This window comes from Theropithecus gelada, chromosome 20 (genome assembly GCF_003255815.1).
Source record: "Theropithecus gelada isolate Dixy chromosome 20, Tgel_1.0, whole genome shotgun sequence".
Taxonomy (NCBI): Eukaryota; Metazoa; Chordata; class Mammalia; order Primates; family Cercopithecidae; genus Theropithecus; species Theropithecus gelada.
In genome coordinates this window covers 14575799-14643788 of record NC_037688.1, presented here as the reverse complement: position 1 = coordinate 14643788, position 67990 = coordinate 14575799, and the positions used below count along the sequence as shown (strand labels likewise).

The 67990-nt window shown below is 48.8% G+C and overlaps 7 protein-coding genes and 2 pseudogenes across 11 annotated transcripts; 5 read left to right on the top strand and 4 right to left on the bottom strand.

The window, feature by feature from the left end:
* Positions 1-21761: 21761 nt before the first annotated feature.
* On the bottom strand, positions 21762-22795 carry LOC112614719 (annotated as a pseudogene).
* A 2628-nt stretch (positions 22796-25423) lies between these two features.
* Positions 25424-27131, bottom strand: LOC112614631 (metallothionein-1X). Its single transcript, XM_025371340.1, has 3 exons — positions 27041-27131; positions 26376-26441; positions 25424-25661 (listed from the first exon to the last, which is right to left on the bottom strand). Exons 1-3 carry the CDS (start codon positions 27066-27068, stop codon positions 25570-25572), a joined length of 186 nt encoding a protein of 61 aa, XP_025227125.1. The 5' UTR covers positions 27069-27131; the 3' UTR covers positions 25424-25569.
* A 4693-nt stretch (positions 27132-31824) lies between these two features.
* LOC112614638 (metallothionein-1-like) lies at positions 31825-33085 on the bottom strand. Its single transcript, XM_025371349.1, has 3 exons — positions 33058-33085; positions 32445-32510; positions 31825-31916 (listed from the first exon to the last, which is right to left on the bottom strand). Exons 1-3 carry the CDS (start codon positions 33083-33085, stop codon positions 31825-31827), a joined length of 186 nt encoding a protein of 61 aa, XP_025227134.1.
* A 4369-nt stretch (positions 33086-37454) lies between these two features.
* Positions 37455-54311, bottom strand: LOC112614633 (metallothionein-2). 4 transcript variants are annotated; one of them, XM_025371344.1, is made up of 3 exons: positions 54193-54281; positions 54020-54085; positions 37455-37682 (listed from the first exon to the last, which is right to left on the bottom strand). In XM_025371344.1, exons 1-3 carry the CDS (start codon positions 54218-54220, stop codon positions 37591-37593), a joined length of 186 nt encoding a protein of 61 aa, XP_025227129.1. In that variant the 5' UTR covers positions 54221-54281; the 3' UTR covers positions 37455-37590. The 4 variants fall into 4 exon arrangements, with proteins under 4 accessions (XP_025227129.1, XP_025227127.1, XP_025227130.1 ...); XM_025371342.1 differs by lacking the exons at positions 54020-54085; positions 54193-54281 and adding exons at positions 38017-38082; positions 38688-38780; XM_025371345.1 differs by lacking the exon at positions 54020-54085 and adding an exon at positions 38017-38082 and having other exon boundaries at positions 37461-37682; positions 54193-54220.
* Positions 40597-41717, top strand: LOC112614640 (metallothionein-2-like). Its single transcript, XM_025371351.1, has 3 exons — positions 40597-40624; positions 41217-41282; positions 41626-41717. Exons 1-3 carry the CDS (start codon positions 40597-40599, stop codon positions 41715-41717), a joined length of 186 nt encoding a protein of 61 aa, XP_025227136.1.
* LOC112614641 lies at positions 45743-47002 on the top strand (annotated as a pseudogene).
* A 1789-nt stretch (positions 54312-56100) lies between the features above and the next one.
* LOC112614621 (metallothionein-1E-like) lies at positions 56101-57357 on the top strand. 2 transcript variants are annotated; one of them, XM_025371328.1, is made up of 3 exons: positions 56101-56128; positions 56708-56773; positions 57121-57212. In XM_025371328.1, the coding sequence occupies exons 1-3, from the start codon at positions 56101-56103 to the stop codon at positions 57210-57212; spliced, it is 186 nt and encodes a 61-aa protein (XP_025227113.1). The 2 variants fall into 2 exon arrangements, with proteins under 2 accessions (XP_025227113.1, XP_025227112.1); XM_025371327.1 differs by having other exon boundaries at positions 56708-57357.
* Positions 57358-62084: 4727 nt separating this feature from the next.
* LOC112614627 (metallothionein-1E-like) lies at positions 62085-63821 on the top strand. The gene is made up of 3 exons (XM_025371335.1): positions 62085-62591; positions 63177-63242; positions 63585-63821. The coding sequence occupies exons 1-3, from the start codon at positions 62564-62566 to the stop codon at positions 63674-63676; spliced, it is 186 nt and encodes a 61-aa protein (XP_025227120.1). The 5' UTR covers positions 62085-62563; the 3' UTR covers positions 63677-63821.
* A 1542-nt stretch (positions 63822-65363) lies between these two features.
* Positions 65364-66786, top strand: LOC112614634 (metallothionein-II, hippocampal-like). The gene is made up of 3 exons (XM_025371346.1): positions 65364-65458; positions 65960-66025; positions 66560-66786. Exons 1-3 carry the CDS (start codon positions 65431-65433, stop codon positions 66649-66651), a joined length of 186 nt encoding a protein of 61 aa, XP_025227131.1. The 5' UTR covers positions 65364-65430; the 3' UTR covers positions 66652-66786.
* The last annotated feature ends 1204 nt before the right edge of the window (positions 66787-67990 follow it).

Below are 67990 nucleotides of genomic sequence, written 5' to 3'. Positions count from 1 at the left end.
CTCAGGAAAAATGAAAACTTCTGATAATCAAAAGATATCGTTAAGAAAATGAAAAGTGTGGCCGAGTGCTGTAGCTCACGCCTGTAATCCCAGCACTTTGGGAGGCCGAGGCAGGCGGATCACTTGAAGTCAGGAGTTCATGACCAGCCTGGCCAAGATGGTGAAACCCCGCCTCTACTAAAAATACAAAAATTAGCCAGACGCTGTGGTGCGTGCCTGTAATCCCATCTACTCAGGAGGCTGAGGCAGAAGAATGGCTTGAAACTGGGAGGCAGAGGTTGCAGTGAGCTGAGATCATGCCACTGCAGTCCAGCCTGGGCGACAGAGTGAGACTCCATCTAAAAAAAAAAAAGAAAATGAAAAGGGCAGCTTTCTTTGTGCAGCAAGCAGCATGTTGGTCTCATAAGCTGAAGAAAATGAAAAGACAAGACATAGACTAAAAGGACATCTTCTCAACATACATATATGACAAAGGACAGGTATCCAAAATATACAAAGAACTCCTGCAAATTAATAATTAAAAAGACAACCTGACTTTTTTAATGGGCAAAAGATTTGAATAGGCACTTCATAAAATACAATACAAAAATACCAATGAACACATGAAAAAACAGTCCACATCAGTAGTCATCAGGGAAATCTAAGTTAAAGCCACAGTGAATAACACTTCACACCCAGTAGAATGGCCACAATTTAAAAGCCTGACAATAGCAAGTGTTGGCGGGAATGTGAAGCAACTGGACCTCCCATATTCTGCCCGTGGGGGGTGTAAAATACTACAACCACTTTAGAATAGGCCGGGCACAGTGGCTCACGCCTGTAATCCCAGCACTTTGGGAGGCTGAGGCGGGCAGATCATGAGGTCAAGAGATCGAGACCATCCTGGCCAACATGGTAAAACCCTGTCTCTACTAAAAATACAAAAATTAGCTGGGCGTGGTGGCACATGCCTGTAACCCCAGCTACTCAGGAGGCTGAGGCAGGAGAATCGTTTGAACTCAGGAGGTGGAGGTTGCAGTGAGCCGAGATCACACCACTGCACTCCAGCCTGGCGACAGAGCAAGACTCCATCTCAAAAAAAAAAGAAAGAAAAGGAAAAAAGAATACTGTTTGGCAGATTCTAATAGAGCCCCAGCAATTCCACTTCTTGGTGTCTATCCAGGAGAAATAAAAGCACAAGTCCACAAAATGACTTGCACAAGAATGCTTATAGCAGCTTTATTCATAATATCCCCAAACTGGAAACAACCTAAATGTCCATGAAAGAAGAATGGATCAACAAACTGTGATACATGCATACAATGTAATACTACTTAGAGATATGAAAGAACAAACTCATGACACATACAACCATATGGATGGATTTCAAAAACATTGGGTTGAGTAAAAGAAACCAGAACAAAGAAGTACACACTCTCTGATTCCATTTACATGAAGTTCAGGAACAGGTAAAACTAATATGGGATAGAAATCACAACAGTGCTTTCTGGTCAGGGAGGGGTGGGGTATCGACTGGCGGGGAGATGAGGGAACTTTCTAGGGTGATGACATGTTCTAGATCTTGAATGAGGTATGGGTTACATGGTGGTATACGTTTGTCAAAACTAGTCAAACTGCCATTAAGATTTGTGCATTTTAGCCGGTCATGGTGGCTAACACCTGTAATCCCAGCACTTTGGGAGGCTTAGGCGGGTGGATCACCTGAGGTCAGGAGTTCAAGACCAGCCTGGCAAATATGGGGAAACCCCATCTCTACTAAAAATACAAAAACTAGCCAGGAGTGGTGGTGTGCACTGGTAATCCCAGCTACTCAGGAGGCTGAGGAAGAAGAATTGCTTGAACCCGGGAGGGCGAAGTTGTAGTGAGCCGAGATTGCACCACTGCACTCCAACCTGGGTGACAGGGTGAGACTCCACCTTGGAGGAAAAAAAAAAAAATATATATATATATATATATATACACACACACACACACACACACATCTATATCTATCTATATATCTATATATGCATATATTTCTGCATTTTATCAAATGTTACTGTAATTTTACCCCCAAAATATCTGTGTATGCGGGTGCGGTGGCTCACGCCTATAATCCCAGCACTTTGGGAGGCCGAGGGAGCAGATCACTTGAGGACAGGAGTTGGAGACCAGCCTGACCAACATGACGAAACCCCGTCTCTACTACAAATACAAAAAAACTAGCCAGGTGTGGTGGCATGCTATTATAGTCCCAGCTACTTGGGAGGCTGAGGCAGGAGAATTGCTTGAACCCGGGAGGCAGAGTTGCAGTAAGCCAAGATCACACCACTGCACTTCAGCCTGGGCGACAGAGCGAGACTCCATCTAAAAAAAAAAAAAAAATTCTGTGTGTGTGTGTGTGTGTGTGTGTATATATATATATAAATTGTTAGCCCTGAGCTCAGAGGTGGTGACTAATGAGATGGGGGAATTGACATTTTGGGGCATTTTTATTACCCCTCCTTCCCTGGGGAATTTTGATGTAAGTAGACAGAATGGACAGGGGTTGCTCATGCTGGGGAGGAAGGTGTGGATAAGCGTGGCTCTGATGAGAGTGGTTCTCTAAAATCTGGAGGACCACAAGGTCTTGGGTCTGCTGCACACTGCCCTGAAGGAGGCTCTCAGATATAGCTGGTACCAGAATGTCTGGGGACACTGGTGCCTATTACTGGGGTCTTGGGGGAGTAGACAGGGTTCCATTGTGGAGGCTGGTGGTCAGTGGTGAGGGTGGCTGGGAGGGCATCTTTGTGGCCTGCTGAGAGCAGCTGCGGCCAATGGCCAGTGGAAGCACAGCCCCGAAGCAACCTTGCTTGTGTAGCAGGATACCTGGTGACAACAGTGTCTGGGCTAGTAATCACAGTCATGGGTGACACTAGTGAGCACTTCATCAATGCTAAGTTTTACATGTATTTACTCATTTCATTATTCCCATTTTATGGATGAGAAAACTAAAAATCCAGGGGGGTTAAGCAACTTGCCTACCTCACACAACTAGTAGCAGAGCCAGGATTTTAACCCAGACGGTTTCAGGTCCTTACGCCCTGGGCTGGCCTTCCCCCTCCACTGCCCCCAGACACCCTCACTTTTCTGAACATTGGACTCATCCCTGTAGCTGGAGGTAGAGGATGGAAACTCAAAAGATGATAGAAGATTAAAAAAAACAAGATGATTGAGGTTGGACTTCTCAAAGCCTGAGTGAGTGGGAAGCCACACCGCCTGCAGGGCCAACCTGGTCTTGTAAATGATTAAAGCGGCAGGTGTGATGCATTAGGGAATGGTGTGGCCTGTGGCAGGACTGCTTTAAAGGGGGTGGCCATTACTGAGATGTGCCCTTCGGACCATGCAGAAACGATGGCCCAGGGCTCCAGAAGATCTAGGTTTTTTAAGATTTTGATTTTTGTAGCCCATGTTGCAGAAAAATAAAACATATCTGTGGGTGTGCTGTAGCACGGGGTGATGGCAATGTCTGCTCTCCTCTTCCTCCGGGGTAATCTGCACCAGGATGGACAGCAGGCCAGTGACCTTCAGAGGCCCAGGCCTTTGAAGGATGAGAGTGCTTAGCCCTCTGTGAACCCACTCTCCCCTGCACCTTGAGCCGGGGTTTTCTGAGACTGCTCTCCTGCCTGCATGCCCCCATCTCCTAACAAACAGGAGCTCCATCTCAGACTCGAACGATCCTCTGCCAGGTCTCTCCTTTGTTTTGTCCAAAAGCCTACACATCTGCCAAAGTTCAGGGTTATCTCCCCTCCACCTTTCCCTTTGTCTCCAGCCACCTTTCTACTGACTGATTTTGTTGTTGTTGTTTCTTTTTATAATTCCATTTGGGCTATCATGCGGCCCTATCTTCCATCTCATTCTACATCAAGCTGCAGCCTGAGCTTGGGCATTTGTGGGCTTTGCAGCCAGATATGAACAGAAGACAGATTAATTTCCGGCTGCCTGCTTCTCCAACCCCAAATCTCCCAGTTTGATCCAAGAGCTCTGAAGATTTGCCTTCACCTTGCACCCCCCAGATGCTTCTTTATAAGCCTTGCTTGTAAATAGGTGTCAGTCAGGGTCTTACTGTGCAGGATGTGGGCGTGTGGGTGCTCCAGATCCCCCCACCAGCTGTCACCATCCTCCTGCTGCTGCCAGTGCGTCCCTTGAGGATGCCTGGCAGGTTACACCCCACCCCAGGGGCAAATGGTGACTGACAACAGAACAAGCGCTCACCCCCTTGCCCCACAGCAGGACAGTTCAGTGGGAGGAATTTGTTCTAGAGCACCCTGGATCAGGTTGAGGCTTTCCCCTTCCATATTCGGCTTCCTTTGCTCCTCTAATAAGTCACGCGTGTGGAGCCGTAAGGAGCTTTTAAGAAAAGCTTTTTTCTTTTAAGAAAATTGGAAATGAGCTTAGCTGGCAAGAACAGACACAGGGGTAGAGGGGAGTGAATGTTCTGAGAAATAGGGTCAACCGCAAACAACTCACTAGCACCCAAACATCCTGTTGCAAGAATTCAACTCACTGCCCACCTGCCCCCAAGCTTCTTGTCTGCAAGCCTTTAGCCCAGGCAGCATGACCTCATAAAGTCCGCTGCAGCCCCTGCCTTTTTGTAGACAGCATTCCCTCTGCTGTGTTGCTCGTTGCTCCCTTGCAACACATCTCCCGCTTTTCTCTAATAAACCTACCTTTCTTTCCCCACAACTGTCTTGGTAAATTCCTTCATCACCTGTGACACTGCCCCCAGGCAGCCAGTTGTTTGTTTGTCTGTTTGTTTTGAGACAGAGTCTCGCTCTGTTACCCAGGCTGGAATTCAGTGGTGCCGTCTCAGCTCACTGCAACCTCTGCCTCCCAGGTTCAAGCAATTCTCCTGCCTCAGCCTCCTGAGTAGCTGGGATGACAGGCATCCACAACCACGCCCGGCTAGTTTTTGTATTTTTAGTAGAGATGGGGTTTTACCATGTTGGCCAGGCTGGTCTCAAACTCCTGCCCTCAAGTGATCTGCCCGCCTCGGACTCCCAGAGTGCTGGGATTACAGACGTGAGCCAACATGCCCAGCTAGCCCCCAGGCAGTCGTTGACCATGATAACATGCACCTGAATCCCTGTCTCCAGCTCTGCGTCTGAGAAACTTGGACGTAAGACAACTCCTTACAACCCTACAGTAGGAGAGGGGGTGTCTGTGGGCAGAAAAGAGGCAGCAGTGGGCTAAGTGGAGACCAGGGCAAAACACTCCCATGCTTCCGTTACCAAAGGCGAGGCATTTAAATCCTACATGTCATAGTGAAAAATTAAACAATCTCAACTTTCCAACAATAAGGAACAGACTCAATATATTATAAAACATGCTTGTGATACATATTATGCCATCATTAATGGTGCTGTATGAAGTATTAAAAAAGTTGATATTTATTGAAGCTCAAGGAAAGGGTACATGGGGGTTCATTTTACTATTCTCTCTACCTTTGTATATGTTTGAAATTTTCCATAATAAAATGTATATTACAAATGGATGGAGAAATTGCTGTAGCATATTGAATGGTATTTAGAAATAGCTCACACTGTATAGTTAGGTGAAAAAACTGGCTAATATATAACATAGTAAGTCTACATGTATGCGGATTTTTTTAAATATTAAGAAATTGAAAGCTGGATGCTGCAGCTCACACCTGTAATCCCAGCAACTGGGGAGGCTGAATGGGAAGATGGCTTGAACCCAGGAGTTCAAGGCTTCAGTGAGCCATGATTGCACCACTGTGCCCCAGCCTGGGTAACAGAACAAGACCCCAAAGCTTAGAAAAAAAGAAAATAAAAGAAATTGAAATGTACTTTCCCATTGACCCAGCAATTCCACTTCTAGATAGAGAAATCCACACGGGAAAGGAGATAGGTTCAGCCTAAATGTCTGTTAATAGGAAAATGGCGTTTAAAACTGTACCATATTAAGCCGGGCTCAGTGGTGCATGCCTGTAGACCCAGCTACTTGAGAGGCTGGCTCATGCCTGTAATCTCAGCACTTTGGGAGGCCAAGATGGGAGGATCACTTGAGGTCAGGAGTTTGAGACCAGCCTGGACAACATGGTGAGACCCCTGTTCTACAAAAAATAAAAATAAAAAAATTAGCCAGATGTGGTGGCTATTGCCTGTCGTCCCAGCTACTTGGGTAGCTGAGGTGGGAGGATCACTTTTGAGTCCAGGAGTTCCAGCCTGCAGGGAGCTATGACAGTGCCACTGCACTCCAGCCTGGGGGACAGAGCAAGACCCTGTCTATTAGAAAGAAAGAAAGAAGGAAAGAAAGAAAGAAAGAAAGAAAGAAAGAAAGAAAGAAAGAAAGAAAGAAAGAAAGAAAGAAAGAAAGAAAGAAAGAAAGAAAGAAAATAAAGAAAAACAGGGGCCAGGTGTGGTGGCTCACACCTATAATCCCAGTATTTGGGGAGGCTGAGGCAGGTGGATTGCTTGAGGTCAGGAGTTCAAGACCAGCCTGGCCAACATGGTGAAACCCTGCCTCTACTAAAAATACAAAAATTAGCCAGGTGTGGTGGTGTCTGACGGTAGTCCCAGCTACTCAGGAGGCTGAGGCAGGAGAATCACAGGAGAATTGCTTGAATCTGGGAGGCGGAGGTTGCAGTGAACCGAGATTGTGCCACTGTACTCCAGCCTGGGTGACAGAGCGAGACTCTGTCTCAAAAAGAAAAAAAAAAAAAAAAGAAAGAAAAGAAAAGTCTCTCTATTTCTATGTATATAAAGAATAGTCCAGAGTGCTATTTGTTACCCTGAAGAAGTGGCCATCTGATCTGAGAGGTGACAAGGGCTGAAGGGAAAGAACCAGGAGTGGGGCTGGCTGACTACTGAGACTTAAGACTTATCTGTTGTGTTTTAAATTTTTACAAGAAGAATGTATTTGTCTATCATGCATAATTAAAAACTAATAATGCCAAAGACTACATAGATATACAGTAAAGTGTTCGCAAGGATCATCTCTGGGTGGTGAGAGTTTCTTAGTTCTTTTCTATAATTTATGAATTTTCTACTGCAAGCATATATGACTTCAGCAATCAAGGTTGGGGGAGGGAGGAAGGGAGAAGAAAGAAAAAAGAAACTAGAGTATCATTATTGTGCCAAGATATGCCCCTACTTTCACCTCCTGGGTGCGTCCAGTTCATTCTCTCTGCTCAAGGCCTCCCCATGCAAGGTTTCCTGATCCCCAGCCCCTCCCTCCAAAAAGAGGCTGCTCTTTCCTCAGTGCTCTCTGAGCCTTGGATAAGACCCCCATAGCAGGCACAAACCCCACAGCCCCACACTGGATGGATGTGTAGGCTTCCATGCCCAGGCCAGGCCCTCCCTGCTGACCTCTGACCTCCTGGCAGCACCCCCCAACCCCACTGTCCACCCTGAGGTGGCCCCTGGGCATCAATTATAGTTGGTGAAATTTATATTATTCAGAGACCTTCAACAGAGGAGTCTTTCACATGTGCCTTTCCTTCCCCACTTGGGGCCTCCTTGTGCATCCCAGGGGTCTTCTGACCCTTCCTCCCACCCCTAGTACACCCAAAGGTGCATTGCCACCCCAGCTTCTTGCTTACCTGTTCTTTCTCACTAAGTACCTATTGTGTGCCAGACATTGTTCTGGGCACTGAGATATAGCAAAATAAGTTAGCGGCCCACAGTGACATGGCCAGTAAATGGCAGAGACAGGACTTGACCCCAGGCCTTCAGATGCCATGTCTGACACTGACTCCAGAACCTCACACCCCAGAACCATTGAGGGTGAAATTCTTGTTTTTATTAGAGCCACAGCAGCAATCACGGTTCATTTCTTGGCGCTCATCTGCCAGTGTGGCTATTCTGAAGTTCAGGACGATTACTTCACAATTGCCCTTTGCTGTTCTTATTCCTTCCTTGACTGAATAAATCTTTAAGGTAATAAGAAGGGAAAATATAGGTCAGATCTCCTCTGGGCCTATAAAACCAAGATGTGAGATCATTATATTGCTTCATGTGCTAAGTCAAAAAGATGTTCATTATAAAGATGCATCAAATATAAAGATGCATCATTATAAAGCATCTTTTCCTATAATGACGTAATATATGTCAACTTAAAATTGTTTTCCTTCAAATACTGCCCCTATTTACAAAGAGGGAGATATTTAATTTGCAAGTTTGCCTTGTCTGACTTTTTTTGTTTAGTTTTTGTGTTTTGTTTTTTTGAGAAAAGGTCTTGCCCTGTTGCTTAGGCTGGAGTACAATGGCATAATCACGGTTCAATGCAACCTCGACCTCCTAGGCTTAAGTGATCCTCCTGCCTTGGCCTCCTTAGTAGGTGGGACCACAAGCACATGCTAACATGCCTGGCTAATTTTTAAAATTTTTCTTTTGTAGAGACGAGATCTTGCTATGTCCCCCAGGCTGGTTTCAAACTCCTGGGCTCAAGCAATCTTCCCGTCTTAGCTTCCCAAAGTGCTGGGATTATAAGTGTGAGCCACCATGTCCAGAGTGTGACTTATTTCTTAAGTATACACCCTGCCATTTATGTATTTATGTATGTATTTATTTTTATTTATTTTTTGAGACAGAGTCTCACTTTGTTACTAGGCTGGAGTGCAGTGGTGCCATCTTGGCTCACTGTAACCTCTGCCTCCCAGGCTCAAGCGATTCTCCTGCCTCAGCCTCCCGAGTAGCTGGGACTACAGACTTGCACCACCAGGCCTAATTTTCATATTTTTAGTAGAGATGGGGTTTCACCATGTTGGCCAGGCTGCTCTGGAAGTCCTGGCCTCAAATTATCTACCTGCCTCGGCCTCCCAAAGTGCTGGGATTACAGGCATGAGCCACCGCAGCCGACCACACCCTGCCAGTTAATGTCTGCAGTAAGAAAGAATTTTTCCATTTACAAGATCCCTGCCCTTGTGGAGTGTGGAGTCTGTTAGGGGAGGTAGACAACACATCAGATAAACGTATGGGAGGTTAGATAATGACAGAAGCTCAGGGAAAAAAATAAAGCTAGAAGAGGAGTGAGATGGGTTTCCGAGGGGGAGGGAGCTGAGTGAAGACTTGAGAGAGGTGAGGGAGGGAGGGAGCCAGCTGGCAGAGCATCCCAGGCCCCCAGGCAGCAGGTGCAAAGGCCTTGAGGCAAGAATTCTTGGTGATCTTGGGGAAAAGGAAGAGGCAAATGTGGGTGGTGGGAGAGAGTCATGAAGGGCCTTTAGGGCCAACATAAGGACTTCAGCTTGTGCTCCAAGAGAAATGGCGAGCCATGGAAGGGTTTGGAATAGAGGAGTGACCTGTTCTACCAGGATGAATCCCATGGCTGTGTTGAAAATACATCACAGTTCTGGCTGCAATCGCCTGAAGTATCTCCTAGCCTCTTGAAACTTCATTGTTATTGCTATTTAACATCCAATTTACGATGGTTCGCCTTCGAATTTCTTGACTTTACAATGGTGCAAACACATTCAGTAGAAACTGTGCTTCAAATACCCATACAGCCATTCACCTTTTCACTTACGGTGCAGTATTCAATAAACGACATGAGATGTGTGACACCTTCTTATAAAATAGGTTTTGTGTTCAATGATTTTGCCCAATTGTAGGGTAATGTGAGTGCTCTGAGCATGTTTAAGGTGGGCTAGGCTAAGCTATGATGTTCAGTAGGTTAGGAGTATTAAATGCATTTTCAACTTAAAATATTTTCAGCTTATGATGGGCTTATCAGGATGCAGCACCTTCCTGCCCCTTTAAGTGAAGGAGCATCTGTATTGTTCAATTTTAAAACAGCCAAAGAACTTGACTTCTGCCCAAGTCTAAACCTCAGATAACCATTTTATCTGGGCCCGGATGGACAGGGAGGTGGCTCAAGCCTGGAAACTGAGGGTCAGGAAGACTCCTCACCCTCAAGGTCACCCAGCTCACTGAGTCACTCTAGCAACAGCTCTGACACCCCACGACACAGGATTCCCAGAGGGCCTTGCTCCTAACAATGTGCTGAAAGGTTCCATGCATTAATCTGTCTATTTCTAATGATCAGACAAATTTGGAAAACACTGCTTTGATGTATAAGATGTTCCTCTCTTATGGCACCCTGAGTGTGTCTAATTATCTCCAAGTATACAAAATTCTCAAAAATATACTTACAGAAAGAATTCAGATGCATTGGATCATAAATTGTAAATGCATTTCAAGTAGAACCTTTAGCAGTAGGGAAAGGTAGGGGCAGAGTGGGTGTCCTAAACATTCAAACTAGGGTAGGCCCAAGGAAAGTGGGCAGGTCACTGCTTATTTCAGCTCTTGCTAACTCCAGACTATTTTCTCAAGGGCCTGTGTGTGCACCTCTCACATGATCTGAGCTCTGAGCCCCAGGGCTTCTTTCTAGAATCTAAGGAAAGCAAGTCTGACAGTCAGTCTTAACCTTTTTTTTTTTTTTTTTGAGACAGGGTCTGACATTGTCACCCAGGCTGGAACGCAGCGGCCCAATCTCGGCTCACTGCAGCCTCGACCTACCAGGTTGAAGCGATTCTCGTGCCTTGGCCTCCCAAGTAGCTGAAATTACAGGCATGTGCCACCACGCCCAGCTAATTTTTCTATCTTTAGTAGAGACAGGGTTTCACCATCGGCTTAACTTTTTGATGTGCTGGTTGGGTTGACTAGTGACACTGAACTGGGATTTCCATCAGCTTGCAATAAAGAGAAATGACCACCAGGGGACAGCAAACGTCCAGTAAGCAAAGTCAGTGCCTTTTGAAAACATACTCTAGGCTTTGCCAAGTGAACAGAAGGGCGGGGAATCTGTGACAGTGGGCAGGGGAGCACTTAAATTCTTGGTAACCGTAGCTGAATTGTGTTGCTGACTTTTTTTTTTTTTTTTTTAAAACATACCCAGCTTTCAACCTGCCTAGAATCCCCCTGCCTTTATCTAGGATCTTAATTTTAAGAAATTACTTACTTGATAAACTGATTAATGAATTAAACCAGTTCTCAGCTGGCACTGGTGTTATTTTGCTTCCCAGGAGCATTTGGCGTAATCTAGGAATATTTTAGTTGTCACAATTAGGGGTATATAATACTATTGGCATCTAGTAGGTTGAGGCCAAGGATAATGCTAGACATCCTACAATGCACAGGAAGGCCTACAGCAAAGGATGATCTGAACCTGTATGACAAGGCTGAGACAACCTGGGCTAAACCAACAAAGTCCTGCTCTCATGATGTGAAACCTGAGCTTCCTGTGTCTCTTCTCTCTGTAGCCTAGCCCCTGGTCTAGGATGTAGCAGGGGGAATCACCCATAATGTCTGGGAAGATATTATCGCTGTCCTCAAGGAACTGACAGTCTGCAGGAATTGAAATTTCAGATGCCTACAGGGCCAGGGAGGTAACATGAAGAGATGAAGCAGGCAGGTAGGAGATGGAATGGGGAGTGGTGAGGATTGGGGCAAGTTAGAGAACGCGGCTCTAAAAGAACCACCACTTAGCTCAGCTTGTTGCTGCCATGTATAAAAGTGGGCCCACAGGCCAGGCACAGTGGCTCACGCCTGTAATCCCAGCACTTTGGGAGGCCCAGGTAAGTGGATCACCTGAGCTCAGGAGTTTGAGACTGGCCTGGCCAATGTGATGAAACCTTGTCTCTACTAAAAATACAAAAATGAGCTGGGCGTGGTGGTGGGCTCCTGTAATCCCAGCTACTCAGGAGGCTGAGGCAGGAGAATCACTTGAACCCAGGAGGCAGAGGTTGCAGTGAGCCAAGATCATGCCACTGTGCTCCAGAGCGTGGGTGACGGAGTGAGACTCTATCTAAATTTAAAAAAAAAAAAAAGGCCGGGCGCGGTAGCTCAAGCCTGTAATCCCAGCACTTTTGGAGGCCGAGACGGGCGGATCACGAGGTCAGGAGATGGAGACCATCCTGGCTAACACAGTGAAACCCCGTCTCTACTAAAAATACAAAAACTTAGCCGGGCGAGGTGGCAGGCGCCTGTAGTCCCAGCTACTCGAGAGGCTGAGGCAGGAGAATGGCGTGAACCCGGGAGGCGGAGCTTGCAGTGAGCTGAGATCCGGCCACTGCACTCCAGCCTGGGTGACAGAGCGAGACTCCGTCTCAAAAAAAAAAAAAAAAAAAAAGTGGGCCTACTCTTGCCAGACCTTCAGCTGTGGGGAATAAAAAGGGATGACGTTTGGGCCAGTCCTTGAAGGATCAGCAGAATTTTGCTGGGTGGAGAGGAAATAGATGAGAATTAGTATTTCAGACAGGGATGTTCCAACCAGAAGCTGCAAATTGTCCAAACCTGGCCCTCTTTGGTCCACACAATCTTTTTCTTTCTTTTCTTTTCTTTTACTTTATTTTATTTACTTACTGAGACAGGGTCTCACTCTTTAGCCCAGGCTGGAGTGCAGTGGCACAATCACAGGCCCCTACAGTCTTAACCTTGCAGACTCAAGCAGTCCTGGGCCTTGGCCTCCAAGTAGCAGGGACTCCAGGTGCAGGCACCATGACCAGCTAATTTTTTTTTTTTTTTTTTTAAGAGATGGGGTCTCACTCTGTTGCGCAGGCTGGTCTCAAACTCCTGAGCTCAAGCAATCCTCCCACCTTGGCCTCCCAAAGTGTTGAGATTGAGGTGAGCCTCTTTTGTCTTATCTTCTTCTTCTTCTTCTTCTTCTTTTTTTTTTTTAGTTTAAGCTCCTAGAACTGACTCTTCTTTTAATGCATTTTTTTACTGCAGTAAAATATGCATAGCATAGAATTTACCATTGTAACCATTTTTAGGTCTATAACTCAGTGGCATTAAGTACATTTACAATGTTGTGTAACCATCACCACCATCCACTTCCAGAACATTTGCATCATCTCAAGCAGAAACTCTATACCATTAAACATAACTCCCCATTCCCTTTCCCACTAGTCCCTTGTAACCTCTATTCTGTTTTCTATCTCCATGAATTTGCCTCCCCTAGGCACCTCATGTAAGTGGAATCATAAAATATTTGTCCTTTTATGTCTGGCTAATTTTAGGTGGCAGAATATTTTCAGGGATCCACACAATCTTTTTAAAACTTGGATATTTTACATAAAATCTGGATTTCTGGCTTGTCCTAAAAAATTGTAAGATTTGAGTGGTCTAAGAATGGTTTCACATTTTCAAATTTTTTTTTTTTTTTAAGAGAAGGAGAAGGAGGAGGAGGAGGGGGAGGAAGAGAAAGAGGAGGTAAAGAAAAAAGAAAATATGCAATACATATAGTATATGGCCCACAAGGCCTAAAATAATTACCCCCTGGCCCTTTACAGAAATGTTATGCAGACTTCTGGCCTGCATAATAATAAAATATAATATAGCAATTAAGAACTGATGAGTTTTGAATATTTATTCCCTTTATTTTATTTTATTTATTTTGTTTTTTTCCAAGATGGAATCTTGCTCCGTCGCCCAGGCTGGAGTGCAGTGGCATGATCTCAGCTCACTGCAACCTCCGCCTTCCGGGGTTCAAACAATTCTCCTGCCTCAGCCTCCCGAGTAGCTGGGATTACAGGCAAGCACCACCATGCCTGGCTAATTTCTTTTGTATCTTTAGTAGAGACGGGGCGGGGGGGTCCTCACCATGTTGGCCAGGCTGGTCTCGAACTTCTGACCTCATGATCTGCCTGCCTCATCCTCCCAAAGTGCTGAGATTACAGGAGTGAGCCACCGCACTGGCCTATTCCCTTTATCTTTAATATAACCTATGTAATTGTAAGTTTATATAATTTTTAGTAAATGTTGGGTTTGAAAGTGGTTTGCAAAATTTGTGAAAATTTAACAATTGACTCCCATGAGCCAGTACTGGCTGGTTTCAGAGCCTCTGTTTATCTTTCCATTTGTTTAGAAAGTCTTAATATCTCTTAATAAAGTTCTATAATTTTCCCTGTAACAATTTTGAACATTATTTGTTACATTTATTCCTGGGCAGTTGGTATTTTCTGATAAAGCTGTACATGGTATTTACTCTTTAATTGCACTTCTTAGTCGTTTGCTCCTGGTATATAGAAATACAAATGACTCTTGGAGATACGCAGTCACTTTACTAAATGCTTCTATTATTCCTAACAAGTTAAATGTATATTCTTTTGGTTTTCTATGTAAATGAATGCATTACCTGCAAATAATGACATTTTATTCCTCTCTTTCCAATCTTTATGTTTCTAATTTCTTTTTCTTTTTTTACTCCTCTGGCTGGGACCTCCAACAGAATGTGGATAGGAGGTGACAGTGGGCATCTTTGTCTCATTCCTGACTTTAAAGAGAATCGCTCTAGGTTTTCTGGCTTTTTTGGGTGTTTTGGGATACTTTTGTTTTTGTTTTTATATTTTGTTTTGCTTTGTATTTTGTACTCCCTCTGTCACCAGGCTGGAGTACAGTGGCAATAATCATGGCTCACTGCAGCCAGGCAGTGGGAGCAGACACTTCTGAGCCTGTGAGGTCATGGGGGGACCTTCTTGGTCCCCCAGGAGTGCAGGGATGCCTGAGTCTGCAGCCACAACTTGGGTGGCTGCAGCCCCATCCAGGGGGCAGAACTCCTGCCTGCTCCTGGCCCCCCAAGAACACAAGGTGGCTTGGATCTGCAGCCACAATTTGGGTGGCTGCAGCCCCAACCAGGAGGGTGGGACTCCTGATTGATCTGTGGAGTGTGCAGCCCGCGTGATGGCAACAGCAGGCCATCTGGAGTGGTGGCAGCTGCCATCACAGTGAGCCCTGATGGCATCACTGCACTCCAGCCTGGGTGACAGAGTGATAGCCTATCTCAAAAAATAAAAGTAAAAATAAAAACAAATAAAAGTAAGATGTTTTGCCCATGAAAGGACTCAGTTAGGTGAGGGATGCAATTCAAACATATATAAAGAACATCAATGTTGCAATAAGAGTCATACAAGTAACTCATAGAAAAATGGGTGCAAACAGAAAGTAATGAAGTACTAAAAAAAAAAGATAGTCCACAAGGATAGGGATATGTCAAAGGGACACAGGAGCCACCTGAAAGAGCCCCCAGTTGCCAAAGCTGGAACAATTGGAGCAATACAATAAACTAATACTGGATTATAACCCAAAGTATAGAATACATATCCATGAATCCATTCTGATATAACTAAACAATTGAATATATAAAGGAGAAGAAAAAAAATCTCATGTATAAAGGAATTCCAAATAATTTATGTAGGTCCTTGCCCTCAAGGAGCATAACTTCCCATTCCTTAAGTGTGGGCTGTACATAGTGACTTTTTTTTTTTTTTTTTTGAGACAGGGTCTCACTCTGTCACCCAGGCTGGAGTGCAGTGGTGTGATCAGGGCTTACTGCATTGATCTCCTAGGTTCAAGCAGTCATCCCACTTCAGGCTCCTGAGTAGCTGGGACTTTGGGTATGCGCCACCACAACTGGCTAATTTTTTTATTTTTATTTTTACTAGAGACGAGGTCTTGCTATGTTGTCCAGGCTGGACTCGAACTCCTGAGCTGAAGCGGTCCTACCTGCCTCGGCCTCCCAAAGTGGTGGGATTACCAACATGAGCTACCGTGCTTAGCCCATAGCCCATTCTTTCCAAAGAATACAGCATGTAAATGGAAAGAGGAGAAAAAAAAAAGAGTAACTTCACAGTGGAGACACCAGACAAACACTAGCTCAGCGAGGTTATCATGGTCAACATCAATAGTGATGAGTCATATCGATAGTATTATACCACTGACACTACGTGATGAGGAAGACCCTGTTGCTTCTTCCCAGAAACCTTTAATTCCAGTCTAAGGATGAGGAAAACATCAGACAAATTCCAGCAGAGGGATATCCCACAATGCATCTGCCCAGGACTCCTCAAAACTGTCAAGGTTACCAAAGCAAGGAGAATCTGACAAAATGGTCACAGCCCAGGAGAGCCTATGGAGACCCACAAACTACATGGTATCTTGGATGGGACTCTGGAACAGAAAATAGGCATTAGGCAAGAAATTGAGAAAATCTGAATAGCATTGGACTTTGGTGATTTTTATTTATTTATTTATTTATTTATTTATTTATTTTTAATTTTTTTGAGACAAGGTCTTGCTCTGTTGCTCTGTCAGCTAGGCTGGGGTGCAGTGACACCCTCACGACTCACTACAGCCTCAAACTCCTGGGCTAAAATAATCCTCCTACCTCAGCCTCCCGAATAGCTGAGACCACATGTGCATGCCACCACGCCTGGCTAATTTGTTGTTGTTATATTTTTTGTAGAGACAGGGTTTTGCCATGTTGCCCAGGCTGGTCTCAAACTCCTGAGTGCAAGTGATCTGCCCATCTTGGACTCTGAAAATGCTGAGATTACAGGCATGAGCCATCATGCCCGGCCTAGTAAATTTTTTTGAATTAGACAAGATATAGACAGGCATTTCTCAGAAAAGGAACTACATAAATGGTAATAAATATATGAAGATCACTAATAAACATCATTAGTGATCAGGAAAATGCAAATTAAAGTCGCAACGAGATACCATTTTGGACCCATCTGATCTGCAGAAATTTAAAATTCCAATGTATCAAGACAGGATATGGATCCATAGGTTCTATTTCAGCCCTGAGGGCCATTGTAAGGACTCTGACTTTCACATGAAGTGAGACAGGGACCAGTGAAGCTCCTACAAATAAAGGAGAAGAAAAAAACCTCCTGTGTAAAGGAATTCCAAATAATTTATGTAGGTCTTTGCCCTCAAGGAGCATAATTTCCCATAGGGGGAGCAGAAGATCCCCTTAGTTTCTGGGCTGAGAGTAGGCTTCAGATAGCAAGGACAGACTAGGGAGAGCAGGTTGGAAGCTGGAGCAGTCATCCAGGAGAAGCAGGTGGTGATTTGGACTCATAGCAGGGGGGATGGTGGGAGTTGATGGGGTGATGGGAAGTGACGGGAGCTGGTTTGATGCCACACTGCCTTCTTTCCCTCTATGTTGAATTTATTTGTGTTCTTGACTCCCCTGTCTTCATGCCATAGACTGAGAACCCCAGGAGGGCAAGGATTATCTTATTCACTGTTATTAATAAGTCCTTGTCACAGGCCCAGCACAGTGGAAGTAGCCAGGAATTAATAAATGAATACCCCCAGTCACATTGTTTCCTTGTCCCTTAACCCTCTGTGGCTCCCTATCACCTGGGAAGTGATCAGACAAGACTCTTTCCCATCTCTAAGCCTTTTCTTATCATCCCCTCCTCCATGAGAAGCAAGGGTCCATACTGGGGTGGGTGTGCTGGAGGGGAGTCAGGGGTGCTGAGGGCCCTGCACATATGCCCTCTTTGGCCTCTTTCCCTCTAGGGGAGCTTGCCTTGGGGATTTTGGCTTGGTTTTTTCTTTTTCTTTTTCTTTTTTTGAATCAGAGTCTCACTGTTTCAGCCAGGTCACCAAGGCTGGAGTGCAGTGGCACGATCTCGGCTCTCTGCAACCTCTGTCTCCTGGCTTTAAGCAATTCACCTGTCTCAGCCTCTGTAGTAGCTGGGATTACAGCCACATCCCACCACGCCCAGATAATTTTTATATTTTTAGCAGAGACAGGGTTTCACCATGTTGGCCAGGCTGGTCTCGAACTCCTGACCTCAAGCAGTCTGCCTGCTTCGGCCTTCCGAAGTGCTGGGATTACAGGTGTGAGCCACCTCGCCTGGCCTCGGCATTTTCATTCATACCCGGGATTCAGCCCATGTGATCCACCAGACTCTGAAGAGCCAGTCCGGACTGTTACAAACTTTGAATCCTTGCCAGGAAAGTAAGTTTTCCCAGGCCTGAGAGTGGCAGGCCCCAAGGGCAGGAAACGCCTACCTGCTCACCCAAGGGTGTGTCTCACAGGCCGAGGCAAGAAGGAACGTTGCCCCAGGATGAGACGTGATGATATCCAGTTCCCCATCCAGTTCCGCCCTCAGAGTCTCAGGCCCTGGATGTCAGGTGAGGGCAGTCTTGCTTGGTCACAGTGGATGGCCCTGTGAGGCCATGGAGAAAGCCCCTTCACGCCACCAACACCTTTCCCACCAAAGGGATGTCTGTGCAGACTCTGGTTGCAAGCAATAAAATTAAGCTGAGGCAGGAGAATCGCTTGAACCAGGGAGGCGGTGGTTGCAGTGAGCCAAGATCACGTCACTGCACTTCAGCCTGGGCGACAGAGGGAGACTCCGTCTCAAAAAAAAAAAAAAAAAAAAAAAAGAATTAAGCTAAGGGTCATTTGCTGGATGGGTAAAGTAAAAGGTGGGGGCTGTAGGGGCAAATGCTGTGGGGTTGGGGTGTGCACCTCTGATGGGTGTCTTTGGAGACACATTCTACCCCACGTCTCAGAGTTCCCAAAGGGAACATCCAATCGACTGAGGCTCCCTGGAGAACGAGATTCTGGCCCTCCAGCTTTTATAGCTGAAGCCAGCTCCTGGCTCTCCCCTCCCATCAAGGCTGTGCCCAATGGAGGCGGGGGAATTCCCCTAAAGTAAGTTGGGGAGATGGATACCAGACAGTCAAACTTAACCAATGCGCATGCCAGCCCAAATGCACCCCAGAGAGTCACTTCTCTGGGTGAAGCATTGCCCTGTCTCTCTGAAGGACCACTGATGCTGGCAAACTCTCCCAGGCTGGGAGAACCAAGCTTATTGACCTCCTGGTGTAGGTTCTGGCTTAGCCTTGCTCAAGTTTGAGGGGGTACGCCCACCCTAGGATGGAAATGATATTTCGGACAGGCCCAGGTGGCTGGTGATGGGGCGCAGGTCTGTACCCCAGCTTTGTGAGGCTGTCTCTGGAATCCCCAGGGGACCAGACCACTGAGTCCTTCATATCACCTAGGCCTGGGTGACAACAACAGCTTCCCAGCCTTGTCTCTGCTTCCTCCCATGCGGACTCAAGAATCCCAAGTCTGTCCAGCAGAGGCAGAGGCTCAGAGGAGGGAGGGGCTCTGACCCCTGAAAAGCAGCCAACCCTTCCATCCCAACCTAGCCTCCTACTCCCTGCACAGAAGAGTTGTGGGTTTCTGCAGGGAGGGATAATCTTTGTCTGTGGAGGGTGGAGGGGGCCAGAAAGGATGGCTGATAAGGGTGAGGGGAACTAGGGCCAGCCTCGCTGACTTCACGGCTTTACCCAGGGCAGGAGGTGGATATGGTGCTTCGGCCAGCCAGGGATGGCCCCAGGTATTACGCTGAAAAGGTGGCTCTTGCAGCACCATTTGCAATAGCAAAGACATGGAATCAACCTAAATGCCCATCAGTGTCAGACTGGATGAAGAAAATGTGGTCCATATATACCAGGGAATATTATGCAGCCATAAAAAAGAACAAGACCATGCCTTTTGCGGGAGCATGAATGGAGCTGGAGGCTATCATCCTTAGCAAACTAAAGCAGGGACAGAAAACCAAATACTGCATGTTTTCACTTCTAAGTGGGAGCTAAATGAGAAGAACTTATGAACACAAAGAAGGAAACAACAGACACTGGGACCTACTTGAGAGGGGAGGAGGGAGAGAAGCAAAAAATATAACTATTGGAAACTGAGCTTCATACATGGGTGATGAAATAATATTTACAACAAACCCCCATGACACGTGTTTACCTATGTAACAGACCTTCACATGTACCCCTCAAACCTAAAATTAAGAAAAAAGAAAAGAAATCTGGAAAGAAGGGGAAAAAAAGGTGGTTTAGTAGGTATTGTGATGCCACAAATGGAGCCAGGTAAGCATCCCATGGGAACACACAGGTGTGTGATTCATGTTCTCCCCCCACCTCCACTCCTCACAGGGCTCTGAGCAGAATTGCTCAGCCACATCTGCAGACAGGCATTCTGAGAGCCCTCAAATGCCTGCCCCACCTCCACCCCACCCTGACTCCTGCTTCCACCATCACCCCTGACCCCCTCCAACCCCTTAAGCTGTATTTGTCTTTAGATTAGTTCCATTCTCCCAGGGTGTAAGGAAGAGATGCACAGGGCCTTTAGTGACAGGACATACTCTATTTGCGGTGTGCTGAGTATTTTCTAGACCCACTCTCCACCCTCCTTCTACCACCCAGAGAGATGGAGGGAGCGGTAGGGCTAGCATCTGTTTGGGTTCAGCCAATGAGCCCATTGGCAGGAGATGGGAGAGAAGAGGAGGTCACAGAATGGAGAGGAGGTCACCGAATGGACTCCCTCTTCACCAAGTTGAGTGGCAACCTGAGAGTCACAGCTCCCATTGGGACATCCTCTCCTGCAGCTACTTTCTCTGGGTTCCAGGGGTAGCCACGCCTGGGCCTGGCAATTGCTCCCCAGTGTTGCAGGCCTGGGAGTCTTTGCATCTTTTGTTCATTTCTTTTAATCCTTCCTGCTCCTTTGTAAACAACTCCTTTATTAAATTCTCCCCAATGACTCATTGATCTTCTGCAAAGACTCTTCCTGGTATAGGAAGAAACTCCACAGGCTGAGTCTCAGGGTGTGCAGGGTCCTATGTCCCACTAGGGAACCTGAAGGTGGCCAGATTCTCCTCCCCACTGCCAGCCAGTGGACTTCCTGAGACTTTGAATCCTAAGCTGGAGGTAAAGAATTCAATGAATAGTTTAGAACTCATTCACAGTACCGGTGGCCAATGGCAGTGGTGGGGGCATTTGGGGACAGCAGAAGCAGTGGTGATAGCTGTGCAAACTGCTGCAGCCCAGCCGGGTTGCTCCTGTGACGTGACCTGCTACCTGACCACTCACAGCAACCACCCATTTTCTGAGCCTAGTTCTCCATCCTTCTAGTTGACTCCATGGATCCCCAGTATCCTTCCAATGAATTTGTTTTGCCTAATTTAGCTAGAATCCATTTCTGTTGCTTGCGTCCAAGGAACCCTGACTGATAGAGTTTGTTTTCAGGATTCAAAGGGAGGTGGGTATCATTGGGACCCCTGTCAGCAGATGTTCAGCCTCTCTGGGTCCCTAGAGGACTGAGATATAGAGCAGTTCCCATGGAAAAGCAGGCATGTGGTTTGGTTTAATTGTCCTCATGGCTACTATTCAGGGTGGGTTTTTTAGTATTCTCATGATGCAGCTCCAGTTATATCACAAGCTCCGGCAGCCCTGTTAGTCTCTCAGAAGAGAGGATCTGAGTGGTTCAGTTTGCCTTCACCATCCACATTGGGCAGTGTCGGGACAGTCCCCTCCAGAAGAGTTAGCCTCCTGCTTGTCCAGCCCACCCATCAAAGCTCTATCTGCTGTGGCCAAGATGTGATCGTGTGAATGAATGAATGAATGAATGAGTAAATGGGTTTTGTTTTGTTTGTTTGTTTGAGACAGAGTCTCACTCTTGCCGCCCAGTCTAGTGTACAATGGTGCGATCCCGGCTCACTGCAACCTCCGCCTCCTGGGTTCAAGCAATTCTTCTGCCTCAGCCTCCTGAGTAGCTGGGATTACAGACTCGCGCCACCACGCCCTGCTAATTTTTGTATTTTTAGCAGAGACTGAGTTTCGCCCATGTTGGCCAGGCTGGTCTCAAACTCCTAACCACAGGTGATCCACCCACCTTGGCCTCCCAAAGTGCTGGGATTACAGGCTTGAGCCACCGCACCCGGACTGTTTTTGTTTTTATTAAGGCCCATTGCTGTGACTTTATTTTAATGGGTTTTCAGACTCACTTTCTGTGGAGCTCTTTAGATGAGGCTGTGTCACTAGTCAACCATCTTTACTGTGGAGGCCTACTCACTATGATTTTGCTTTGTAGATCACAAGGATTCATTCAACTTGTCTTTGCTTCCATTACTTCATAGTATGTTGCATGTTGTGAAAGTATATCTCTCCTTCTCTAGTACATAGTATTCAAACAGGTTGCTGCTGCTTCTCCATTGTCATTCATCTTTTCGTTATCTTATTCCTCTTAGCACAGTCAGCACATAACATATTATCTTCTACGCATAGGGATGGGAAAATGCAGGCAGGTAACAAGAAGAGACAAATCATCCTCCTATCGGTGGTAGGCACCCAGGCCTGACCTGCATGAAACTGCAGGTGTACCCAACCCTTTGTGTCTGCCGAGATAAGTCTGCCATGGACCACACGACACCCAACACCAGAGGCTTACATCAAAAAGGCCTCAACAGAAGCTGAAATAGAACATGAATTCACAGCCTTAGGCTGAACAGCTCTCACAGCAATTCTTGCCCATGATGCCAACATGGCTTCCTGAGCTGAAGTTATCACTTCAAATGTTCAAATGTATTAGTCTCTTCTGCTTTCTCATCCATCTCAAGACTTTTCTGAAGCCTTGCTCCCTCGGTTGCTGCCTTGCGTTTCCTCGACCATGGCTGTAATCTGGTGTCCTGTGACATTTCAGGACTATCTTGCTGTTGTTCAGGGTAAGCATGTCTATGGAGTCTCAGATAAACTTAAACTTTTTTTTTTTTTTTAGATGGAGTCTTGCTCTGTCGCCCAAGCTGGAGTACAGTGGCATGATCTCGGCTCACTGCAGCCTCTGCCGGGTTCAAGTGATCCTCCTGCATCGGCCTCCCGGGTAGCTGGGACTCCAGGTGCACACCACCATGCCTGGCTAGTTTTTTGTTTCTTGTTTCTTTGTATTTTTAGTAGAGATGGGTTTCACCATGTTGACTAGGCTGGTCTCGAGCTCCTGACCTCAGCCTCAGCCTCCCAAAGCACTGGGATTACAGGCATTAGCCACCATGCCTGGCCTCAGATAAACTTCTATTTTCTTGCCATTAGGAGTCAAACCTCATTGTTGACACCAGTTCCACCAAATTGTGTCTCCTGACACAACTTATTAAGGGGAGGCAAAATGGTCGGCAAGGGAAAGACTGGTATTTTGCATCTAGCTTTTGTGGAGCTGTGAATTGTTTATTTGTTTGAGGTGGATGATGATAAGTTTTTTAAAAAATTAAGCCAGGCGCAGTGACTCACGCCTGTAATTCCAGCACTTTGGGAAGCCCAGGCGGGTGGATCGCTTGAGTCTGGGAGTTTGAGACCAGCCTGGGAAACGTGGTGAGACCCCCATGTCTACCAAATAATCTGGCTTTTTTTCTTTTGAGACAGGGTCTTGCTCTGCCACCCTGGATGGAGTGCAGTGGCACGATCGCAGCTCCCTGTACCTTCGACCTTCTAGACTCAAGTGATCGACCCACCTCAGCCTTCTGAATAGCTGGGGCTAGAGGTGCATGCCACCGTGCCCGGCTAATTTATTCTTTTTTTATTTTTGTAGAGACGTTGTTTTGCCATGTTGCCCAGGCTGGTCTCAAACTCCTGGGCTCAAGCGATCTGCCCTCCTCTGCCTCACAAAATGTTGTGATTACAGGCATGAGCCACTGCGCCCAGGCAAGTGAATGTTTTCCTCCTACTCCCCTGGCCCGGCTAAATCACATTCTTCTCCCAAAGCATCCATACCTCTGTCTTAGCCTGTCTCACGCCCAGCCTATCCCAGAGTCAGCATGAAATGGGTCCTTCTCCTGGAGATAGAAATCTTTAGCCCCCATGTGGCTTTCTGTCCCAGCCCAGCAGCTGCATCTTGCAGTGGTAAATAATTGCTCCCTGAATTCAACAGAGACTTAAATAAGATCTCCAGCGAGGGAATTGAGTCTTATTTATATATTATCTTACCTTTCTGTGGGCAGTACAATGGTTTACATACTGAAGGGGGTCCCATAAGTGCTCATCAAATTACATAGATAACAATTATGGATCGCCTACTGATTGTCAGACACCAAACCTGGCCCACACTTACTGAGGACTTGATATGCTCCAGGGACAGTGCTAGCCACATTCAACCTCACCACAACCCTATGGGGTAGGTCCTATTATTGTCCCCACGTTGCAGTTAAGAAATGTGAGGCACAGAGAGACGACGTAATTCTCCCAACTAATGGAGCTGTGGGTCTAGCCAGGCAGCCTGGCTCCAGAGCTGACGCACTTCACTGCTTTACCAGGCTGTTTCATGATGGTGTGCTTGACACCGAAGCTTCTGGAAATTAAACAAGGCATTCCAATAAGAGCCACATCAAAAAAAATGCGAATGACTGTAAATTAATCTTTCCAACAGACATCCACAATAATCATGCCCCGCCCAGCCCCAAGGAAGATGGGGCTCAGGACTGGGGGTGATGGATGGAACAGGATGCCACTTCACACATGACTTGGAAAAGAAGTCGTGAGTTGAATGATCATGTTTGTCGGACCTGGCAAAAACACTTTGTACCTATCCCTTGAGAGGTTTGGCAGCTGCAATTTCCCAAAACAGAGTTATGAAAGAGCGACGGCTGGGTGCATTTGTGACTCTGGCACCGGGGCTTCTGGACCAAAACTCAAACAGGGCGGTGCCCACATCACATTCCTGCCCATGCCTTATGAGGTCCCTGCCAGATTCTCTCCCCAGAGAATGGCACCTCAGACACCAGCCCAACCTCAGTGAGGTGGTGTTTCCCTAGCATGAGCCCTCAAGGAGGCTCAGATCTGCCCTCTGAGCTTGGTTTGGTCTCCATGAAGACACTTGCCACACTGCTTGGTGAGGCTTGCCAGCCTTTCCCTCCACAGCCAGCCAGAAGCTGGGCACCTCCAGGTTCCCTCAGCCACCAGGACAGGCAGCCACATGTTGGAGAGTTGCTCCAAATACCAGCTGGGATGGAAAATACCTCCTGGTCCTGAGACCAGAGAGGAACTGGCAGAGGCCATTTTATTTCACCAAATAATTCCGTGTGACTGCTTCAGTGGGTTGCAACCCTAGGTACTTACTAAAAAGTAAAAGGTAGGTTCCCTGGGCCTGCTTAGCCCTAAACAAATCAGAAATGGGACTGCAGGGGTGGAGGAAGTGGAATACCAGCTTGAGCACTTTTCTAGCCTCTCCAAGTGGTTCAGCTGTGCTGAGTGAGGCCATCCTTCAGATTAATGAGGCATGTGGCCTCTGCCCTCCCCTCTCCAAAGGGAACATGGGCTTCTTCCCTCGCACAATCACACACCCGCCTTCTGAGTGCCAGGCTCTTCCCCACTTCTGGACCTTTGCTGGAGCTGTGCCCTCTGCAGGAATGCAGCACTCAGATCCCAGTGGAAAGAGTTCTTCATTCAGGCTCACCCCAAGTGCATTCAGTCACAGCACCTTCTCCTTTACAAGATTCCTTATTCTATCATTCTCTCTCTCCCCAGCAGTCCATAAGCTCCCTGTTCCCCTCACTACTGAGAACCCCATGCCTCACTGTGTATGCAGTAGGTGCACCATAGGTGGCCGGTGAGTATAGGCTGTGTCACAGCTACACAAAAAGGGTAGCTACTACCTGTTAGCTGTTGCTAGAGGGTGGTAGAATAAACCCCCTAGTTTACCACAGTTCACAAAGGAGAGCCAAGGCCAGGCAGGACTGCAGGAACCTTGCACACAGACCCCCACTGCCATGGTCCCCTGTCTGAAATGCCCCACAATCTGGGTTTCCTACAACCCAACTGGAACCAAGTGCCATATACCCAACGACAAATGAGGCGCCCAGAGCCAGAATCGTCTAGATGAATTTATTGCCATTCACATATTTCATAGAAAAAAAGATGTAGCAAACGGGTCAGGGATGTACCAAAAAAAAAAAAAAAATCCAGGTTTATACAGGTTGCTCTATTTACATCTGAGAGCAGGGCTGTCCTAGCATCAGGCACAGCAGCTGCACTTGTCCGATGTCCCTTTGCAGATGCAGCCCTGGGCACACTTGGCACAGCCCACAGGGCAGCAGGAGCAGCAGCCTGGGGAAGAAGGGGAGAGTGAGAGGTCAGAGCAGATTCAATCAGGCACCTCCCTGCCCCAACAGAGGCCTGGCTCAAGCCCTGCCTCCAGCCCCAGAGGACCATCATTTCAGGATGGCATGGCTTTGTCAGGAGAGAACTGGTGGATCTTTGGGATAAGGGTTTTATGTGAAAAAGCTGCCCAGCCCCACCTGAGTCCGGGACAGGACAGAAGACTGGACAGGTATGGGAACAAAAGGAGGCCAGTTCCTCAAAACCTACACTTAAATGAAGAAAATCTTCATAATCAGACAGGGGGCAAACCCTTGACACAGCAGTTCTGGGGAAGGCCAGGGAAGCTCTGGGCTGCCTCTGCAGGAAAGGGCTGGATCATCAGGTTCCAAATCACCCGGGGTCTCCAAGATCCAGGGCCTTAAGTGCTTCAGGACCCAGAAAGGTTAAGAAGGCTGCATCAGGAGGCAGGAGACCTAGATTCACATTCCAGCTTTGTTCCCAACACTACCTGGTAACCTCTCTGGGCCTTGGTTTCTAGTTAGGTAATAAGAGACTGGGATTCACCCATTTTTAAGGCACTTTGAGGTCTGATTCTGAATCAGGTATTGAGGGAGGGGTTTGGGGAAGCTGGTCATAGGCCTGTCCCTGCCTGCAGAACTCTGGGTTCCCTGCTCTAACTTGGCCCATCCCCCAGATTCCCAGGGAAGGCCCCGCACTCACTCTTCTTGCAGGAGGTGCATTTGCACTCTTTGCATTTGCAGGAGCTGGCACAGGCACAGGAACCATCTGCAAGGAAGAGAAAAAGGCATTGAGCGGTGAGTGAGATGCGGAAGGTACAGCAGCTGGTCAATAACGCTTCAGTCCCCGCTCCTCTGTGCTGCAGGACCAGCCCTCAGAGCTCCTTTCCCACTCGGAGGAGACGGCGAGAACCCCATCTCCTCTCCCTTCATTCTGGGAAGGGCAAGTGTCCTCTTGCTTTTACCCCACAAGCAAGGTCCCAGGCTCCAGACACAGCCCGGGAACCCTAAGAAGCGGGGAGGCCAGAACCTTCTGTTCTGAACTCCGAAGAGGCAACAGTCCCCCGCGTTCCCATCCACTCTGGCTGCTCAGAGCCTGGTCAGGGCATTGGGGCTCAGCCAGCAGCGCCCTGACCAACTGGGTGACATGGAGCAGGACAACCTTGGGCCTCAGTACCTTCAACTCTGACTTAGAGGCGCAGGGAGGAGGGAAGTGGTCTCAGAGACGTGATCGGGAAGAAAGCACCTAACGAAATAAAGGAGCCCCTTCAGCTCAGAACTTAAAATGCGACTTCTTCAAACCCAGGAATAGTCTGTACTGTGGCTGGGAAACGCGCATCCCAAGGCGTGGAGCCAGGTGTCCCTTACCAGGCAAGCAGGAGCAGTTGGGGTCCATTTCGAGGCAAAGAGAAGCAGGAGTTCCCAATGAAGAGGCAAACACGCAGCGGGACAGACGAAAGGGGTGTGGAACCCAGGGACCGGCGGCTCCCTTTATAGCACGGGAAGCGGGCCGGGCGCAGAGGCCCCGCCCCGTCCTTGCATCCGCCCCCGCTGAGTCTGCACCGCCAGCAATCCTGGGCCGGGTGCACCACCCCGTGAGCCCAGAGCCGAACTTTTGACCCAGCTTACTGTGAATTTGGCGGTACGTGGCGTCCCTGGCGTCCTGCCTGCCCTTCCCAATTTCCCTGGCATTGCCTGCTTCTCCCTTTCCTAGAAGTGCCAGGAAACTTGGAATCCCAGCCGTCTACACACCCCCAGCCCCCGCTCCACTGTGTGTAGCTTTGCATTTCCCAGAGCCCCTGGATCACGTCCCTGGATCGGCAGGAGAGGGGAGCATAGCGAGGGAGCAGTGTGCAAATGAGAGGCCGAGGATGTGACACTCGGATTTCCTGCATTGCCGGTCCCTGTCCCCGTCCCCACCTCGGTCTGTTGGTCACGTTTCTCTTATGTTTAGGGACAGAACAGACTCAGGGCTCTGCCCCCGTGCTTCCATTCTCCACTCTTGAGAGGCTGAATGGGCATATTTGCCCGGGTCCTCCTTTGCATAAAACTCTCCAGGTCTCCCCACAGCCTAGCCGGGCACCCCACTACAGGATGACAGTGTGGAAAATGTGGGATGCCCCCAGAAAAGGGATCATTTTAGGTGATATGCGGGTTCTGGGTTAAATTTAAATGCAAGAAACATGGTTATTTTTCCTTCCATATTCCTATTACTCTACATAACATTAATCTGTGTTAGGCCCTGTTTAGTCACTTTGCATCTTTGAACCTTCACAGCAACCCTAAAGGGATATGCGTTCTATTTATGAACCCATATTCCTAATCTGAACAACGACAATACAAGGAGCTCGAGCCACCAGCCCAGGGTCAGAGGGCTGCGAAGTGGCACTGCTAGGTCTGAATCCGGTCAGCGTCCCCAGGGAGACAGGGCAATAATGAAGCTTCCCTTTGGCCTAGGTATATTTATCTCTCTACTGTTTGAAACCTTTAAACAAAACCAAGCATTAAGGTCAGTCCTGGAAGCAAAACAGAGATGCAGAGGGAATATGAATAAGCATAATTTGATGGCAACCTTCTACGTCTGGAAGTTAAACTAATTCTTTTTTCAGTAGTGGTAAGGAGTTTGCTTTTCATCTAAATATCTCTAAGCAAATAGGAATCATTTGAAAGAAAAAGTTAACTCACATACTGGTGCAGGTGGTAGCAGAACTGGCAGGCATTCTTCCGTTTCTGTCATGGGGACAGGGACTGTCTTGCTCATGGCTTTATATTGCTGGCGTGAATCCCTATTTTGTGGGAAGAGTGCAGGACCCTGTCCGGACCACAGGTCAATGCTCATGTGGCTGATGAGAAAGACAGAGGACACACAGGAACACCAGGCCTGGCTCTTCTGTCTGGAGTAAAAATGTCAACTATGCCATTATTTGAGATGTTTGGGCTGTCATAACCAGATACCTTAGACTGGGTAGCTTAAAACAGCAGAAATATATTTCTCTCAGTTCTGGAGGCATGGAAGTCCAAGGTCAAGGCACCAGCATATTTGGAGTCTTGTGAGGGCCCCGTTCCTCATGGATGTCTCTTTCTTGCTGGGGACCTCACATGGTGGAAAGGGTTAAACAAGCTCCCTCAGGCCTTTCTTATTAATCCCATTCATAAACACTAGGTCCTCTTATTTCAGTCACCTCCCAAATGCACCACCTCAATACCAACACACTGAAAATTAGATTTGCACATATGAATACTGGAGGCACACAAGCAGTTAGGCCATACCAACCATGAATAAAAATAACAAAATAATAGTTAATATTATAGATCATTTGCCATGTGCAAGGCACCATTCTAATTTCTTTATACCTATTAAATCCTGTATTTCTACAAGTCAGACCCCATTACAGTCATATGCTGCTTAGTGATGGGAATACATTCTGAGAAATGCATTGTTAGGTGATTTCATGGTTGTGCAAACAGTGTAAAGTGTATAATAACAAACCTAGATATTATGGCCTACCACAGACCTAGGCTATGTGATATGGCTTATTGCTCCTAAGCTTCAAACCTATACAGCATGCTACTCTGCTGACTACTGAAGGCAATTATAACACAGTGGTATTTGTGTATCTAGACATAGCTAAACATAGAGAGATACAGTATAATTACCTTATAACCTCATAGGACCACCTTCCTATACGTAGTGCATCTATAACTAAAACGTGCTTATACAGCACGTGATGTATTATTATATTCTGCCCCTTTTACAGTGCAGGAAACTGAGCCACAGAGGGGTTGTGTCACCCAAGTATACATGATAATACATCTGGGATTGGCACTCATACAGGCTGACCATAGGATAATTCCCTCAACCACAACCCTATGTCACCCTGCCATGTGACACATGAGAACACTAACTCTGTCACAGAGGCACAGGGGGAAGAGTGCTTAGCTGGCAATCAGAGCCTCTGCATAGCTGTATGTTCTCTCTGGGCTTCAGTTCCCCAGCTATCAAGTCAGGGGCACAATTGGGCTAACTAACCATGGGCCCTTCCAGCTCTGGAATGTGAGGGGCTGGGCTTAGCATCCATGGACAACATGATCTTCCACTACGGCGAGGGCATGAGGACACCCACAGCATAGATTCATTCATGCCTTTACTTCTGAACTGTGTGACCTTGGGAAGATTGCTTAACTCCTCTAGAAGACAGTACAACTCCTCTAGAAGACAGCACCATCTCACCAAACCCTGCGCATTCACTGTGTCCCTGGTTTGTGTGAAGATCAAATGACTTGAAAGGTGGAAAAGGCTTGTTCTCTGAATGCTGGAGCAGTCTCTTATCCCAGAGAGCTGGTGCAGGAGGTCATCCAAATGGCCTTGAGACCAGAACAGCAAGACTCCAAACCCATCTCCAACTTCCAGTCCACTTAATACCTGCAGGCAGATGGGCCTTTTCCAAGGAGCTTGATGGGAGCTAACAGGATTGTCTGTCTAGAAAGTCCACATGGAGAAATGATTATAATAACACTGTTCAGTAAGCCCTAGGCCACTAGTACCAGGCCACTGTCCCGTTTAATCCCTACATGGAAATATAATCTGCTGTATACAGATGAGGAAATGGAGGCTCAGAGAGGTTAAGCGACTTGTGCAGGCCACACAGCTCGTAAGGAGTGAAGTGGGCTGTGAACCCAGCTGTGTGACACCAAAGCCTGCACTTGGCCCAGGCTCCCTTCTGAAATTCCCTCTTCACAAAGAGCACCTGCAGCCCATCTAGGGCTTGACTCCTGGGCCACCTGTCTCATCTTCCCTGTGATTGAACCACAAATAACAATTCCCTGAGCAGATAGCCGGAGGGACCAGCTCTCGGTAGCAATGATCAGTCCTCATCCTTCTCAGTGCACACCACACCCCTTCAAACTACAGAATATGCCATCACCCCTGCAGAGGCCGAGTCAAATACTTCACCTGGGAGCCCCAGTTGCTATCTCTAGTCAGCTTGCCAGGACAATGCCGGACACTTCGCTCCACCTCCCTATTCACTGTGCTGGCCTGGAGTAACCAAGGGCTGGAGTTTGAAGGAGGAGACTGCAGCCTGACCTTGGGAGAAACTTCCAAAGATTCAGAGCCGAGTCAGAACAAGGAGCTCTCAGGGGTAGCGAGAGTTCCATGAGTGACATGGGGCAGTTCAGGACGGATAGTTCCTTTCGGGCCATGTCCAGGCCAGCACTGCTGAAGGCGTGTGATCCACGCACGAGGGTCAGTCTACACGCCATTCCCAGTGTGAAATACACACCCTAGGAGAAATATGCAATGTTCGTACATTTTTATTTTTGTTTTTTATATATTTATTTAAATATAGTCATATATTTTGTTTTTCATATGTATTATTTTATTTTCATATATTTATATTTATTAATAATTTTCCTGTTGAATATAAAAAAGTAGATTTTGTTTTTATATTTCATACTAATTCATTTTAGTTCATTTTCCCAAAGCTTAGGTCTGTTGCAGATGCCCATACCATTATATCTCTTACATGTATACTGCTTTTTTTTTTTTTTTGAGATGGAGTTTCCCTCTTGTCACCCAGGCAGGAGTGCAGTGACGCAATCTCAGCTCATTGCAACCACCGCTTCCCAGGTTCAAGTGATTCTCCTGCTTCAGCCTCCCAAATAGCTGGGATTACAGGCACCTGACACCACTCGTGGCTAATTTTTGTATTTTTAGTAGAGATGGGGGGGTTCATCACATTGGCCAGGCTGGTCTTGAACTTCTGACCTCTTGAGATCTGCCCATTTCGGCCTCCCAAAGTGCTGGGATGACAGGTGTGAACACCAATGCCCGGCCTACATGTATAATGCTTTTACATTTTTTAGCTGAGACAGGTAATGTGATTTGCCTTAAGGCACTCAGTGTGTAAGGTGATAGGACCTGGTACCAGTATGCACGTGACTGGACTCTCAGTGCAGTCCCTCATCCCAGCTCTGTCGGGTATCAGGTCACTTTTGTCCAAGGCACACAAAATAAAACCAAGCCTGAATAAAGTCAACTTTTATTATTATTTTATTTTTGAAAAACCAAATGTACTAATGGGTCAGTGCTGTATGGAAAACAATTAAGGGTTCGTACACTTTCTACTTCTGGGAACAGAGCTTTCCCTACATCAGGTGCAGCAGCTGCACCTGTCAGATGTCCCTTTACAGACACATCCCTGGGCACACTTAGCACAGCCCACGGGGCAGCAGGAGCAGCAGCCTGGGCAACAAGGGGAGAGGGACAGGTCACAGCTGACTTGAACAGGCACCTCTCTGCCCCAACAGCGGGCCTGGCTCAAGCTCGCACCGAGACCCGGAGGAGCCTTAGTTCGGGATGGTGCGCTCTGTCAGGAGACAATGGTGGATCTTTGCAGTGAGAGCCTTCCTATGAAAAACTTGCTCAGCCCCACTGAGCCAGGACAGGGCAGAAGACTGGACAGGCAGTGACTGGGACTGTGCGGACAAAGGAAGGACAATTCTCCAGGACCATACACTTCAGTGAGGAAAGTCTTCAAGAATCAGGTCTATGGTTGGCCGGCTGGTGCCTCTTGTGACCTCAGTTTCCCCATTGTTAAGAATGAAAATTGGTTGGGAATCAACCATCTCTAATGTTCCTCCAGCTCTGATCCTGAATCCGTTTCAGGGGATGTGGGAAGCTAGTGATGAGCCTGCTCCTGCCTGCACAATCTGAGATCCCTCCTCTCACTCAGCCCAGCCCTGAGATTCTTAGGGAAGGCCCCGCACTCACTCTTCTTGCAGGAGGTGAATGTGCGCTCTTTGCATTTGCAGGAGCCGGCACAGGTGCAGGACCCACCTGCAAGGTAGAGAAAAAGGCAGTGAGCAGTGAGTGTGGTGCAGGGTTAGGAGCAGGCCTTCAGCATCCTCCTGCTCAGTGCACGGGAAACCTGGTACCTTGTTCTGCTCAGGCACACGGAAGCCCAGCCGCATCTTTTCTCCACACAGGCTCTCACAGGCCTCCACACAGGGCAGGCGCCCTCCTAATTTTACTCCACAAGGCCTTCTGTCAGGAATCCCTTAGAGGCAATGCTTCCTGCCTCCCATCCACCTCAGGCAGCTCTAATGCTGGACAGAGCACTGGGTCCCAGCCCAGGACCCCACTGGCTATCTGGGTGACCTGGTAGTTTTGAGCCTCAGTCTTCTCAGAAATGGGAGGCTCTGGGAAGATGGCAGCGTTCTAAGTGGTGATGAAGGCCCTTGACGGGGAAAAAGCACGAGAAGTGCAAAGTAAAGGAGTTCACTTTAGGAAGAGCTCAAAATGCACCTCCCTCCTGCCCTGGGGACATTCTATCCTCTGGAATGAAAATGGAGATCCTAAGGCCTCGAAACCAGGTATCTCTTACCAGTGGAGCAGGAGCAGTTGGGGTCCATGACGAGGCGAGGTGAAGCTGGAGTTCCTAAGGGAGAGGCGAAGAAGCAGTGGGGCAGGTGGGAGGCGTGGTGGATTCTAGGAACCTGGAGTTCAATTATAGTTAGAGGAGGGGGCCGGGTGCAGAGCACCCCCTCCCCCATCCCCACGCGGAATCCGCGGGGCCCGCGGTCTTGGTGTGGGCGGTACGCAGTAGGGGGTTCGGGCGCACAGTCCCCTGAGTGCAGCTTGGTGGTCTCCCTGGGTCCGCCCCTTTGGCGCCCGCTCGCACGGGAGGGGCTGTGCTGCCAGAAGTACTCCGTCCCTGCCACCCTGAGGGCCATTTCCCATTCCTAGGTGGTCGCGCTTTCCCCAACCCCTTCTCTCCTCTCGCCCTGCACCGTCACCATCAGCTTCGACTCTCCCGGGTCCGTGCACAGCTCCATCCTCGTGCTCACCTTCTTCACTGGCTGGAGCGGGGAGCAGAGCGAGTGAGCCTTGCGCAGATGAACGGCAGTGGAGGTGACTTTTGCTTTTCCCTCGCCCTCCCCCTGCATTGCCTGTACCTCTTCCTACCTAGGACCCTCAAACTCGTTGCCTCTGTATACAGAACATGGCGACCACGGGTCGGCCTCTCTCTCTTCCCTCCATGCTCCTCCTCTGAGGTGATGGCGGGCACACTTGTCAGTGTCCTCTTTTTCATATAGTTCTCTGGGACTACCCCAGGCCTACCGGCCACCCCACTGCAGGATGGCAGTTTTAAAAATGAGGGATGTCCTCCAAAGAGGATGACTTTGGGTGACATGCAGACCCTGCTTTCAATCAAGGACAGAAGTGGATATTTCTCTTCAATGTTCTTATCGTGTAACATTTAGAATGAGACAGACCTCTTTAAATCATTCATTGTTTGAACACTCCCAACAATCCTAATGGGAAATACTATTTATGAACCCGTTTTACTAATCTGACAACTGTAACAAAAAGTTTAAGTAACTTGCTCAACATTGCAGAGCTGAAAACTTGTCACTGATTTGAATCTAGCCAGCCTCTTAAGAGACGATGTCCAAGATCAAGCCTTCCTTGGGCCCAAGTCTGTTGTCAGCACTTCTCTATTGACAGATTTATTTATTTATTTATTTTTTGAGAAGGAATCTCCCTCTGTCGGCCAGGATGGAGTGCAGTGGCATGATCTCGGCTCACTGCTACCTCTGTCCCCAGGGCTCAAGCAATTCTACTACCTAAGCCTCCAGAGTAGCTGGGATTACAGGCGTGTGCCACCATGCCCAGTAATTTTTGTATTTTTAGTAGAGACCGGGTTTCACCATGTTGGCCAGGCTGGTCTCGAACTCCTGACCGCAGGTAATCTGGCCTCCTCGGCCTCCCAAAGTGGTGGGATTACAGGGGTGAGCCACAGTGCTCGGCGTTTTCTGACTATCTTCTGTGTGTGGAATAAAACTGATTTTCATTTTCACTGGTGGAAAACTGTTTGCTTTAAATAAAAAATAATATTTAAGAAAATATCAATCACTTCCATGTTATATGTTAAGTAAAATATAGTACTGTGAGTGCAGAAATGAGATTCTTTTTATCTGACATGAGGCATAAAATCTTGCTTATATCTCTATGTCCCTAGAGTTGATTAATATTATATGGGAAGAGCAAATGTCCCTTTTGATCACAGGACACATGTTCACGTAGTAGATGAGAATAACAGGATACACAAATGAGCATATCTGGCCTGGCTGTTTTGTCTGTGAGTAAATAAATATCCCCCATGCTATATGTAATGAGGAAAAAAAAAAAAAAAGGAGCAGTTAATGCTATAGATGACTCACCCCTGGCCAGGTGCCATTTTAAGTTCCTTACATTAATCAAAACTTTCAATTTTACAAACCAGATATTATTATACTCCAGCTGATGAGACTGAGACACAGAGGTTGTGTCACACACATAGTGGCAGAGGTGGGATACATACTCATACAGTCTGACTGCAGCATCATGTCCTTACCCCGTGCTCTATGCCACCAAGTCAACCCAAAGATGAGGACGCCGAATGTCTGGCTGGAGGCAGCAGTGGAAGCACGTTGAGTTAGCAATCAGATCCCTGTGCATAGCCGTGACCTCTCTGGGCTTCAGTTGCTATCTGTCAAGCCAAGAGCAAAATTTGTTCATCTCCAACGTCCCTTATAACTTTGAACTGAGATGGACAGGGTTTGGCATCCAGGGATGGCATGATCTGCCAGCTGTGGGCAGGGCCAGAGGCCAGCTGTACCATAGGTTCATTCATCCCTTTCCTTCTCAGCTGTGTGGCATTGGGCAGGTTATTTAATTCCTCTGAAAGATGACTCAAGCACGCCAGCCCCTGAATATTTTTTGTCCCTGTCCTGAAGCTTGTGACTTTCATTCAACAAGTTGCATGAAAGTCAAATAACATGAAGAATGGGAACGGATTTTATGTGTGTTCAAATGTTGGGGCAGTGTCTTATCACAGAGGACTTTCTGCAGGAGGACATCCACACTCCTCCTGGCACTGGATCAGCCAGGGATGCAATACCTCCACAGCATCCCATCCAGAGCAATGCTTCCAAACCAATGAGCCTTTCTTCAAGAGCAAGTTAGGATTTAATGATATCTTTTTCCAAGAAAATCAGTGCAGAGAGAATGATCATAATCACTATTGCTTATTAAAACCTAGGCAGTTGCCAGGCCACTCATTCTCTATGTTTCTGTTTTTTGTTTTGCTTTGTTTATGTTTTTTGTTTTGTTATGTTTTGAGATAGGGTCTTGTTCTGTTGCCCAACCTGGAATACAGTGGCGTGATCTTGGCTCACTGCAACTTCTACATGCTGAGCTCAAGTGATCTTCCCTACTCAGCCTCCAGAGTAGCTGGAACCACAGGTGTATGGCATCACGCCATCTAATTTTTGTAATTTTTGTAGAGATGGGGTTTCTCCATGTTGCCCAGGCTGGTCTCAAACTCCTGGGCTCAAACAACCTTCCCACCTCTGCCTCCCAAAGGGCTGGTATTACAGGCATGATGAGCCACTGTGCCCGGCCCACTCTCTCATTTAATCCCTGCATTGAGAATAATCTCCTTTCTACAAATGAGGCACTAGATGCTCAGAGAGTTTGGGTGACTTGCCCAAATCACACAGCTAGTAAGCGGTGGAGTGGGCTGTGAACTAGGACTGCCTGGCAACTAAAACTATGCCCTAGGTGTTGGCTGCCTCCTGAAATCGCTTCACAGGAAAGCAGCAGGTAAGTGTGGTCCTGACTTCTAGGCAAGGAGACTCACCTTCCTCCTTAGGGATCGAACATCAAATAGCATCCCCCCGACAAATGGAGGGACTAACTTGTCATCAACAAGACATCCAGGACTCTTTCCTTCCTGAGGAACATCACCACACTCAGCCAGTTGCACAATCTGCCATAGCTGTGTTCTGAGAACTTCAGTAAATAAAGTATTAGCAATTGTGGAGATGATGAAATCAAAAGCAAAATTCCAAAATAACTTCATCTGCAACCCACAATCACAGTGTCTTGCCAGGAGCATGCTGGTTTGAAATAGTCAAGGGCTGGAGCTTGAAAGAGGAACAACCTCAACCTGAACTTGGGAGGAGTTTCCAAAGATTCAGAGCCAAGTTCCAACAGGGAGCTCTCAGGATTCAGCGAGTGTCCTGAGTGTGCTGTCTGTGACGCTGGCTAGGCCAAGCCAGATGGTTCCTCATGAGAATGTCCTGGCCTGTGCTGCTGAAGGTGTGTGGTCCACAGTGGGGCCAGTCTGCTGTCTCCAGTCTGCAATGCAAATCATCCATGAACGTATGTGCAGAGTTTGTAAATCTTCCATTTTTCTGTTATTTGTGTATTTATTGAGTTTTTTTGGTGTAAAATGTAACAAGTGGGTTCTATATTTTGTGTTTCATTATCTTCATAATTAATATTACTTTATTTACAAAGGTTTAGATCTGGGGTGGATAGAAAATGAAAACTGTCTCTTCGCCATGGAGTCTGAGAAGCCCCGTGTAGGATTCAAGCAACTCAGGCATTGGAATCCACCCACTGTGGTCACTTTCAAGCCCAAAATCTGCTGAAGAACTGAACTTGGTTAGGGAAACCTGCGAATAAACATGAGGAATGGAGAAGTCCCTGTGCCACATTTAACATGATTGGAGCTGATCGCGTATGTCTCCATGCTCATATGGAAGCATGATCCGGCACAGTGCAGGTGCATTTTACAGAAGATGGAGGTCTGTGATGTAACTGGGCTTGCCTGAAGGCACTCAGACTGTTAGAGGCTCACATTTCCATCCAGAGCCCAGTCTCTAAACTCCCAGTTCAATCTCCCACCCCAATCCCTTATTCCAAAAAAAACAACAGGAACCAGAACCAGAATCAAGTCTGTGTTTAATTATTATTCACATATTTCACAGACAAAAGGAGTGTAGCAAATGGGTCGCAGTTGTAGAAAACAAAATCCTGGATTTTACGTGTCATTCTGTTTTCATCTGACAGCAGGGCAGTCCCGACCTCAGGCGCAGCAGCTGCACTTCTCTGACGCCCCTTTGCAGATACAGCCCTGGGAACACTTGGCACAGCCCAGGGGGCAGCAGGAGCAGCAGCCTGGGGAAAAAGGGAGACAGAGGTCGCAGCAGACTTGACCAGGGAGCTCCCTGTCCCAACAGCAGGCCTAACTCGAGGTCAGACCCCAGCCCCCGAGGATCAGGATGGTGTGGCTTTGTCAGGAGACAAGTGGTGGATGTTGAGGTGAGTCTTCCTATGAGAGACTGCCCAGTCCCACAGGAGCCCTGGACAGGGCAGAAGACTGGAAAGGCAGTCATGGCCTAGGGGGACAAAGGAAGGCCAGTTCCCCAGAAGCACACACTCAGGGCCAACCTTGGGTTCCCTCCCAACCTTAGCCACAGCCCCAGATTCCTGGAGATGGCCCCGCACTCACTCTTCTTGCAGGAGGTGCATTTGCACTCTTTGCACTTGCAGGAACCAGGGCAGGCACAGGAGACACCTGCAAGGAAGAGCAAAAGCCAGTGAAAGGTGAGTGAGATGCAGAAGGTACAGCAGTGGGTCAATGAGTGTCCAGTGTCCCTTCGTCTGTGCAGGGCCAGCCCTCAGAGCTCCTTTCCCACTCAGCAGAGGAAGAGAAACTCCTTCATGCTGGGAAGGCCAAACACCCTACCGTTTTTATTCAAAAGGAAAGTCCCAGGCTCCAGGCACAGCCCGGGAAGACTACAACTTCCACATTCTGTCAAGAACCCCGAAGAGGCAATGTCCCCTCCTATCCAATGCCTCCCATCCAATCCGGCAGCTCAGAGCCTGGTTAGAGCATTGAGGCTCAGCCAGCAGCCTTGTGACCTACGGGGTTTTGTGGTGCAGGACAGCCTTGAGTCTCAGGACCCTCAACTCTGACATAGAGGCACAGGGAGCAGGGCAATGCTCTCAGGAGCTTGGCCAAGAGAAAAGAATAGGAAGAATCTTTCTCAAAAGAAGAATAAAGGAGTCACCTTCAGCTCAGATCGCAAAACGCGACCTCCTCAAACCCAGGGACACTCTCTCTCTCTGTGGTGTCTGGGAATTTGGCATTCCAAGGCACAGAACCCGGGCGTCCCTTACCAGCGGCGCAGGAGCATTTGGGGTCCATTGCAACCCGAAGCGAGACTGGAGTTCCCAGGCGAGAAGGGAAGAGGGAGTGGAACACGTGGAAGGTGTGGTGAAGCGCAACAGTTGGCGGCTCCTTTTGTAGTCAGGGGTAGGCGCCGGGAGCAGAGACCCCGCCCCGCCCTTGCACCGGACCAGCTGAGTCCAAGTCGCCAGTAGTCCTGGGCTGGGCTGTGTGCCGCAGAGGTGCCGGGCGCAAAGCACCCTGAGTGCAGGTCGGTACACACCGCCGGCCTCCGCCTTTCGCACTGGCTCGCGCGGGAGGCGTTGTGCACCCGGATTAGCTGCTTCTTTCACCCTGCCGAGTCTGCCCAGTTCCTTGAGATTACCTGCTACTCCCCCACCCTTGGCGTTCCGCATGGCCCGAGACCCTGACCTGCGCCCCACACCCCGAGGCCTGTCCACCCCTTTGCCAACAGTTAAGCCTTGCAACCCCAGTCTCTTGTTCAACTGTCTGGATTGGCGGGAGCAGGGAGCATAGCAAGGGAGCAGTGTGCAAAGGACAGGCGGAGGATGCGACCTTCGGATCTCTGGCATTGCCTGTCCCTTTCCCCTTCCCCTCCTCAGTTCTTCCACCAGGTTTCTCCTGTGCACAGCTACTCCGAAGACACAAGGCCCTGTCTCCCTCCCATCAAAGTATACTTATTCATATCCCTCTATGTCTCTGTTTTGCTTCTAGGACTGACCTTGATGCTTGGTTTTGTTTAAAGATTTCAATCAGTGAAGAGATGAACATACCTGGGCCATGGGGAAGCTTCATCACTGACCTCTCTCCCTTGAGAAGCTGACAGGATTCACACGCAGCAGTGCCACTTCCCAGCCCTCTGACCCTGGGCTAGTGGCTTGAACTCCTGGTATTGTCATTGTCCAGATTAGGAATACAGGTTCACGAATAGAACTCACGTCCGTTTAGGGTTGCTGTGAGAGTTCAAAGATAGAAAGTGACTAAACGGTCAAACACGGACCCGTGTAATGTAGAGTAATAGGAATATGGAAGGAAAAATAAGCAGCTCTCTTGCTTTCTAATTTAATGCAGGATCTTCATATCACCTTCAATGATCCCTCTTCTGGGGACATCTCACACATTCAAAACTGCCATCCTGTAGTGGGGTACCTGGCTAGGCTGTGGGGAGACCCTGGAGAGATTTATGCAAAGGAGGACCTGGACAAATGTGGCCCATTCAGCCCCTCAAGAGTGGAGAATGGAAGAGAGAGAGGCAGAGCCCTATGTGTTCTGTGTTGCTGTGCACAGGAGAAATGTGGCCAAAGGACTGAGGTAAGAACCGGGACAGGGCAGATAAGGCCAGAGATGTGAAGTTTGCACCCTTGGCCTGCCTTTGCACACTACTGCCTTGCGGTGCTCCTTGCTTTGTCAGATCCAGAAAGTGGAGCACAAGACTGGGATTGCCCTCGACTCCAGGAAAGACTTAGCTATCGACTTGAGACCTGGGCGTTGGTGGGGGTGGGGGGAAATCCAGAATACTGGGGTAGTCGGAACGCCAAGGGGCGGGTGTAGTAGGCAACTTCAGGGAAGCTGGAAGGCCCCGCAGGGTGAGAGAAGCCGCGCACCCGGGTGCACAGCGCCTCCCTCGCGAGCCATTGCGAAAGGGGCGATCCTGCGGTGTGCACCCAGCTGCGCTCAAGGAACTTGCACCTGGCCCATCTGCTGCGCACAGCCCAGCCCAGGACAGCTGGCGGTGCTGACTCGGCGGGGCGGGTGCAAGGGCGGGGCGGGGCGTCTGCGCCCGGCCGCCTTTCTTGACTATAAATGCAGCCGCTGGCTGTTGGGCTCCACCACGCCTTCCACGTCCACCACTGCCTCTTCTCTTCTCGCTTCGGAACTCCACTCTTGCCTCCTGTTGCAATGGACCCCAACTGCTCCTGCGCCTCTGGTAAGGGGCGCCCGGGTTCTGCGCATTGGGATGCCGAATTCTCAGACATCATGGAGAGTGTCCCTGGGTTTGAGGAGGTCTTATTTTGTGATCTGAGCTGAAGAGGACTCCTTTATTCGTCCAGTGCTTTCCTTTGGCCAAGCTCCTGCGAGCATGTCCCTCCTCCCTGTGCATCTGTGTCAGAGTTGAGGGTCCTGAGGCTCAAGGCTGTCCTGCTCCATGTCACCCGGTTGGTCACAGGGCTGCTGGCTAAGCCCCAGTTCTCGAACTTGACTCTTAGCAGCTGGATTGGAATGGAAGCATTGGGTGGGAGGGGACATTGCCTCTTCCGGGTTCAGGACAGAAAGTCGAAGTCGCAGTCTTCCTGGGCCATATAGGAGCCTGGGACTTTCCTTTGGAATACAAATAGGCGGGTGCTTGGTTTTCCCAGCATGAAGGGAGAGGACATGGCGCTTCTCTTCCTCTGCTCTTAGTGGGAAAGCAGCTCTGAGGGCTGGGCCTGCACAGAGGAGGGGGAACCGGACAATTATTGACCCACTGCTGCACCTTCTGCATCTCATTCACCCCTGCGTGGCGTTTTCTCTCCTTGCAGGTGCCTCCTGTGCCTGCCCTGGCTCCTGCAAGTGCAAAGAGTGCAAATGCACCTCCTGCAAGAAGAGTGAGTGCGGGGCCATCTCCAGGAATCTGGGGCTGTGGCTAAGGTTGGGAGGGAACCCAAGGCTGGCCCTGAGTGCATGCTTCTCAGGAACTGGCCTTCCTTTGTCCCTGTAGGCCATCACTGCCTGTCTAGTCTTCTGACCTTTCCAGGGCTTATGTGGGGTGGGGAAGCTTTCTCATAGGAAGACCCACCCCAGTGGCACCAGTTGTCTCCTGACAAAACCATGCCATCCTCAACTAAGGGTCCTCAGGGTCTGGAGGCAGGGATGGAGACAGGCCTCTGTTCGGGCAGGGAGGTCTCTGGTCGACTCTGCTGTGACCTCTCACTCTCCCTTCCTCCTCAGGCTGCTGCTCCTGCTGCCCTGTGGGCTGTGCCAAGTGTGCCCAGGGCTGCATCTGCAAAGGGGTGTTGGACAAGTGCAGCTGCTGCGCCTGATGCTGGGACAACCCTGCTCCCAAATATAGATTGATTAGTAAAATCCAGGATTTTTTGCTTTTTTGATACAACCTTGACCCATTTGCTGCATTCCTTTTCCTGTGAAATATGTGAATCATAATTAAACACTTAGACTTGATTCTGGTTCTGGTTCCTGTGTGTTTTTTGGAATAAGGGACTGGGGTAGAAGATTGAACTGGGAGTTTAAGAGACTGGTCTCTGGATGGAAATGTGAGCCTCTAACAGTCTGAGCACCTTCAGGCAAGCCCTGCTAACTCACTGAGCTTTATCTTCCACAAAATGCACCTGCACTGTGCCAGATCATATGGGGACAGGCAACGTACACGATCAGCTCCAATCATGTTAAATGTGGCACAGAGACTTCTCCATTCCTCATGGTTATTCTCAGGTTTCCCTGACCAAGTTCAGTTTCTCAGCAGATTTTGGGATTGAAAGTGACCACAGGAGGTAGATTCCAATGCCTGAGTTAGATGAATCCTACACGGGGCTTCTCAGACTCCCTGGTGAAGGGACAGTTTTCATTTTCTACCCAGCCCAGACCTACACCTTTGTAAATAAAGTAATATTAATTATGAAGATAATGAAACACAAAATACGGAACCCATTTTTTACATGTTACACAAAAAAATCAATAAGTACATACAGAAATAACAGAAAAATGGAAGATTTAGAAATTCTGCACATTTGTTCATGGATGATTTGCATTGCAGACTGGAGACAGCAGACACAGTCCACGACATTCTCATGAGGAACCATCTGGCTTGGCCTAGCCAGCGTCACAGACAGCACACTCAGGACACTCGCTGAACCCTGAGAGCTCCCTGTTGGGAGTTGGCTCTGAATCTTTGGAAATTCCTCCCAAATTCAGGTTGAGTTTGTTCCTTTTTCAAGCTCCAGCCCTTGACTACTTCGAACCAGATACTCCCGGCAAGATGCAGTGTCAGCATGGGTTGCAAGTAAAGTTATTTTGGAATTTTCATTTTGATTTCATCATCTCCGTAATTAATATTAGTTTATTAACAGAAGTTCTCAGAACACAGCTATGGCAGATTGTGCAGCTTGCTAAGCGTGGTGATGTTCCTTAGAAAGGAAAGAGTCCCTGGATGTCTTATTAATGACAAGTTAGTCCCTCCATTTGTGGGGGGGATGCTATTCGATGTTCAGTCAAGGAAGAAGATGAGTCTCCTTGCCTAGAAGTCAGGACCACACTTACCTGCTGCTTCCCTGTGAAGCGATTTCAGGAGGCAGACTGCGCCTAGGGCATAGTTTTAGTTGCCAGGCAGTCCTAGTTCACAGCCCACTCCACCACTTACTGGCTATGTGGTTTGGGCAAGTCACCCAAACTCTCTGAGCATCTAGTGCCTCATTTGTAGAAAGGAGATTATTCTCAAGGCAGGGATTAAATGAGAGAGTGGGCCGGGCACAGTGGCGCATGCCTGTAATGCCAGCACTTTAGGAGGCAGAGGTGGGAAGGTTGTTTGAGCCCAGGAGTTTGAGACAAGCCTGGGCAATATGGAGAAACCCCGTCTCTACAAAAAATACAAAAATTAGATGGCGTGATGCCATACACCTGTGGTCCCAGCCACTCTGTAGGCTGAGATAGGAAGATTGCTTAAGTCCGGGATATAGAGGCCAGCCAAGATTGTGCCACTGCACTCCAGGCTAGGCAACAGAACAAGACTCTGTCTAAACAAAAACCAAAACCAAAACAAACAAAAAAAGAAAATGAGAAAGTGGCCTGGCTGCTGCCTAGATTATAATAAACAGTGGTGATTATGATCATTCTCTCTGCACTGACTTTCTTGGATAAAGATACCATTAAATCCTAACTTGCTCTTGAAGAAAGGCTCATTGGTTTGGAAGCATTGCTGTGGATGGGATGCTGTGGAGGGTTTGCATCCCTGGCTGATCCAGTGCCAGCAGGAGTGTGGATGTCCTCCTGCAGAAAGTCCTCTGTGATAAGATGCTGCCCCAACATTTGAACACACATAAAATCCGTTCCCATTCTTCATGTCATTTGACCTTCAGGTGACAAGTTGAATGAAAGTCACAAGCTTCAGGACAGGGACAGAAAATATTCAGGGGCTGGCGTGCTTAAGTCGTCTTTCAGAGGAATTAAACAACCTGCCCAATGCCACACAGCTGAGAAGGAAAAGGATGCATGAACCTATGGTACGGCTGGCCTCTGGCCCTCCCTACAGCTGGCAGATCATGCCATCCCTGTATGCCAAACCCTGCCCATCTCAGTTCAAAGCTATAAGGGACCTTGGAGATGAACAAATTTTGCTCTTGGCTTGAGAAATAGGAACTGAAGCCCAGAGAGGTCACAGGTATGCACAGAGATCTGACTGCAACTAAATGTGCTTCCACTGCTGCCTCCTAGCCAGACTTCCAGTGTCCTCATCTTTGTGTTGACTTGGTGGCATAGAGCAGGGGGTAAAGACATGATGCTGAGGTCAGCCTGCATGAGTGCAAATCCCACCTCTGCCACTATGTGTGTGACATAACCTCTGTGTATCAGTCTTATCAACTGAAGTATAATGATATCTGGCTTGTAAAATTAAATGATTTAATTCATGTAAGGAACTTAGAATGGTGCCTGGCAAGGGGTGAGTCATCTACAACATTAACTGTTGCTTTTTTTTTTTTTTCTCATTTTACATAGCTTGGGGGTATTTATTTACTCACAGACAAAGCAGCCAGGCCAGATGTGCTCACTTGTGTATCCTGTTATTCTCATCTACTACATGAACATGTGTCCTGTGGTCAAAAGAGACGTTTGTTCTTCCCATAAAATAGTCATCAACACTAGGGATACAAAGCTATAAGCAAGATTCCATCCATGCCTCATGTCAGATCAAAAACAATGTCACTTCTGCATACACAGTCACTGTATGTTACTTAACGTACAACATTGAAGTGATTAATATTTTCTTAAATATATTTTTATTTAAAGCACACTCTTTTCCAGCAGCGAAAATGAAAATCAGTCTTATTCCACACATAGAAGACAACCAGAAGTATAAATGTGTTGTATGTCTGTGTATATATATAACAGTTATAGATTGCTTCTGTCACAGCTCATGGTTTAGCTTGTGGCTTGACATTGTTTAAAAGATGTCCAGCAATAGGGAAATGCTGATGACAGACCCGGGCCAAAGGAAGGCCTGATCATGGACACTTTCTCTTGAGAAGCTGGCTAGATTCAAATCAGTGACAACTTTTCCATTCTGTGATGTTGAGCAAGTTACTTAAAGTTTATGTTATAATTGTCAGATTAGTAAAACGTGTTCATAAATAGTATTTCCCTTTAGGATTGTTGGGAGGGTTCAAAGAAACAATGATTTAAACGGGCCTGGCAAAATCGAAATGTTATATGATAGCATGGAAGGAAGTGAGAGAGGCTGACCCGTGGTCGCCAGGTTGTGTGTACAGGGGGAAGGAGTTTGAGGGTCCTAGGTGGGAAGAGCGACAGGCAATGCGGGGCGAGGGCGGGGGAGAAACAAAAGTCACCTCCATGGCCACACATGTGCACACAGCTCACTCTCTCTGCTCCCAGCTCCAGCCAATGAAGAAGGTGAGGACGAGGATGGAGCTGCACACTGACCCGGGGGACGCGAAGTTGGTGGCAAAGGTGCAGGTCGGGGGATGGGGATAACACGACTACCTGGGAATGGAAAACGGCCCTTAGGGTGTCAGGGGCGCCACGTACCTCCGGCAGCACAGCTCCTTCTGCGCCAGCAGGCGCCAAAGGGGCAGCCCTCCGGGGCCCACCAGGCTGTGCTCAGGGGATAATGCGCCCCACCCGCCTATTGCGCACATCCCAACCCAAGACGCCAGGCGCCGCGGATTCCGCGTCAGGGTGGAGGAGGGGGTGCTCTGCACCCGGCGCCCTTCTCTACCTGTAAATTGATCGCCGGGTTCCTAGAATCCACCAAGCCTCCCACCTGCCCCACTGCGTCTTCCCCTCTCCCTTAGAAACTCCAGCCGCACCTCGACTCGCAATGGACCCCAAGTGCTCCTGCTTCACTAGTAAGAGATACCGGGTTTCGAGGCCTTAGGATCTCCATTTTCATTCCAGAGGATAGAATGTCCCCAGGGCAGGAGGGAGGTGTATTTTGAGCTCTTCCTAAAGTGAACTCCTTTACTTTGCACTTCTCGTGCGTTTTCCGTCAAGCGCCTTCATCACCACTTAGAACGCTGCCATCTTCCCAGCGCCTCCCATTTCTGAGAAGACTGAGGCTCAAAACTGCCAGGTCACCCAGATAGCCAGTGGGGTCCTGGACTGGGACCCAGTGCTCTGTCCAGCATTAGAGCTGCCTGAGGTGGATGGGAGGCAGGAAGCATTGCCTCTAAGGGATTCCTGACAGAAGGCCTTGTGGAGTAAAATTAGGAGGGCGCCTGCCCTGTGTGGAGGCCTGTGAGAGCCTGTGTGGAGAAAAGATGCGGCTGGGCTTCCGTGCGCCTGAGCAGAATAAGGTACCAGGTTTCCCGTGCACTGAGCAGGAGGATGCTGAGGGCCTGCTCCTAACCCTGCACCACACTCACTGCTCACTGCCTTTTTCTCTACCTTGCAGGTGGGTCCTGCACCTGTGCCGGCTCCTGCACATGCAAAGAGTACACATGAACCTCCTGCAAGAAGAGTGAGTGCGGGGCCTTCCCTGAGAATCTTGGGGCTGGGCTGAGTGAGAGGAGGGATCTCAGATTGTGCAGGCAGGAGCAGGCTCATCACTAGCTTCCCACATCCCCTGAAACGGATTCAGGATCAGAGCTGGAGGAACATTAGAGATGGTTGATTCCCAATCAACCTTCATTCTTAACAATGGGGAAACTGAGGTCACAAGAAGGCACCAGCCGGCCAACAATAGACCTGATTCTTGAAGACTTTCCTGACTGAAGTGTATAGTCCCGGAGAATTGTCCTTCCTTTGTCCGCACAGTCCCAGTCACTGCCTGTCCAGTCTTCTGCCCTGTCCTGGCTCAGTGGGGCTGAGCAAGTTTTTCATAGGAAGGCTCTCACTGCAAAGATCCACCACTGTCTCCTGACAGAGCGCACCGTCCCGAACGAAGTCTCCTCCAGGTCTCGGTGCGAGCTTGAGCCAGGCCCGCTGTTGGGGCAGAGAGGTGACTGTTCAAGTCAGCTGTGACCTGTCCCTCTCCCCTTCTTGCCCAGGCTGCTGCTTCTGCTGCCCCGTGGGCTGTGCTAAGTGTGCCCAGGGATGTGTCTGTAAAGGGACATCTGACAGGTGCAGCTGCCGCGCCTGATGTAGGGAAAGCTCTGTTCCCAGAAGTAGAAAGTGTACGAACCCTTAATTGTTTTCCATACAGCACTGACCCATTAGTACATTTGGTTTTTCAAAAATAAAATAATAAAAGTTGACTTTATTCAGGCTTGGTTTTATTTTGTGTGCCTTGGACAAAAGTGACCTGATACCCGACAGAGCTGAGATGAGGGACTGCACTGAGAGTCCAGTCACGTGCACTCTGGTACCAGGTCCTATCACCTTACACACTGAGTTCTTTAAGGCAAATCACATTACCTGTCTCAGCTAAAAAATGTAAAAGCATTATACATGTAGGCCAGGCATCGTGTCTCACACCTGTAATCCTTGCATTTTGGGAAGCAAAGGTGAGTGGATCACCTGAGGTCAGAAGTTCAAGACCAGCCTGGCCAATGTGATGAAACCCCCATCTCTACTGAAAATACAAAAATTAGCCGGGAGTGCTATCAGGTGCCTGTAATCCCAGCTATTCGGGAGGCTGAAGCAGGAGAATCACTTGAACCTGGGAGGCAGTGGTTGCAATGAGCAGAGAACGCACTGCTGTACTCCAGCCTGGGTGACAAGAGCGAATCTCAAAAAAAAAAAAAAAAAACCATTATACATCTAAGAGATGTAACGGTATGGGCATCTACAACAGACCTAAGCTTTGGCAAAATGAACTGATATGAATTAGTATGAAATATAGAAACAAAATCCACTTTTTATACTCAACAGGCAAATTATTAATATAAATATATAAAAATAAAATAATGCATATGAAAAACAATAAATATATGAAAAGCAAAATATATTATCATATTTAAATAAATAACAGAAAAATAAAAGAATTTACAAACATTGCATATCTGTTCGAGGGTGTGTATTTCACACTGGGAACGGTGTGTAGACTGACCCTCATGCGTGGATCACTCATCTTCAGCAGTGCTGGCCTGGACATGCCCAAAAGGAACTATCCGTCCTGAACTGCCCCGTGTCACTCATGGAACTCTCGCTACCCCTGAGAGCTCCTTGTTCTGACTCGGCTCTGAATCTTTGGAAGTTTCTCCCAAGGTCAGGCTGCAGTCTCCTCCTTCAAACTCCAGCCCTTGGTTACTCCAGGCCAGCACAGTGAATAGGGAGGTGGAGCGAAGTGTCCAGCACTGTCCTGGCAAGCTGACTAGAGATAGCAACTGGGGCTCCCAGGTGAAGTATTTGACTCGGCCTCTGCAGGGGTGATGGCATATTCTGTAGTTTGAAGGGGTGTGGTGTGCACTGAGAAGGATGAGGACTGATCATTGCTACCGAAAGCTGGTCCCTCCGGCTATCTGCTCAGGGAATTGTTTGGTTTTTTTTTTGAGACGGAGACTCGCTCTGTCGCCTGGGCTGGAGTGCAGTGGCCGGATCTCAGCTCACTGCAAGCTCTGCCTCCCGGGTTTATGCTGCCTCAGCCTCCGGAGTAGCTGGGACTACAGGCGCCCGCCTAGCTTTTTGTATTTTTTTTAGTAGAGACGGGGTTTCACCATGTTAGCCAGGATGGTCTCGATCTCTTGACCTCGTGATCCGCCCGTCTCGGCCTCCCAAAGTGCTGGGATTACAAGCTTGAGCCACCGCGCCCGGCCTGGGAATTGTTATTTGTGGTTCAATCACAGGGAAGATGAGACAGGTGGCCCAGGAGTCAAGCCCTAGATGGGCTGCAGGTGCTCTTTGTGAAGAGGGAATTTCAGAAGGGAGCCTGGGCCAAGTGCAGGCTTTGGTGTCACACAGCTGGGTTCACAGCCCACTTCACTCCTTACGAGCTGTGTGGCCTGCACAAGTCACTTAACCTCTCTGAGCCTCCATTTCTCATCTGTATACAGGAGATTTTATTTCCATGCAGGGATTAAACGGGACAGTGGCCTGGTACTAGTGGCCTAGGGCTTACTGAACAGTGTTATTATAATCATTTCTCCATGTGGACTTTCTAGACAGACAATCCTGTTAGCTCCCATCAAGCTCCTTGGAAAAGGCCCATCTGCCTGCAGGTATTAAGTGGACTGAAGTTGGAGATGGGTTTGGAGTCTTGCTGTTCTGCTCTCAAGGCCATGTGGATGACCTCCTGCACCAGCTCTCCGGGATAAGAGACTGCTCCAGCATTCAGACAGAGAACAAGCCTTTCCCACCTTTCAAGTCATTTGATTGTCATACAAACCAGGGACACAGTGAATGCGCAGGGTTTGGTGAGATGGTGCTGTCTTCTAGAGGAGTTGTACTGTCTTTTAGAGGAGTTAAGCAATCTTCCCAAGGTTACACAGTTCAGAAGTAAAGGCATGAATGAATCTATGCTGTGGGTGTCCTCATGCCCTCGCCGTAGTGGAAGATCATGCTGTCCATGGATGCTAGGCCCAGCCCCTCACATTCCAGAGCTGGAAGGTCCCATGGTTAGTTAGCCCAATTGTGCCCCTGACTTGATAGCTGGGGAACTGAAGCCCAGAGAGGACATGCAGTTATGCAGAGGCTCTGGCTGCCAGCTCAGTGCTCTTCCCACTGTGCCTCTGTGCCAGAGTTAGTGTCTTCATGTGTCACATGGCAGGGTGACATAGGGTTGTGGTTGAGGACATTATCCTATGGTCAGCCTGTATGAGTGCCAATCCCAGATGTATCATCCTGTATACCTGGGTGAAACAACCTCTCTGTGGCTCAGTTTCCTGGATTGTAAAAGGGGCAGAATATAATAATACATCACGTGCTGTATAAGCACGTTTTAGTTACAGATGTACTACGTATAGGAAGGTGGTCCTATAAGGTTATAAGGTAATTGTACTGTACCTTTCTATGTTTAACTACATCTAGATACACAAATACCACTGTATTATAATTGCCCTCAGTGTTCAGTACAGTATTATGCTGTACAGCAGAAGCAGAGGGGATATGAATGAGGAGCATTTGATGGCAACCTTCTATGTCTGGAAGTTAAACTGATTCTTTTTCCAGTAGTGGTTAGGAGTTTGCTTTTCATATAAATATATCTATGGGAATAGGAGTCATTTGAAACAGAAACATTACATCACATATTGGTGCAGGTGATCGCAGTACTGGCAGGCATCCTTCCAATTCTGTTATGGGGACAGGGACTGTCTTGCTCATGGCTTTATATTTCTGGTGTGAATCCCTATTTTGTGGGAAGAGTGTAGGACTCTGTCAGGGCTACAGGACAATGCTCATGTGAGTGATGAGTCAGACAGAGGACACACAGGGAGGGACACCAGGCCTGGCTTTTTTTTTTTTTTTTTTTTGCCTGGAGTAAAAATGTCATCTGTGATATCGTAAGAGTCTGTTTTGGAGGCTATAACCAGATAACATAGACTGGGTAATTTGTAATACCAGAAGTTTGTTTCTGTCAGTTCTGGAGGATGAGGTATAAGGCCAAGTCACCAGCATATTTGGAGTCTTGTGAGGGTCTCATTCTTCTCCTTGGGCCCTCACATGGTGGCAGGGGTTAAAGAAGACGCTTCTTCGGGTGTCTTTTATTAAGGCTCTAGTCCCACTCATGAGCGCGTTGTCCTCTCAGTGTAGTCACCTCTAAAATGCATCACCTCTTAAAAGCAACACACTAGGAATCAGAATTCAACACACGAATTTTGGAAGGGTACACGCATTCCGGCCCTAGCAGCCATGATTGACACTAATGAAATCGTAGCTAATGTTGTAGAGCACTCACGATGTACGAGGTAGCATTCTAAGTTCTCTACATACACTAAATCATTTACTTTTATGAAACTATCCCTATTACACTCATGTATCACTTAATAATGGGAATACATTCTGATAAACCCATCTTTAAGGAATTTCATCTTTGTGCAGACATCACAGAGTGTTGATTAGGTAGGATGATGACCTACTACGCACATAGACTACACATAGATTGTATGGTGTGGCCTATTGCTCCTAGGGTTCAAAGCTCTACAGCATGTTACTGAATATTATAGGCAATTGTAACACAATGGTAAATATTTGTGCATCTAAACATAGCTCAACATTAAAAAGTCCAGTAAAATGTCTTTATTATAACCTTATGGGACCATCATTATATACACTGTCTAGAGTTGGCCAATATGGTATTTTTTGGCACATGAGTACATTCTACCCCTTTACACTGCAGGAAACTGAAACACAGAGAGGTTATGTCACCGACATATAAGTGACACTGCTGGGTTTTGCATACATGCAGGTTGACTGCAGCAACATGCCCTCAATCACAACTCTCTGTCACCTGTTCATGAAAACCATGAGGACTCTGAACCTGCCACAGAGGCAGATTGGGAAGAGCACTGAGTTGGCAGTCAGAGCCTGTGCATAGCTCTGGGTCTTCTCTGGAATTCAGCTGCCCAGCTGCCTTCAAGGGCACAACAGGGCTAACTGGCCACGGGCCCTTCCAGCTCTGGACTGTGAGGGGCCGGGCTTAGCATCCACTGGCATCATGATCTGCTGCTATGTTGAGCACATGAGGACAGCCATAGCATAGATTCATTCGTCCCTCTACTTCTGAGTTGTGTGACCTTGGGCAGATTGCTTAACTCCTCTAGAAGACAGTACAATCTCGCAGACCCTGTACATTCAATATGTCTCTGGTTTGTGTGAAGATCAATGACTCAAAGTGTGGGAAAGTCTTGTTCTCTGTCCAAATGCTGCAGCAGTGTATCATCCTGGAGAATTTTGTGCAGGAGGTCATCCGTATGCCCTTGAGACCAGATCAACAAGAGACCCACCTTCAACTTCCAGTCCACATGATACCTCCAGGCAGATTAGTGTTACCCAAGGAGCCTGATGGGATGCACACATGGACAAATGATTATAACAGCACTGTTCATTAAGGCCAAGCCAGGTACCAGGGTACTGTCACACTTAATCCTTACATAAATTTATAATCTGCTTTCTACAAGTCAGGAAATGGAGACATAGAGAGGTTAAGGGACTTGTGGCAGCTCCACAGCCAGGAAGGTGTGAAGTGGGCTGTGAATCTGGTTATGTGACACCCAGACTTGCACATGACCCAGGCTGCCTTCTGAATTGCCCTCTTCACAAAGGGCACCTGCGGGCAAGCATGGTCCTGACTCCTGGGCCACTTGACTCATCTTCCTCTGTGATTGAACAGCAATAGCAATTCCCTGAAGCAGTAGCCAGAGGAACCTACTGTTGGCCTAACTACCAGTCACCAGGGTGATGCCTCACTCCTTCTTGATGAACAGCAACACACCTTCCAACTGCAGAATATGCCGTCACCCCTGCATTGGCACATGACATCCTTCATCTGGACCCAGTCCTTCTCATGACTCTGCATTGCCACGATGATGCTTTCCTCCACATCCCCAGTCACTTTGCTCCCCTGAGTTAATCAAGGTTGGAATTTAAAGAACAAAAGTAGCTTAATCTTGGGAGAAACTGCCAAAGATTCAGACGCAAGTCACTACAGGGAGCACTCAGGGGTCAGCGAGTGTCCTGTTGGTGACACCATCCAGTCAGGACTGATGGTTCCTTGTGAGGATGTCATGACCACTGCTGCTCAAAGTGTGTAATCTACACACTAGGGCCTGTCTGCTATTTACAGTCTGTAGTGCACAGCATCCATTAACATATATGTAGATTATAAAGTTGTAATTTTCCTGGTATTTCTTTTTATATTGATTGAACTTTTTCCTGTTGAGCCGAAAAATGGATTTTGTAATTTTTTTATGAGGTCTCCTTCTGTCACCCAGACTGTGGTGCAATGGTGAAAACATGGCTCACTGCAGCCTTCAGTTCCTGAGTTAGATGGATTCTCCTGCCTCAGCCTCCAAGTAGCTAGGATTACAGACTTGCATCACCATACTTTGCAAAGTGTTTATTTATTTAGAGACAGGAGTCTCCCTATGTTGCCAAGGCTAGTCTCAAACTCCTGGTGTCAAGTGGTCCTCCCATTTGCCTCTCAAAATATGGGGAATATAGGTGTGAGTCATGCTACTCAGCCGGATTTTGTATGTTGAATTTAGTTTCATGATTTCCATCATTAGTATTATTTCATTTACCAAGGTTTAGGTGTGGAATGGATAGGAATGAAAAACCGCTCCTTCATCCTGGAGTTTGAGAAGCCTCGTGTAGAAGTAAATAACTAAAGACTTTGATTCCATCCCCTGTAGTTACTTTTGAACCTGAAATCCAAAGAGGAATTGAAGTTGGACAGAGAAATCAGAGAAGGAACAGGAGGCATTCAGAATTTTCTGTGCGGCATTTGAGAATGAAGGTGGTCCTGTATCCCGGATCCCCGCCAATGCCCTGACGATGTGCTATTCCTTTCTGCAGAAGAGGAAGCACAGTGAGGCAGCTTGGCTTGCCTTAAGGCACTTGGATTGTTAGGGGCTCACATTTCCATCTAGAGCCCAGGAGGCTGCATTCCCAGTTCAATCCCTGGTCCCAGTCTCTGATTTCCAAAACACGCAAGGGAAACTGAAGGCAGAATCATGTCTAAAGTGTTTAATTATCACTCACATATTTCATAGGAAAAGGAATGTAGCAAACCGGTCAAGGTGGTATAAAAAAAATCTAGGTTTGTACATGTCTGGCTATTAACATCTCGGAGAAAGGCTGTCCTGGCATCAGTCGCAGCAGCTGCATGTCTCTGACGCCCCTTTGCAGACATAGCCCTGGGCACACTTGGCACAGCCCACGCGGTAGCGGGAGCAGCAGCCTGGGGAAGAAGAGGAGCGCGAGAGGTCACAACTGACTCGCCCAGGGACCTCCCTGCCCAACAGAGCCTCCAGCTCCAAAGGACCCTTAGTTCAGGATGGCATGGCTTTGTCAGGAGACAGCTAGGGAATACTTGGGGTAGGTCTTCCTATGAGAAAGCTGTCCAGCCCCAAAGGCTCCCTGGACAGGGCAGAAGACTGGAAAGGCAGTGACAAGGTATGGGGAGAAAGGAAGGCCAGTTCCCCAAAAGCATGCCTCCAGGGCCAGCCTTGGGTTCCCTCCCAACCTTAGCCCCAGACAATGGAGATGGCCCCGCACTCACTCTTCTTGCAGGAAGTGCATTTACACTCTTTGCACGTGCAGGAGCCGGCGCAGGAGCAGGAGTCACCTGTGAGAAAGAGAAAAAGCCAGTGAGCCGTGAGTGAGATGCAGAAGATACAGCAGTGAGTTAATGAGTGTCCATTGCCCAAGACACAGAACCCGGGAGCCCCTTACCAGCCGCGCAGGAGCAGTTGGGGTCCATTGCAACCCGAGGAGAGGCTGGAGTTCCCAAGCCAGAAGGGAAGAGACAGTGGTGCACGTGGAAGGCGTGGTGGAGCCCAACAGCCAGCGGCTGCTTTTATAGTCAGCGGAGGGGGCCGGGCGCAGACACCTCGCCCCGCCCTTGCACCCGCCCTGCCCAGTCTGCCCCGCCGGCCGTCCTGGGCTGGGCTGTGCGCAATAGATGGGCCAGGTGCAATGTCCCTTGAGCTCAGCGGGGTGCACACCGTGGGACGGCCCCTTTCGCTCGCGAGGGAGGCGCTGTGCGGCTTCTCTCACCCTGCCGGGCCTTCCCAACTTCCCTGAGGTTGCCTGCTACACCCGCCCCTTGGCGTTCTGCCTACCCCAGTATTCTGTCTTTCCCCCCACTTTCACCAACGCCCAGGTCTCTAGTCAATAGCTAAGCCTTTCCTGGAGTCGAGGGTAACCCCAGTCTTGTGCTCCACTTTCTGGATCTGCCAAAGCAAGGAACATAGCAAGGCAGCAGTGTGCAAAGGGCAGGCCAAGGGTGCAAACTTCACATCTCTGGCCTTATCCGCCCTGTCCCCGGTTCCTACCTCAGTCCTTTGGTCACGTTTCTCCTGTGCACAGCAACACAGAAGACACAGGGCTCTGCCTTTCTCTCTTCCATTCTCCACTCTTGAGGGCCTGAGTGGGCACCTTTGTCCAGGTCCTCCTTGGCATAAATCTCTCCAGGGTCTCCCCACAGCTTAGCCGGGTACCCTAATACAGGATGGCAGTTTTGAAAGTGTGGGATGTCCCTAGAAGAGGGATCATTGAAGGTGATATGAAGATCCTGCATTAAATTAGAAAGCAAGAGAGCTGGTTATTTTTCCTTCCATGTTTCTATTGCTCTGCGGTTACACGGGTCTGGGTTTGGTCCTGTTTAGTCACTTTCTTTGAACCCTCACAACAACCATAAAGGGACATGTGTTCTATTTATGAACCCGTATTCCTAATCTGGACAATGACAATACCAGCAGTTCAAGCCACTAGCCCAGGGTCAGGGGGCTGGGAAGTGGCACTGATGGGTGTGAATCCTGTCAGCTTCTCAAGGGAGAGAGGTCGGTGATGAAGCTTCCCTATGGCTTAGATATGTTTATCTCTTCACTGCTTGAAATCTTTAAACAAAACCAAGCATCAAGGTCAGTCCTAGAAGCAAAACAGAGACATAGAGGGATATGAATAAGTATACTTTGACGGGAGGGAGACAGGGCCCTGTGCCTTCCGTGTTTCTGTGCACAGCAGAAACGTGGTGGAAGAACTGAGGTGGGGACAGGAACAGGGACAGGCAATGCCAGAGATCCGAAGGTCACATCCTCCGCCTGTCCCTTGCACACTACTCCCTTGCTATGCTCCCTCCTCCCGCCAATCCAGACAGTCGAACAAGAGACTGGGGTTGCACTGGGACTCCAGGAAAGGCTTAGCTGTAGACAAGGGGGTGGGCAGGCCCCGGGGTGTGGGGCGCAGGTCAGCATTTCCGGGCACGCGGAACGCCAAGGAGTGGGAGTAGCAGGTAATCTTGGGGAACTGGGAAGGCCCCTCAGGGTGAGAGAAGCAGCTCACCCGGGTGCACAGCGCCTCCCGCGCTAGCCGGTGGGAAAGGGGCGGCCAGGCGGTGTGCACCGACTTGCGTTCACCGTGCTTTGCGCCCGGCCCGTCTGCTGCGCACAGGCCAGCCCAGGACCGCGGGCGGCTGGGACTCAGGAGGGCGAGTGCAAGGGCGGGGTGGGATTTCTGCTCCCGGCCCGCTCCCCGACTATAAGAGCAGCCGCTGGCTGTGGAGCTGCACCACGCACTCCAGGTGCTCCACCGCCTCTTGGCTTCTCGCTTGGGAACTCCAGAGTCTCGCCTCAGCTTGCAATGGACCCCAACTGCTCCTGCGCCGCTGGTAAGGGGCGCCCGGGTCTGTGCCTTGGGATGCTAAATTCCCAGACACCATGGAGAGTGTCCCTGGGTTTGAGGAGGTCGCGTTTTGCGATCTGAGGTGAGGTGACTACTTTACTTCGTCCAGTGCTTTCCTCTTGGTCAAGCTCCTGACAGCATTGCCCTCCTCCCTGTGCCTCTGTGTCAGTTGAGGGTCCTGAGGCTCAAGGCTGTCCTGCTCCACATCATCCCGTTGGTCACGAGGCTGCTGGCTGAGCCTCAATTATCTAACCAGGCTCTGAGCATCTGGATTGGATGGGAGGCAAGGGACATTGCCTCTTCGGGGTTCAGGACAGAATGTGGAAGTCGCAGTCTTCCCGGGCTGTGCCTGGAGACTGGGACTTACCTTTGGAATACAAATGGAGGGGGCTCGGTTTTCCCAACATGAAAGGAGAGGAGATGGGGCTTCTCTTCCTCTGCTGAGTGGGAAAGGAGCTCTGAGGGCTGGCCCTGCACAGAGGAGGGGGAACTGGACACTCATAGACCTACTGCTGTATCTTCTGCATCTCATTCACCACTCGCTGGCTTTTTCTCTTCCTTGCAGGTGGCTCCTGCACCTGCGCCGGCTCCTGCAAGTGCAAAGCGTGCAAATGCACCTCCTGCAAGAAGAGTGAGTGCAGGGCCATCTCCAGGAATCTGGGGCTGTGGCTAAGGTTGGGAGGGAACCCAAGGCTGACACTGAGTGCTTGCTTCTGGGGAACTGGCCTTCCTTTGCCCCAGTTGGCTGTGTCATTCCCTCTCCATGCTTTCTGCCCTGAGTTCAGATGGAGCAGGACAGCATTTTTCTCTTGGGACACAAACCCCAACTGTACCATCTGCGGTTTCAGAACAGAGCTGTGGCACACGAAAAAAGCATCCTCTGGGTCTGGCGTCTGAGCTCGAGCCAGGCTTGCTATTGGGGCAGGGAGGTGCCTGGTCCAGTCTACTGCCACCTCTCACTCTCCCCTTCTTCCCCAGGCTGCTGCTCCTGCTGCCCCGTGGGCTGTGCCAAGTGTGCCCAGGGCTGTGTCTGCAAAGGGGCGTCGGAGAAGTGCAGCTGCTGTGCCTGATGTGGGAAGAGCTCTGCTCCCAGGTGTAAATAGAGCAACCTGCACAACCTGGAGGTTTTTTTACATACAACCCCTAGCCATTTGCTGCATGTCCTATTATATTAAATATGTGAATGACAATAAAACAATTTTGACTTGAATCTTACTGTGGTCTTCTTTGTGTGTCTTGGAAAAAAATGGACTTGGGTGGGGGTTAAACCACGAGTTTAGATAGCAGGCTCTGGATGGAAATGTGAGCCACTAATAATGTGAACACTTTTAGGCCAGCCAGGTTACCTCATTGAGTTTACACTTCTGTAAAATGGGATTGCACTGTGCACACCATATGGGTGGGGACCATACATGATCGCTTCCAGTCTCATGCCAAATGTAGCACAGAAACTGCATCCCTCATTTTTATTTTCTGATTTTCCTGCCCAGCCTCAGATCCACATTGGATTTGAGGCTTAAAAGTGGCTACAGTGCTGGTACTCAACTCCTCAGTTCCTTGAATCCTACAAGGGTGCTAGGCTTTGGATGTTTTGTCACTGCCAAATCTCATGTTGAAATGTGACTTCCAATATTGCAGGTGAGGCCAAGTGGGAGCTTTTGGGGTCATGAGGACAGATCCCTAAAGAATGGCTTGGTGCCATCCCATGGTGAAGAGTGAGTTCTTCCTCTGGCAGGTCACTCCAGAGCTGACTGTTTAAAAGAGCCAGGCACCGTCCCCTTCTCTCTCTTGCTCCCTGTCTCTCCATGTGATGTACCTGCTCCCCCTTGGTCTTCTGCCAGGATTGCAGGCTTCCTGCGGCCCTCATCAGAGGCAGATGCCTGCACCACACTCTGCACAGCCTGCAGAAGCAGAAATCAAAACAAACTTCTTTTCTTTATAAATTACCTAGTCTCAGGGATTCCATTAGAGCAATGCAAACAGGCTAGCACAATGGGGCTTTTCAAACACTTTGGTGAAGGACAGTTTTTACTTCCTATCCATCACAGACTTAAACCTTGGTAAATGTAATAGTATCGATCATAGAGATAATGAGATAAAACACCACATACAAAACCCATTTTTTAGATCCAACAGGAAAGCAGTTCAATAAATCCATAAAGAAATAGGAAAATGAAAGATGTACAAACTTTGAACATATGATGATGTGCATTGTGGCCCAGAAACAACAAACCAGACCAGGCGTGGTGGCTCAGGCCTATAAACCCAGCACTTTGGGAGGCCAAGGTAGGTGGATAACTAGAGGCCAGCAGTTTAAGACCAGTCTGGCCAACATGATGAAACCTCATCTCTACTAAAAATACAAAAATTAATCGGGCATGATGGCATGCGTCTGTAATCCCAGCCACTTGGGAGGCTGAGGCATAAGAGTTGCCTGAACCCCGGAGGCAGAGGTTGTGGTGCACCACGATTGTGCCACTACAGTCCAGCCTGGGCAACTGAGACCCTGTCTCAAAACAAGAAAAGAAAGGAAACAGCAAACTGGCCCCAGTGTGTGGCTCTCACACCTTGAGCAGCACTGCCCAGCACATCCCCACAAGGAACCATCAGGCTTGGCCTGCCCAGTGTCACTGACAAGACACTCACTGACCCTGAGAGCTCCCTGTTGTGACTGGGCTCTGAATCTTTCGAAATTCCTCCCAAACTCAGGCTGAATTTGCCCTTCTTTCAAATTGCAGCCCTTGACTACTTCCAACCAGTAAAGTCACTGGGAATATGGAAGGACATGCCCGGCATGTCCCTGGCAAAATGAAGTGTGTGTGATCATGGGTTCCACATGAAATGCTTCACGCCTGCTCATGCAGAAATGACGGCGGATTCTGCAGTTTGGAGGATGTGGTGGTGCTCAGTAGGAAGGAGTAAGGCCCTGGCTGACTTGTAATTAAAACCAACAATCAGTTTCCCTGGCTATGTGGAGGGAATGCTATTTGATGTTCAATCAAAGAGGAAGATGATCCTTCTGTCCTGGAGGTCAGGAGCACGCTTGCCCACTGCTTCCCTGTGAAGAGGAGACTTCAGAAGGCAGCCTGTGCCTAGGGCACGGGTTTTGGTGTCAGGTAGTCCTGGTTCACAGCCCACCTCACCATGTACTGGCTGTGTGGCCTGACTGCATCACTTAAACTCTCTGAGCCTCCAGTTCCTTATTTGTAGAAACCAGATTATATCTCAAAGCAGCGATTAAATGACAGCATAATCTGGCCCCTGGCTAGGGTTTAATAAACAGTAGCAATGATGATCATTCACTCTACACTGCCTTTTTTAGAGAATGAAGCCTGTTAAATCCCAAAGCTAAGAGAAATCTTATGGGTTTGAAAGCACTGCTGTGAATTGGATGCTGGGAATGGGACTGCAACCTGGCTGACCCTGCCAGCAGTGTGGACGACCTTCTGCGGAAAGTGCTTTTCAATAAGATGCTGCCCCTACATTTGACCAGACATAAAATCTGTTCCCATCCTTCATATCATCTGATCACACGACCTCCGGAATGAGAGCCACAGGCCTCAAGACTGGGACAGCAAATATGCAGGGCCCGGAGTGCTTATGTTGTCTTCTAGATTAGTTAAGTAACCTACCCAGTGTCACATAGCTCAGAAGTCAAGGGAAGAATGAACCTATGCTACACCTGGTCTGTGGCCCTGGCCACGGCTGGTAGATTATGATGCCACTGGATGCTAAATCTTGCCTATCTCAGTTCAAAGACACAAAGACTCTTTGGCATGAACGAATGTTGCTCTTGGCTTGACAGATGAGAACTGAAACCCAGAGATGTCACAGAGCTGTGCAGGGGGACATTCCTGTCCACAGAGTGCACCTCCTATTGCTGCCCCTGTGCTAGGTTTTCCATGTCCTTATCCTTCATGTAACTTGGTGGCAGAGGGTGGTGGGTGAGTGTATGATGCTGCCGTCAGCATGCATGAGTGCAAATCCCACCTCTGTTACTTTTAGCTGCATGGCACAACCTGTCTATGGCTCAGTCTCCTCCACTGCACAAGGGGCATAAGACTAACCTCTGTATTATGGAGGTATAAAGGAGACGCCTGTGAAGCCAACGCTGGTATCCCAGAACGCGCAGGGAGGTGGATGGAAGGCAACTTCAAGGAAACTGGGAAAGGCAGCCGCGACCTCAGGGACGCAGGCACACAGCCCCTTCTGCGTGAACCGGCGCCAAAGGGGTCCCCTGGCCCTTCTGCAGCGCACAGCCCAGCCCAGAACTTAATGCCTACAAGCAACTTAGAATGGTGTGAGTGGTGTGGGGTCTATAATATTAGCTGTTGCTTTTTTTGATCATTTTATGGCGCATAGGGGATATTTATTTATTTGCACACAAAGGCCTGGAGTGCTCAACTGTGTATCCTGTTATTCTCATCTGCCACATGAGTACATGTCCTGTGGTCCAAAGAGAGCCATTCAGTGTTCCCATAATATTGTAATCAACATTAGCGCTATAAAGCTATGAGCAAGATTCTGTGCTTCATGTCAGATACAGAAGAATGACTGCCCTTTCTGTTACCACTTGCATCATTTTTTAGTTAATATTTTACACTGATCAATACCTTCATCCACATATTTTATGAAAATCAAACTCTTCTATCAGAGAAAGTGAAAATCAATCTTGTCACACACATGGAAGATAGCCCCAAATTAATATGTGTGTGTGTGTGTGTGTGTGTATTACACTTATGGATCGCTTTTGCCACTGTCCGTCATAGAGCTGGTAGCTTCCTGTTGTTTATTTGGGGGTTTTTCATCTCTATTTTTTGAGATAGAGTTTCACCTTCTTCACCCAGCTGCAGTGAAATGGCCCAAGCTGCAAACTCTGCCTCCCTGGTTCAAGTGATTTTCCTGCCTCAACCTCCTGAGCAGTTGGGATTACAGGCGACTGCCACCAAACCAGAATAATTTTTGTATTTTTAGTGGAAACAGGGTTTTGCCATGTTAGCCAGGCTGGTCTGCAACTCCTGACCTCAGGTGATCCATCAGCCTCGGCCTTCCTAAGTGTGGGATTACAGGTGTGAGCCACTGGGCCAGCCCCTGTTTTTAAAAAAATTTCCAGCAATAGAGAAGTGTTGACGACATACTTGGGCTAAAGGAAGGCTTGATCATGGACACTTCCCGTTAAGAGGCTGGCTGGATTTAAATCAGTGCACAACTGTTTACCTCTGTGACGACCAGCCAGTTACTCTTTTCTGTGCAGTCCCGTAATTAGCAAAACGGGTTCATAATTAGTATTTCCCTTTAGAATTGCTGTGAGGATTCAAAGAATGAAAGTGATTAAAAAGGGACTGGTGTAGACTCAATGTCATGCAATAGTCAGGTATATTGAAGAGAAATAACTGGATGTCTTGTTTTTTTTTTTTTTTTTTTTTTTTTTTTTTTTTTTTTTAGAGACAGTGACTCGCTATATGGACTAGGCAGGACTCGAACTCCTCGACTCAAGTGATCCTCCCGCCTCAGCCTCCTAAGTAGGTGGGACTACAGCTTTCCACCACCTTCCCCACCTTGCTTTTTAATTTAAAGAAGGGTCTGCATGTCATCTGAAGTCATCTCTCTTTGGGGACATCCCACATGTCCAGAACTGCCAGCCGGCAGTGGAGGTGGCCGGCTAGGCTGTAGGGAGCATGGAGACTTACCTGCAAAGGAGGACCTGGACAAATGTGCCCACACATCCTCTCAAGCGAGGAGAATGGACGGAAGAGAGAGGCCGACCCGTGTTCCCCGTCTTGCTGTGTATGGAGGAGCGGGTCAGAGGGACCGCGGTGTGGACAGGGACAGGCAAGGCGGGGGGGACGAGGAGAAACGAAAGCCTCATCGGTGGCGGGTGCTCCGCACACAACTCGCTCGCTACCGCAGGCTCCCCGCTCTGCACTCAGCCGATCCGGGGACGGGAGCAGGAGGGCTGCACCCGGACTCTGGGACAGGCCCAGCTGAAAACGGCGGGGCGAGGGGTGGGGTGGAGACGCTCCCGTCGCCAAGGCTGGCGTCCCGGAACCCGCAGGGAGGAGGGTGGAAGGCAACTTCGAGGAAACTGGGAAAGGCGGCCAGGACCTCGGGGACAGGGCGTACCCCCGGGCGCACTGCCCCTCTGCGCGAACCGGCTCCAAAGGGGCGGTTCCGCGGCGCTTCCCCAGCGGAGCTCTGTAGATGGTGCCCCCGACCCTTCTGTTGCGCACAGCCCAGTCTAGTACCGCAGGCGGCGCGAACCCAGCAGGGCGGGTGCAAGCGCCAGGCAGGGCTTCTGCGCCCGGCCCCCTTCCCTGAATACAAAAGCAGCCCCAGGCTGTGGCGCTCCACCACGCCGTCCACGTGCGCCTTGCTGTCTCTCGATTTCTCGCTAAGATCTCCAGCCTCACCGCGGCTCGAAATGGACCCCAACTGCTCCTGCGCCACTGGTAAGAGAAGCCCGACTCTGCGCCCTGGGTTTCCCATTTCTCAGCCCCAGTTCAGAGGGTCTCTGGGTTTGAGGAGGTCGCATTTTAAGTTCTGAGCAGAAGGGGACTCCTTTACTTCCTTAGGTGCTTTCTTTCTGATCACGCCCCTGAGAGCATTGCCCTCCCCGCTGGGCCTCTAAGTCAGAGTTAAGGATACTGAGGCTCAAGGCAGTCCTGCTTCACATCACTCAGTTGGTCAGGGTCCTGCAGGCTGGGCACCAATGTTCTCCTCCAGGCTCTGAGCAATCAGGGTGGATGGGGGGCTAGAGACATAGAGTCTTCAGAGTTCAGGACAGAAGGTTGTGGCTCGCAGTCTCAGTATTCCTGGGTTGGGTGTGCAGCAGGGACCTTCCTGGTGGGGTAAAACAGGAGGGTGCTTGCGCTTCCCAGTGTGAGTTGGGAGGACATGGGGCCTCTATTCCTCTGTCCTGAGTGAGAAAGGAGCTCTGAGGGCTGGCCCTGCACAGAGGAGAGGGCACTGGAGACTCATTGACCCACTGCTGTACCTTCTGCATCTCACTCACTGCGTTTTTCTCTTCCCTGCAGATGTCTCCTGCGCCTGCGCCGGCTCCTGCACATGCAAAGAGTGCAAATGCACCTCCTGCAAGAAGAGTGAGTGAGGGGCCATCTCCAGGAATCTGGGGCTGTGGCTAAGGTTGGGAGCCAAAGCTGACACTGAGTGCCTGATTCTGGGTAACTGGGCTTCCTTTGCCCCTGTTGTCCATGTCGTTCCCTCTCCATGCTTTCTGCTCTGAGTTCAGATGGGGCAGGGAAACCTTTTTCTCTTGGGACACAAACCCCAACTGTACCATCTGTGGTTTCAGAACAGAGCTGTGGCACACGAAAAAAGCATCCTCTGGGTCTGGCGTCTGAGCTCGAGCCAGGCTTGCTATTGGGGCAGGGAGGTGCCTGGTCCAGTCTACTGCCACCTCTCACTCTCCCCTTCTTCCCCAGGCTGCTGCTCCTGCTGCCCCGTGGGCTGTGCCAAGTGTGCCCAGGGCTGCGTCTGCAAAGGGGCGTCGGAGAAGTGCAGCTGCTGTGCCTGATGTGGGAAGAGCTCTGCTCCCAGATGTAAATAGAGCAAACTTCACAACCTGGGTTTTTTTTTAATACAACCCTGAGCCATTTTCTGCATTTCTTTTTATATTAAATATGTGAATGGCAATAAAACAATTTTGACTTGAATCTTAATCTGGTCTTCTCTGTGTGTCTTACAGAAAATGGACTTGGGTGGGGGGTTAAACCACGAGTTTAGATACCAGGCTCTGGATGGAAATATGAGCCACTAATAATGTGAAAACTTTCAGGCCAGCCAGGCTACCTCACTGAGTTTACACTTCTGTAAAATGGTATTGCACTGTGGGGGCCATACATGATCGCTTTGTCTCATTCCCAGTGTGGCACAGAAACTTCACCCCTTATTTTTATTTTCTGATTTTCCTCCACAACTTGAGATCCACTTGGATTTTGGGCTTCAAAGTGGCTATAGTGCTGGAACCCAAGTTCCTAGTTTCTTGAATCCTACATGAGGGCTATGATTTAGACATTTTGTTACTGCCAAATCTCATGTTGAAATGTGTCCTCCAATATTGCAGGTGGGGCCTAGTGGGAGGTTTTAGGGTTGAGGACAGATCTCTAAAGAATGGCTTGGTGCCATCCCGTAGTGAAGGGTGAGTTCTTCCTCTGGTGGGTCACTCCACAGCTGGCTGTGAATGAATGAAAGTGATTAGAAAGGGACAGGTATAGACTCAATGTTATGCCTTAGTCAGGTATACTGAAGAGAAATAACTGGCTGTCTTGCTTTTTAATTTTATTTTTTTAGAGACGTTGACTCCCTGTGTTGTCCAGGCAGGACTCCTACTCCTGGGCTCAGGTGATCCTTCCGCCTCAGCCTCCTAAGTAGCCTGGACTACAGCTTCCTGCTACCTCCCCATCTTGCTTTTAAATTTAAAGCAGGGTCAGCACATCACATGAAATCGTCTCATTTTTGGGGTTTCCCACATGTCCAGAACTGCCAACCGGTAGTGGGGAGCCTGGCTAGGCTGTGGGGAGCATGGGGGTTTATTTGCAAAGGAGGTCCTGGATAAATGTGCCCCCACATCCTCTCAGGAGAGGAGAATGGAAGCGAGAGAGAGGCCGACCCGTGTTCCCCGTGTTAATGTGTACGGAGGAGCAGGTCCGAGGCACCTAGGTGTGGACAGGGACAGGCAAGGCGCGGGCGAGGAGAAACGAAAATCACATTGGTGGCAGGGGCTCTGCACACAACTCGCTCGCTACCGCCCGGTCCCCACTCCGCACTCCGCCGATCCGGGAGCGGGAGCGGGAGGCTGTGGCTGCACACAGACTTCTGGACATGCCGAGCTGAAAACGATGCGAGGGGTGGAGGGGAGACTGACTAGACGCCAAGCTGGGTTCCCGGAACGCGCGGGGACTAGGGTGGAAGGCAACTTTGGGGAAACTGGGAAAAGCGGCTGGTACCTCGGGGAGACTGCGTACCCCGGGCGCAAAGCCCGTTAGCGGTGCGCCAAAGCGGGGGGCGGGGGTGGTCCCGCGGTCGGCACCCAGCGCTACTCAGGGAACTGTGCGCCTGACCCTTCTACTGCGCACAGCCCAGGCCAGGACCTCGGGCGGGGCGGACTCATCGGGGCGGGTGCAAGAGCGGGGCGGGGCCTTTGCTCCCGGCCCTCTTCCCCTGACTATTAAAGCAGCCGCTGGCTGTGGGGCTCCACCACGCCTTCCACGTGTGCCTTATAGGCTCTCAACTTCTTGCTTGGGATCTCCAACCTCTCCACGGCTCGAAATGGACCCCAGCTGCTCCTGCTCCACTGGTAAGGCATCCTGGGTTTCTGGTCCTTAGGGTACCTATTTCCCCGCCACAGGATCGATGCCCCTAGGAGTACAGGTGTTTTTTGATTTCTAGTTAAGTGGAGCCATTTATTTCATTGATCTAGTGCTTTTCCTCTCAGCGCCTTCATCACCCCTAGAACATTCCTATTCTAATACCTCCCATTTCAGAGGCGAGAGGACTCAGGCTCATAATTCTCCTGCTCCATGTCACTCAGGTAGTCGGGGGCTGCTAGGCTGAGCCCCAGTACACTGTGCAGTTCCTGGGGTGGATGGGAGACAGGGGTTGTTGCCTTTTCAGGATTAAGGACATAAAACCCATCCTAGCCTCTAGAGGTAGAAGTAAGGTCAGGCTTCATGGTGCCCTGAGTCGAACATGAGCTATCTTCTATCTATCCGGCCTGGCAATGCACTCAGCTGGGAGTATTTGTTGACCAACTGCTGCTGTCTTTATCAAATTCACTGCCTTTTTCTCTTCCTTGCAGGTGGCTCCTGCACCTGCGCTGAGTCCTGCACGTGCAAAGAGTGCAAATGCATATTCTGCAAGAAGAGTGAGTGCGGGGCCATGTCCAAGAATCTGGGGCTGAGCAAAGTCAGAGGCAGGAACCCAGAGCTCAGCAGGCAGGAGTAGGCCAGCGGTCAATTTCCCATCTCCCCTTCCCCAACAACTGATTCCAGATCAGAGCCAGATCTTTAGACATGATTGATTTTCAAATTTCATTCTTAAAATAGACAAACTAAGGCCAAGAGAGTGCACCAGCCTGCCAAGCACAGACATGACACCTAAGGACTTTCCTCACCTAAGTGTATGGTTCTGGGGAGCCAGCCTTCCTTTGCCCTTGATAACCCCAGTCACTGCCTCTCCAGCCTTCTGCCAGGTCTGGGGCTCAGATGTGGATAAGAAGCTTTTCACAGAAGACCCTCACTGGAAAGATCTGCCACTTATCGCCCATCTCCAACAGTGCATGCCATCCTGAACTAAGTGTCCTCTGGGGCTGGGGACAGAGCTTGAGCCAGGCCTGTTTGAGGGCAGGGAAGTCCCCGGTCAAGTCTGGTCTGACCTCTCACTCTCCCTTCTTCCCCAGGCTGCTGCTCCTGCTGCCCCGTGAGCTGTGCCAAGTGTACCCAGGGCTGCATCTGTAAAGGGGCATCAGAGAAGTGCAGCTGCTGCGACTGATGTCGGGAAGGCCCTGCTGGAAGATGTAGAAAAAGTGACCTGCACAAACATGGAATTTTTTCCATACAACCCTGACCCATTTACTGTATTGTTTTTTAATGACATATGTGAATGATAATAAAATTGTTGACTTAATGCTGGCTCTGTTTTCTTTGTGTGCCTTGGAAATAGGGGACTCCATACCCAACAGAGCTGGGATGGTGGATTGCATTGAGGATCCAGAGACCTGGGTGCTGGGACCTTGTCCTATCACCTTACACACTGAGGGCCTTAAGGCAAATAGGCACCTGCCTCAGGTCAGTTTCTTAAATAGAAATGTAAGAGCATGGTGACAGGTGATATAATGCCACAGGAATCTGTTACAGACTTAAGCTTTGGTAAGATAAAATCTATTAGTATGACAAAAAGAAAAAAACACCAAATTCATTTTTTATATTGAATAGGAAAATTTCAATAAATATATGGAAGACAAAATAGGAAAAATAAAATTACACATTTGTTCTAGGGTGTATATTTCAGACTGGAAACAGTTCACAGACTGGCCCCAGTATGTGGGTCACACACCTTCAACAGCACCAGCCAGGCCATCCCCACATGGAACCATCAGTCTTGGCCTCTCCAGGGTCTCTAATGTGACTCTCAGTATCTCTGAGAGCTCCATGTTGTGACTTGGCTCTGAAACTTCAGAAGTTTCTCCCTAGGTCAGGCTGAAATCTGTTCCTCCTTCAATTCCAGCCCTTGGTTAATTCAGGCAAGCAAAGTAACTGGCGGAGTGTGGGAAATTACCCAGGATCCTCCCAGCAAGATGGAGTACAGAGAAGGATTAGTTCTGGATGAAGTCCTTTCAGTCGCCTATGCAGAGGTGATGGCCTATTATGCAGTTTCTAAATTGTGGTGGTGTTCACTAGGAAGGAGTTGGGCCCCAGGTAACTTGTAATTAATGGCAGCAATTAGTTCCTCTGGCCATTTGTTGTGGGAATTGCTATTTGATGTTCAAAGAAGAAAAGGTGTCAAGCGGCCCAGGAATCAGGACCATGCTGGCCTGCAGGTGCCCCTTTTGAAGAAAGCATTCCAGAAGGCAGCCTATGCAAAGAGCATGGGGATCAGGGTCAGGGCAGTCTTGTTGAACCGCCCACTTCACCACCTCTGTCCTGGGCTGTGAGACCTAGGCAGGTTGCTCAACCTCTCTGAGTCCCATTTCTTCCTTTGTAGAACTGTCTGTCACAATTCAGAGCTAGAAGGGCCCTTGGTCAGTGAGTGCAGCTGTGCCTCTGATGGGTGCGATGGCATGTTGAGGCTGAGATGTCACAGAGCTATGCAGAGGGATACACTGCTAGCT

Coding starts and splice junctions, on each gene's coding strand:
- LOC112614633 (XM_025371343.1), bottom strand. CDS start 54,220: ATGGACCCCAACTGCTCCTGCGCGGCTG. Junction 54,086..54,192: donor CAACTGCTCCTGCGCGGCTG/GTAAGGGGCTCC, acceptor TCTTTCTCACAG/GTGACTCCTGCTCCTGCGCC. Junction 53,699..54,019: donor ATGCACTTCCTGCAAGAAGA/GTGAGTGCGGGG, acceptor CTTCTTCCCCAG/GCTGCTGCTCCCGCTACCGC.
- LOC112614631 (XM_025371340.1), bottom strand. CDS start 27,068: ATGGACCCCAACTGCTCCTGCTTGCCTG. Junction 26,442..27,040: donor CAACTGCTCCTGCTTGCCTG/GTAAGGGACACC, acceptor TCTTCCTTGCAG/ATGGTTCCTGTGCCTGTGCC. Junction 25,662..26,375: donor ATGCACCTCCTGCAAGAAGA/GTGAGTGCGGGG, acceptor CTTCTTCCCCAG/GCTGCTGCTCCTGCTGCCCT.
- LOC112614621 (XM_025371327.1), top strand. CDS start 56,101: ATGGACCCCAACTGCTCCTGCGCCGCTG. Junction 56,129..56,707: donor CAACTGCTCCTGCGCCGCTG/GTAAGGGGCGCC, acceptor TCTTCCTTGCAG/GTGGCTCCTGCACCTGCGCC.
- LOC112614627 (XM_025371335.1), top strand. CDS start 62,564: ATGGACCCCAACTGCTCCTGCGCCACTG. Junction 62,592..63,176: donor CAACTGCTCCTGCGCCACTG/GTAAGAGAAGCC, acceptor TCTTCCCTGCAG/ATGTCTCCTGCGCCTGCGCC. Junction 63,243..63,584: donor ATGCACCTCCTGCAAGAAGA/GTGAGTGAGGGG, acceptor CTTCTTCCCCAG/GCTGCTGCTCCTGCTGCCCC.
- LOC112614634 (XM_025371346.1), top strand. CDS start 65,431: ATGGACCCCAGCTGCTCCTGCTCCACTG. Junction 65,459..65,959: donor CAGCTGCTCCTGCTCCACTG/GTAAGGCATCCT, acceptor TCTTCCTTGCAG/GTGGCTCCTGCACCTGCGCT. Junction 66,026..66,559: donor ATGCATATTCTGCAAGAAGA/GTGAGTGCGGGG, acceptor CTTCTTCCCCAG/GCTGCTGCTCCTGCTGCCCC.
- LOC112614638 (XM_025371349.1), bottom strand. CDS start 33,085: ATGGACCCCAACTGCTCCTGCTCCACTG. Junction 32,511..33,057: donor CAACTGCTCCTGCTCCACTG/GTAAGAGATACC, acceptor TCTACCTTGCAG/GTGGGTCCTGCACCTGTGCC. Junction 31,917..32,444: donor ATTCACCTCCTGCAAGAAGA/GTGAGTGCGGGG, acceptor CTTGTTGCCCAG/GCTGCTGCTCCTGCTGCCCC.
- LOC112614640 (XM_025371351.1), top strand. CDS start 40,597: ATGGACCCCAACTGCTCCTGCGCCTCTG. Junction 40,625..41,216: donor CAACTGCTCCTGCGCCTCTG/GTAAGGGGCGCC, acceptor CTCTCCTTGCAG/GTGCCTCCTGTGCCTGCCCT. Junction 41,283..41,625: donor ATGCACCTCCTGCAAGAAGA/GTGAGTGCGGGG, acceptor CTTCCTCCTCAG/GCTGCTGCTCCTGCTGCCCT.